Source organism: Loxodonta africana, chromosome 14, assembly GCF_030014295.1.
Source record: "Loxodonta africana isolate mLoxAfr1 chromosome 14, mLoxAfr1.hap2, whole genome shotgun sequence".
NCBI lineage: Eukaryota > Metazoa > Chordata > Mammalia > Proboscidea > Elephantidae > Loxodonta > Loxodonta africana.
The window spans coordinates 67,221,530-67,293,618 of record NC_087355.1 but is presented as its reverse complement, the minus strand read 5'-3'; the positions used below and the strand labels follow the sequence as shown (position 1 = coordinate 67,293,618).

Here is a 72,089-nt window from a genome sequence, read left to right as displayed (position 1 = left end):
GCTATGTGGCCATCATCAACATATTATTAGTAGTACAAATGGCTTTCTCAGGTGAGGCAAAATTTACTACTCTTTGTTCTTGGAGTGGGTCAGTTCAGGAGGCAGAATGCAAAAGAAAAATATTATTTTACCTTCTTTATGCTCAGTCTATTTCTGCCATCTCTCAATTCACCACCTCACCTTCGACTGCTGTGGAGCAATATTGTTCCTTTAGTACCAATGAGGGAGCTGCAAATGCTGTCCTGCCCTCCAAGTCACTCTTTGTTACTCATGTAGCCACAGTGAGACATAGTGTGAGAGAAGAGTGTAAAGTAAAGCTTTAGAGCATGTGTTTTTCAATGGCACAAGCCTGGGTTTGAATCTTGGTTCTGTGACTTGTTAGCTTTGGGCAAGTCACTTAAATTCTCTGAGCTGCTTCCCACCTAAAAAATGGGAATTATCATACATACATGATGAAGTCTTATTGAGGGCTTAAAAAAAAAAAAGTATTTAAATTCTCAGCACAGTGCCTGATATCTTGTCAAGCACCAATATCATCATTATTAATATTATAACAGTAATATATCAACAATATATCACTGTTATAACTGTTTCTAATGAAGAAAAGGTTGGACTATTGTCTCCCTCCAGCAGTCAGCTCAGTATACCCTGTTCCTCCGCCAAGACATTTGAAGGGACGTGCCAAGCTTGGGCTGTTGTTGCTTTTGATTATTTAATATTCACTGAGCACTGAGATGGAGCAGCATTTGTGGGCACACAGAAGGAGATGGGGGCAGCCTCTCCTGCTCTGAGGTGAGCAGGGAGCCTGGTGCTGGCTAGATGTGTGGCTTACAGAAGAACAGCCAAAGAAGGCCATCTGGCCCGGTGCAGTCAGGGCTCCCAGGAAACCTGCTGGGCCTCTCTGACTGAACCAAGTGGTTTGGCTTTTAATCAACTTAACATTAAAATTCTCCAAGCCCTCCTATCTAAGATGCTAATTCCTCCTAAAGAGGTATGTGATGTGTAGGAGCCCACATTAATCAGGCTGCTGTTTCCTTCTGCCCCATCTCTCTCCTGTCAGCAGGTTGATCGACTGAAAAACAGACACTTTTCCCTTAAAATAAACCAAATCCCTAATCTGAATAAACACCACTGCCAGCCCCTCATTTTGAGGCTTGAACACACCTCGGGTCTATGGCTTTGCCACCCCAATAACAATTCTTCTGGAGTACATGCCAAGTTCCGTCTCATGTTAGGAAAGTGGGCTGGCTTTGTCAGCCCAACTGCAACTTCCATAGTCACTCAGCCCTTGACCTCCTACCCACAAAAAACTGTCTGAAGGTCAAAGGTGTCCTGAACTCTTAAATTAGCACAAAATGTGTCTCCCCCAACATGTTAATTAGTAACAGGACTCAATTCTAAGTCACAAAATGTATCCTGTAATTGTTTTCTTTACTTCATTACCTGCCTCAGCTCAGGTAAATGGTACTCAGAGAAGTCTGTGTCCAGATTCCTACAAGTTAAGCAAACCTTTCCTGTTAAAACCCTGTATATAAATTTTGCCTATCTCACCTACTGTGCTGAAGAAAACTTGAGATCTGAACTTCTGCCTCATTTTCCCTTGAATTAAATTGAGTTCCCCATGTACAGTGCCAGGGAATTAAAAGTTTCTAAGTCAATGTTTGCTGAACTGAATACAACAGTTACTGCCAGAATAATTATTTCTCAGTTTCCATGCAATATTAGCTACATTGGTATTTGTTTCTAAAACTTGTATCCAAGTATATTACAGGAAGACCTTAGTAACTAAATTCTCCACAATCCAGACAATCAAAAAGTCAGTGTGTATATGAGTGTGTGTGTACATGTGTGTGTTTTAGGTATGTTGGAGGTTGGGGAGGGAAGGAAGGCTAGCTATACTCCAGTGGAAAGGGTAAATCTACTGTATAATTTCTACAACATATTGACTGACATTAATCATTTCAGTTAGTAACAATAATAGTAATAACTGCTGATTATATGGTAATTCATAGTTCACAAAATTGCTTTTGCCTACAGCATCCCATTTGATTTCCATAACACCAGAAGGGAGTAAGAAAGGCAAAGATTCCTATTCCCATTTTATTTATGAGGAAACAGAGGCACCAACCACTAGGGCCAAAGATGAAGAAATAGAAGATTTTTATCAGCTGCTGCGGTCTGAAATTGATTGAACATGCAGTCAAGATGCATTGATAATTACTGGCAATTGGAATGAGAAAGTTGGAAACAAAGAAGAAGGATCAGTAGTTGAAACTATGGCCTTGGTGATAGAAACAATGCTGGAGATCGAATGATAGGATTTTGCAAGACCAATGACTTCTTCATTGCAAATACCTTCTTTCACCAACATAAGCAGCGACTATACACATGGACCTCACCAGATAGAACACACAGAAATCAAATTGACTACATCTGTGGAAAGAGACAATGGAAAAGCTCAGTATCATCAGTCAGAACAAGGACAGGGGCCAACTGTGGAACAGACTATCAATTCTTCATATGCAAGTTCAAGCTGAAACTGAAGAAAATCAGAGCAAGTCCACAAGAGCCAAAATATGACCTTGAGTACATCCCACCTGAATTTAGAGACCATCTCAAGAACAGATTTGACGCATCGAACACTAGTGACCGAAGACCAGACGAGTTGTGGAATGACATCAAGGACATCATCTATGAAGATAGCAAGAGGTCACTGAAAAGTCAGGAAAGAAAGAGAAGACCAAGGTGGATGTCAGAGGAGACTCTGAAACTTGCTCTTGAGCGTCAAGCAGCTAAAGCAAAAGGAAGAATTGATGAAGTAAAAGAACTGAACAGAAGATTTCAAAGGGCCTTTCGAGAAGACAAAGTAAAGTATTATAATGACATGTGCAAAGAGCTGGAGATGGAAAACCAAAAGGGAAGAACACGCTTGGCGTTTCTCAAGTTGAAAGAACTGAAGAAAGAATTCAGGCCTCAAGTTGCAATAGTGAAGGATTCCATGGAGAAAATATTAAACGACGCAGGAAGCATCAAAAGAAGATGGAAGGAATACACGGAATCATTATACCAAAAACAGTCGATATTCAACCATTTCAAGAGGTGGCATATGATCAGGAACTGATGGTACTGAAGGAGGAAGTCCAAGCTGCTCTGAAGGCATTGGCAAAAAACAAGTTTCCAGGAATTGATGGAATATCAATTGAGATGTTTCAACAAACAGCGCTGGAGGTGCTCACTCTTCTATGCCAAGTAATATGGAAGATGGCTTCCTGGCCAAATGACTGGAAGAGATCCATATTTCTGCCTATTCCCAAGAAAGGTGATCCAACCGAATGTGGAAGTTATGGAACAATATCATTAATATCACACGCAAGCAAAATTTTGCTGAAGATCATTCAAAAATGGCTGCAGCAGTATATTGACAGGGAACTGCCAGAAATTCGGACCAGTTTCAGAAGAGGACGTGGAACCAGGGGTATCACTGCTGATGTCAGATGGATCCTGGCTGAAAGCAGAGAATACCAGAAGGATGTTTGCCTGTGTTTTATTGACCATGCAAAGGCATTCGACTGTGTGGATCATAATAAACTATGGATAACATTGCAAAGAATGGGAATTCCAGAACACTTAATTGTGCTCATGAGGAACCTTTACATAGATCAAGAGGCAGCTGTTCGAACAGAACAAGGGGATACTGATTGGTTTAAAGTCAGGAAAGGTGTGCGTCAGGGTTGTATTCTTTCACCATACCTGTTCAATCTGTATGCTGAGCAAATAATCCGAGAAGCTGGACTATATGAAGAAGAACGGGGCATCAGGATTGGAGGAAGACTCATTAACAACCTGCGTTATGCAGATGACATAACCTTGCTTGCTGAAAGTGAAGAGGACTTGAAGCACTTACTAATGAAGATCAAAGACCACAACCTTCAGCATGGACTGCACCTCAACATAAAGAAAACAAAAATCCTCACAACTGGACCAGAGAGCAACGTCATGATAAACAGAGAAAAGATTGAAGTTGTCAAGGATTTCATTTTACTTGGATCCACAATCAACAGCCATGGAAGCAGTTGGAAGCAGCAGTCAAGAAATCAAAAGACACTTTGCATTGGGTAAATCTGCTGCAAAGGACCTCTTTAAAGTGTTGAAGAGCAAAGATGTCACCTTGAAGACTAAGGTGCGCCTGACCCAAGCCATGGTATTTTCAATCGCATCATATGCATGTGAAAGCTGGACAATGAATAAGGGAGACTGAAGAAGAGTTGATGCCTTTGAATTGTGGTGTTGGCGAAGAATATTGAATATACCATGGACTGCCAAAAGAGCAAATCTGTCTTGGAAGAAGTGTGGCCAGAATGCTCCTTAGAGGCAAGGATGGCAAGACTGCGTCTTACATACTTTGGACATGTTGTCAGGAGGGATCAGTCCCCGGAGAAGGACATCATGCTTGGCAGAGTACAGGGTCAGCGGAAAAGAGGAAGACCCTCAACTAGGTGGATTGACACAGTGGCTGCAACAATGAGCTCAAGCATAACAACGATTGTAAGGATGGCGCAAGACCAGGCAGTGTTTCTCTCTGTTGTGCATAGGGTCGCTATGAGTCGGAACTGACTCAATGGCACCTAACAACAACAACGAAGGCTGTTAGGGTCAGTGGTGAATAACTTCCAAGGACAGAATTGCCTATGTTGACACTTATCCTATTATGCTTCCCAGCACCTATTTCCACCTGGTCCCAACACTCCACTTCCTTAAGGGCTTAATCAGGGATCATGGAAAGCACTCCTCTATTTGAAAAGTTGATATGTTATTGTTGTTGTTAGGTGCCCTCAAGTCAATTTTGACTTGTAGAATTGCCCCATGGAGTTTTCTAGGCTGTACTCTTTACGGGAGCAAATTGCCAGGGCTTTCTCCCTCAGAGTTGCTTGGTGAGTTTGAACCACTGAACTTCCAGTGAGCTGCCAAGTGCATAACCATTATGCAACCAAAACCCAAACTCAATGCCATCAAGTTGAATTCCAACTCCTAGAGACCCTATAGGACAGAGTACAACTGCCCCCAGAGGGTTTCTAAGGTCATAAATATTTAGGGAAGCAAACAGCTACATCTTTCTCCTGCAGAGTGGCTGGTGGGTTCAAACTGCCAACCCTTTGGTTATCAGCGGGTGAGTGCTTAACCACCGCACTACTACCAAAAAAATAAACCAAAACCATTGCTGTCAATTCTGAGTCATAGCAACACTATAGAACAGAGTAGAACTCCTCCATATGGTTTCCAATCTGTAACCATTTAAAGAAGCAGACTGCCATTTCTTCCTCCTGCAGAGCAACTGGTGGGTTGGAATCACCAACCTTTCAGTTAGCAGCCAGGTGCTTAACCGCTGTTCAACCAGGGCTCCTACTCCACTACTAGGGCTCCTTATAAAAGTTGATCTAATCCATCACCATTCATTCAGTTTACTGTCCAGTGACTACTTAGATGCCAGGCAGGGTTATGGAAGCTGGAGAAGGATAAAATGCTAAATAAAATAAAGATCACTGCTTTTGAGGAATTCAAAATCTAGTTGGGGAAGTCAAAATTGTAATAAATAATTTCTGAAGAATGTGGTAAGTGTCTGTTGTTGTTATTGTTAGGTGCTGTCTAGTCATTTCAGACTCATGGTAGCCCTATGTACAACAGAACAAAACACTGCCTGGCCCTGCACCAACATTGTGATGCTCGAGCCCATCACTGCAGCCACTGTGTCAATCCATCTCATGGAGGGTCTTACTCTTTTTTGCTGACCTTCTAGTCTACCAAGCATGATGCTGCTTCCAGGGACTGATCCCACTTGATGATGTGTCCAAATTATGTGAGGCAAAATCACGCTATCCTTGCTTCTAAGGAGCATTCTGGCTATACTCCCTCCAAGACAGATTTGTTCATTCTTCTGGCAGTTCATGGTATAGTCAATATTCTTCACCAATACCATAGTTCAAAGGCAGCAGTTCTTTGGCTTTCCTTATTCATTGTTCAGCTTTCACACACATATGAGGTGACTGAAAATACCACGGCTTGGGTCAGGTGTGCCTTAGTCCTTAAAGTGCTATCTTTGCTTTTTAACACTTTAAAGATTTTTTTTTTTTTTTTTTTGCAGCAGATTTGCCCAGTGCAATGCATCATTTGATTTCTTGACTGCTGCTTCCATGGATGTTGATTGTGGATCCAAGTAAAATAAAATCCTTGACAACATCAATATTTTCTCCCATTCATCATCATGTTGCTTATGGGTCCAGTTATAAGGATTTTTGTTTTCTTTACATTGAGGGGTAATCCATACTGAAGGCTGTAGTCTTTGATTTTATCAGTAAGTGCTTCAAGTTTTCTTCACTTTCAGCAAGTAAGGTTGTGTCATCTGCATATTGCAGGTTGTTAACGAGTCTTCCTCCAACCCTGATGTTATGTTCTTTTTCATATAGTACAGCTTCTCGGATCGTTTGCTCAGCATACATATTGAATAAGTATGGTGAAAGGATACAACCTTAATGCACACTTTTCCTTATTTTAAACCACACAGCATCCCCTTGTTCTGTTCAAATGACTGTCTCTTGGTCTATGTATACATTACTCATGAGCACAATTAAGAGTTCTGGAACTCTCATTATTTGCAATGTTATCCATAATTTATTATGATCCATACAGTCAGATGACTTTGCATAGTCAATAAAACAGAGGTAAACTTCTTTCTGGTACTCTCTTTCAGCCAAGATCCATCTGATATCAGCAATGATGTCCTTTATTCTATATCCTTTTCTGAATCCAGCTTGAATTTCTGGCACTTCCCTGTTGATGTACTGCTGTACCCACTTTTGAACGATCTTCAGCAAATTTTTGCTTATGTGTGATATTAATAATACTGTTCGATAATTTCCACATTCCATTGACTCAGCTTTCTTTGGAATGGGCGCAAATAGGGATCTCTTCCAGTCAGTGGGAAACCCTGGTGGCATAATGGTTAAGAACTATGTCTGCTAACCAAAAGGTCAGCAGTTCAAATCCACCAGGCACTCTTTGGAAACTATATGGGGTGGCTATACTCTGTCCTATAGGGTCACTATCAGTCAGAATTGACTCAACGTCAATGGATTTGTTTTTGTTCTATTTCTTTTTTCCAGTCAATTGGCCAGGTAGCTGTCTTCCAAATTTCTTGGTATAGACGAGTGGGCACCTCCAATGCTTCATTTCTTTGTTGCAACATCTCAACTGGTATTCCGTCAATTCCTGGAGGCTTGTTTTTCACCAATGCCTTCAGTGAAGCTTGGACTTCTTCCTTCAGCATTATCAGTTCTTGATCATATGCTACCTCCTGAAATGGTTGAATGCCAGTTCTTTTTGGTACAGTGACTCTGTGTATTCCTTCCATCTTCTTTTGATGCTTCCTGTGTCGTTCAATATTTTGCCCATAGAATCCTTCGATATTGCAACTGAAGGCTTGAATTTTTTTTCCAGTTCTCTCAGCTTTGGAAATGCCGAGCATGTTCTTCTCTTTTGGTTTTCCATTTCCAAGTCTTTGCACATTTCTTTAAAATACTTTACTTTGTCTTCTCAAGCTGCTCTTTGAAATCTTCTGTTCAGCTCTTTTACTTCATCATTTCTTCCTTTCACTTTAGATATTCAGCATTCAGGAGCATGTTTCAGAGTCTCTTCTGACATCCATTTTGGTCTTTTCTTTCTTTTCTGCCTTTTTAATGACCTCTTGCTTCTTCATGTATGACATTCTCAATGTCATTCTACAACTCGTCTGGTCTTTGGTCATTAGTGTTGAAGGTATCCAATCTATTCTTGAGATGGTCTCTGACTTCAGGTGGGATATGCTCAAGATTGTACTTTGGCTCTTGTGGATTTGTTCTAATTTTCTTCAACTTAAAATTGAACTTGCATATGAGCAGTTTATGGTCTGTTCCACAGTCGGCCCCTGGCCTTTTCTGACTGATGATATTGAGTTTCTCCAATGTCTCTTTCCACAGAACTGGTCAATTTGATTCCTGCGTACTCCGTCTGGTGAGGTCCATGTGTATAGTTGCCATTTATGTTGGTGGAAAAAGGTATTTGCAATGAAGAAGTCGTTGGTTTTGCAAAACTCTATCATGGGATCTCTGGCATCATTTCTATCACCAAGGCCATATTTCAATAACTAATATAATAAAAATAGTCTTGACAGGTCTAAACTATTCTAACACAATAGTGTACTCCCTGGAATTGTTATATGTTCCTCATATGTAGTTGATAAATAAATATTAGTAAAATGAGTTGAAGAAATGAATGAATAAATAAATGAATAAAGAAGTCTCAAGGTAAGGGATTATGGGTTATCGTCAAAATCTATATATTGAAGTGTCTCTACTATTTGGTAAATGTATATACCTGGGTAAAAGACCTCCACAGTTGAGAGACAAGCAGGAAATTCTAGGTTATTTAAAAATTCCCCAAATAATAATAATAATAGGGAGAAGAAGAAAAAGGAGAAGAACACGAATTATATGTTCTCATCAGCTGTGTCTCTCTCAGGACTTTCTCTTTAGTCCATGTTAAAGACTATCAAATCTAAGATTCTGAAAACCCCCTTCCATGATTTTGTGTGCATGAAGGATTGGAGATTGAATGGACAGGGAATCCACTTCTTAATTATGAATTCAAATCTTACTGAGCCAGGGAAATCTGAACTGTCCTTTCCCCAACCAAATTCATACAAGGTGCTGAACTCTATGAGAAGATGGAAACTAAAAAAAGAGGCTTCATCTTTCTGGACCGTTAATTATTCATAGAAAGTATTGCTCTAAAGAAATGCCAACAGAGCAATCGTGCTATTTTTTATTGTGGACTTCTGCCATTTCAGAGGCAGGTTTAGAGTAGAGAATAGGAAAGTAACTGAAATTTTTGTTCATCAGTCCTTTGTATACGCCAAAAAATATTTCTTCTTCATCGTCATTGCTGAAAAAAATTCAATAAGGCATTAGAAAAGAAATACGGCATTGATTTATTTAAGTCCCAACAAATCTTTCATTGAAGAATGAAGTTCACCTTTTAATGAAACCCCAGAGTTACATCTGATCATGATTCTAATGTACAGGCTAACTCACCATGGTTTATAATACCTTCGGTATAGCTGGTGCCTTTCTTCTTCCATAATACCCCAACACACTCCTAACTCTACAGATCTAAGCAAAGAGCATTTGACAGTACCATTGGACTTTGTACAACCACATGGCTTTAATGGCTGTGAATAAGATAATTCTCTATTTGCAAATGGGTAAACCTTTGAAGAAAGGAAATACAGGGCAATTACATTGATACATGCTTGTTGGCATGCCTAAAAGGGCTGCAATTCAGCTTGACATCTCGCATCACTTCCTAGCCTTTAAGGTTGAAGAAACACAAGGATTTTTTGCTCTGTGTGTTTCTGTTTTTTTTACAACTCTCAAGTGCTATCGCTGTCTGACCACCATCCTTTTCACCATCAGGTTTCATGCCAATGACCAGGATCATGTCAAAACCACCCGTGATTATGAGATTATCATTAATCTCTCATGGACCAGACTGCTTCTCAAATGGATTCTTTCCTCCAATAAAAGATTGAGAGTGGAAGAGCATATTCTGATTACAGCCCCAATGGATGTCATGAGAAATATTTCCTGCCATGATTTGGGTGATAAAAAAGATGATGACTTAACCTGAACACACTTCTTCTTCTTTTTTTTTTTTTAAACAACATACATTAACATCTGAAAATAGGACTTAAACAGGTGTCCAGTAACAGAATGACAAACGTTAAGTGTGAAATCTGAAAGTTAGGAAATTGAACTGCAGATGGTCACCTTTTTATTTTTTCTCTCGTAACATCCGCCTGCGCTGGGCTGTTAAGCGGCTTCATCACTGTCACACCATGCAGGACTTGTAACACCAGAGATGTGGTTATTCAAAGGCAACATTTGCTGGGTGCCTTTAATGATTTCTGTAATTAGTCATTCAGACAGATTGCCCTGTGATCCAAAACAAGGAATGCAGGGAGATGAGCTGAGAAAAACATTTCCTGAAGGCACTTTAGACTCATTGCAGAAAATGAGGATGATCTCTTGGCAGGGTCCTCTGGGTCATATTTCATTGGGTGGGGATGGAGCTGGGGAGGAACAGTCTCCAGGAATCTATAAAACGAATATGCCCGTGAGCATTTTTTTCTTTTTGACCCTGAGTCCTAAAGGCCTTTGCTGACTTGCAAAGTTTAATGGATAAGCAAGTGGTCCAAATAGGCCAATGGCAATCTTGAGACCAGAAGAAGGAGATGCACCCGAATAGGGCAAGCTGAGACCACCTGAGAGAGAGAGAAAGGAAAAGCAAAGGAAGTTATACTTCCCAGCAACAGGTGAGGCCTGGGAGAACTCCGACTCGGCCTTCATTAAACTGGACAGTTATATTTTCTGTCAGCAAATGTACTTCGAGTGACTAATTCAGTTTTTACTTCAAAGAAAAAAGTGGAATTTTTCAGAGAGAGGTAGGAAGGGACTCAACTATTTTAATTAATCTCTGACTCCCTCACCAGGTAAGCGCTCTCACAGTAAACGCCTTTATCTCAGCAAGCCTCAATGGCTCTGTGTGAGAGAAAGGGCTGTTTAATTCTCACCAGCAATTTTGCCACTCTCTTGTGGGAGTTGTGTGGATGACCTGAAATCTTTTAAATTGGATGATATAAAACTTTGTGTTTGTGCACACATATACATGCACTCGTTTTTGTGTATAATAATAAATAAGAGCTAATATTTGTTTGTTGTCATTGTTAGTTGCCATCAAGTTGGATCCAACTCATGGCGACCTTATGTATAACAGAACAAAATGTTGCCCAATCCTGTGCCGTCTTTATGATCATTGGCATGTTTGAGTCCGTTGCTGTAGCTATAGTGTAGTACATTTCTATTGGCTCATCTTCCAACATTATATCAGACAATATTCTGTTGTGATCCACAGGGTTTCATTGGCTAATTTTCAGAGGTAGATTGACAGGCCTTTCCTTCTAGTCTGTATTAGTCTGGAAGCTCTGCTGTCCACCATGGGCATTCCTGCTGGTATTTGAAATACCGGTGGCATAGCTTCCCGCATCACAGCAACACACAAGCCACCACAGTACCACACGCTGACAGACGGGTGGTGGAGCTAATGTTTACTGAGTGCTGACCACATGTTATGCAGTGGTCCAAGCCTTTTAAGTGTTCTTATTTATTAATTTCTCATAAACCTTAGTAGGTAGGTTTTACTATCAGGAAACAGAGGAACCCAGCATTTAAGCTACTAGCTCGAGGTCACAGAGCTAATATAGGGAAGAGCTAAGATTCAGACAATTGAACTTCAGAGCCAATGCTCAATGGGTGAACATACTTTCCTTCCTGTCCTTTAACATTCCCATTTCCCATCTGTGAGCAAACATATGGGACCCATATATTTTTATGGGCCCTAACATAACCACAGAGCCCTAGATAAATCTTTACTGGGTGCTGGGTGACAGAGAAGCATATTAAGGATGGAGGGGACAGTAAAGTTGGCCTGGGATCAGCACCGAGAAGAATAAGGCCTGTTGCTTTGAAAAACATGAAATAGTAAAGTTCCGATAGCCGAAGAGAAGGCAACACCACCAAGGACAGAATTCTACTACACTATTCCAGTAACTTCAATGGCCTGGAGTCCCAGCCATGCCAATAAGGGAGGTAAAAGGAGAGAGATACCTTTGAAACTGATGAACGGCAGCTGAAGCCCCTTGCTGGCACTGCTCTTAAGTCTTAAAATCTTCAAAATCCCCATTGCAAAATCCCACTTCTACAAATTGTCATGCACCTTGCCACAAAAATATCTATTGTCTGGAGTTTTCAGTTCTGCAGAAATGAAATTCTGAAGAAGTAGATTTCGGAGAAATAAGGGAAAAGGCTAAGGGCCATGGAACGATTCCTTTGGTTGACATATAAGCCACCCCCCTGGCATTCAATGTGTTCCTGACATAAAATCAAAGATCAACGTGATTTTTACATATGATCCCACTTACATGAAATATCTAGAATAAGCAATTGTCTAGAGACGAAAGTTTATTAGTGGTTACCAGGAGCAGATGGGAGGGAGGGAGGAAAGGGGACCCATTGCTTAGGAGACCCTGAGATTTTGTTAAGGGTGATGGAAATAACTGGAAACAGATAATGATGATGGTTGAACCACATGGTGAACATAATTAATGTCACTGAATCTTACAAAAAAAAAAATAAAGGTTAAAATGGCGAGTGTTTTGTTACATAGACATTTATCACACACAAAGCGGAACAAAACAGTATCAGCAGAACCCGTGCGTTTGCCTGTTCCACAAAATGTGGAAAACCAAACGCATTCGGTGGCCCTTGAGATAAGAGGAATGATTTGGCGTGGACCTGAACCTGCCTTTCCGTTTGGAGAGCCAGATGGGGCAGGAGACGTTAGGAACCCGAGTGGCTGTAATCTCGGTTGACTAAAACATGTTCACTGAGGTGGGGGACAAGGATATTTGTCTCTACCGAGCAGGACCAGCCCTCAGCAGAATGCTAAGCAGCTATTTCAGCAGTGCTGATAGATTTGCCGAGACGGCACAGATGTGACCTTCTCAGTCAAAGTCAATATTTTCTTGGCCCTCAGAATTTCAGAGAAACACAAATATAAATGTGAAAGAATGACAAGGCCCACATACAGCCCCGGAGTCATTGCTTCAACAATTATGAATGCCTGCTAGGCTTCCAGCACTAGACGCTAGATGCTCACAGAAACATAAAAATCATCTAAGACATAACTCCTGTTCTCTATAATATTAATAATCAGAAAGTTGCAAAAATTATGTTGTTTTGAGAACCACAGACTAGAAAGTTTCCTTTGCCAACAAAATTTTCCTTTTCAAATTAAAACCTGAAAAACATAAGCAAGTTTTGCATATAGTCTTCCATTTGTCTAGAATGGCCTGTTCCTCTGCCTGGAGAACACCCATGTATAATTCAAAGCCCCCCTTGACAGGGAACCTGGAAAGTAAATGACAAGAGGTGGACCTGTTATGAGACATGCAGCCTGGACCTTCTCTTTTCCTGCTGGTGTCTTGTCAAAAGGCAGCCATCCCAAGCTCCAAGTCCCCAAAACCAAAACCAACTCCACTGTTGTCAAGTTGATTTCCACTCATAGCGACCCTATAGGACAGAGTAGAACTGCCCCATAGGGTTTCTGAGGAGTGGCTGGTGGATTGAAACTGTCAGCTTTCTGGTTAGCAGCCAAGCTCTTAACCACTGTGCCACCAGGGCTCCTTCCAAGTCTCCACATCCCTCCACTGGTTTTCCTTCTTCGTTTACAACCTGTAAGTTTACGCATCCAGTGTGCGCGTGTGCGTGTGTACAAGAACAGTGGTTTTCAACCATGGGTGATTTTGCCCCCCAGGGAACAAACATCTGGCAATGTCTGAAGGCATTTTTGATTGTCACAATTGGCGGGGAGGCGGAGAGAGGGAAGGAGGGATGCTACTGGCATCTACGGGGTAGAGGCCAGGGAGGCTTCCAAACATCCTACAGTGCAGAGCACAACCCCTTACAACAAAGAATGATACAGCTCAAAATATCGATAATGGAGGGTTTGAGGAACTGAATTAGAACACTTATTTTCCCATTTACTTCTAACAGAAACATCTTGATGAAAACAGAGTCCCCATTTTCAGATGAGGAATCTGCAGCTCAGAGAAATTAAGAACTGGCTCAAGGTCACGCAGCCAGAAGGACGCAGAAAGGGGTTGAAGCTGTGTTCCCTAGTTCCTGCTCGTGGTCATTCCTCTACCAGAGTTTCTTATTTCCACCATGTAACACACATCCCCTCCTTTTCATATCCCTGACACCACTGACATCACTTAGACTCTCTGGAGTAAGATCTTTAACAGGTCACCCCACAACCATTTCAATTGATTCAGGTTTCCTCTTTCCTTGGCCAGAATCTTATATATAAAAAAAAAAAGGGTACAAGTTTAGTGCTACCTATCACAGGGTATAGCAAGGCACCACTGCCAGTCCTTTTAAACTCAGCAATTTATTCATCTCATTCTTTTGAAGAATGTAGACTCATCTTTGCATCCACTTCTGAAATAATGACTGATTGTCAATGCAGATAACTTGATGTCTTAGTTACCTAGTGCTGCTGTGACAAAAACAAAAATACTATGAGTGGGTTGCTTTGGAGAACATAATTTGTTTTCTCACATTTCTAGAGGGTAAAAGTCCAGATCAGGGTCTCAGCTGTGTCAATTCTTTCTGTGGGCCTCTCGCCTGGTTTCTGGTATCTGTCAGCAATACTTGGCATTCCTTGCTTGTAGACAGGTCCCACTGTATGGGTTTTTCTCTGTGTGTACTCCTCCTTATAAGACACCACTCAGAAGTGATTAGGTTTAGAACCTACCCTACTCTGGTATGGCCTCACTAACTTAACAAAAACCCAAACAGGATCATATTTATAGTACAGGGGTTAGGATTTCAACATAACTTTTGTGGGGCACAATTCAATCTATTACTCTTGGTCAAAAAGGAACAGCAAAGAAAAAAATTTAAAAAGGTATTCAGAGAGAAAACGTGGATGAGTTTGAGGTAAAATAGATCTTGGTCTCAGCTGTTTTCTAACTTGGCCTTGTTTATCTCTTTTGCTTCGTGTCTTTTGCCTCAACCCTCATTTAGCACCCTCCAGCCACAAGTTGCTGTTAGGTACTATCAAGTTGATTTCGACTCACAGTGACCCCATGTGACAGAGTAGAACTGCCCCCATGGGATTTTCTAGGTTGTAATCTTTACAGGGGCCGATGGCCAGATCTTTCTCCCAAGGAGATGCTGGGTGGGTTCCAGCTGCCAACCTTTCAGTTAGCAGTCAAGCAATTCATCATTGAGTCACCACAGCTCCAACCTCAAGGGCCCTCCTCAATGCTTAAAACGTACCAAGCTCTTTCTTCAGGATGTCTACTCATGCTAGAAACCTGGTGGCACAGTGGTTAAAAACTATGGCTGCTAACCAAAAGGTCAGCAGTTCAAAACTACCAGGTGCTCCTATGGAGCAGTTCCACTCTGTCGTATAGGGCCACTATGAGTCAGAATTGACTTGATGGTAAAGGGTTTACTCATGCTATTGTTTCTTCTAGGACATGCTTCCTCCCACAATTTACCTACTTTTTGTTCAGGTCTCAGCTTGGATTCCCTTTCCTCAGAGAAGCTCTCCATTGACTTCCCCCCAATCTAAAACAGCCTCTCTTGCCACTTTTTTCAGTATATTCTTAGTTGTTTGTTAGTGTAATGCCTATCTCCTCCACAAAAGGAAGTGAGCAGTCACCCATGCTGTTCTCTGTCTTTGTGACTGTCAGAGTCACGATGGCTCTGACAATTGCAAAAAAAAAAAATGAAGTCAAAATCCATGCTGACTTGGTTCATCAATGCTAAGCCCATAATTGGCATCAAAAAATATTTTTTGGAAGCATGAATGAATGAAATTGGTCAAGTTACTTAGTCTCTCTGAGTCATAATTCCTCTTCTGTATAATAATATTCCAACTTCGCAAGTTGTCATTAGAATGAAATGAAATTACGTATCTAAAAGCCCAGCGTAATACTCCGATCAGAGTAAACCAGAAAAGCTCGTTGCCATCCAGTCAGTTCCTACTCATGGCAACCCCATGACCTACAGAGTAGAACTCCTCCATAGTTATCTTGGGTGTAATCTCATGGAAGCAGATCACCAGGCCTTTCTTCTGTGACACCGCCAAGTTGGTTCACACTACCAGCCTTTAGGTTAGTATAAACCAGAAAAAACCAAACCCACTGCTGTCGAGTCGATTCCGACTCATAGCGACCCTATAGGACAGAGTAGAACTGCCCCGTAGGCGAGTATAGGTGCTCCGTAAACATTAGGCAGGATCTGGGAGGTCTCATCTTAACTCTGACGAAATTACTTTCCACGTGACCTGGGATAATTCACCCTGCATCGTTGTGTGCCTCCTGGTTTTCCATTATTATTAGGTTAAATCATACGAAAACACTCAAAAAGCAGCAATGTCATGCGGTTCAGTCCAAATGCTTAATTTGTCATTTGTCCAGGCCTTTTATCCAGTGAACTAAAAAAAAAAAAAAAATCCAACAATTTCAGACGTATTACAACATAATATGTCAACAAAACAGACAGGAGGCATTTCCACCCTATGCAGCGCGTGGAGATGTTGATACACAAGAAGTCAAAAACTACTGCCCCAACCCGCTTGCTGCAGCAACCATTTGCGCCACCATTAGGCATCCCAATTCTCTTTTAGCCCTGACTTGCCTCTTCTTATTTTTGCTTCTAATGCTTCGAGGGAATTTTTTGTCAATTTGTTCCTGTCACTGATTCCTGATAAGACTTTTCTGAGTTCAACTTGACCGGGTCTCAGGATGCATTGTTTAAGGGAGGTGGACTTCGTATTGCCCGCTGTTGCGAGCAGCTGTTATTTTAGTGCCAGTCAGGAATAATCTATACATACTTTCCTGTAATTGAACCCAGCCACTGATGAGTATATAATCCAACTGACTGATGGATTTGAATGCATCTTCGTTCATGGTGGATGGAGCTTAATAAAGAAGAAGATGTGCATTGCACTGTATCATGAGTTTCTCAAATATCTTCCTTTGATTATTTCTTACGTTCCAGAAACTGCATACTAGCATATAGTTGTCTGTCAAAAGTGGAAAGCTGACAGAATGACTGAGCTAGTTCCGGGGATCTTCACAGAAAAGGCAATCAGGGTCTTGGTCGGCTGGAGATTCCATCTGAATGGTGAGAGAGTGCACGGTGAAATTATTGCAGAGGGCTTTAGTAATCTCTCTCCGAATGACCTGGCTGTCCCAGCTGGCTGCTGTTGATAAAGAACCACAAGCAGGATTAGCACTGATTATACACACATGGTCGACTGCTAAGATTCCAGCTCCAAGTCCTTTGTCTTTGACCTGGTGGAGTGGTGCACAGACAGAGTGCTCCAAAGAAAACAGGATGGCTCTGCCACTCAGCTGCTTTCACCCAGACAACGTAGGGGGGAATTCTAGTGCAGCAAAGTGTGCTGTCACTGTGGAAACTCCTCCTGCCCACAGCTCTCCCTGGGGTCTGGCACTCCTAAGAGCTGAGTGTGGAAGTGGAGATAAGCCCCGAGAAAAGCTGTGTCAGAACTTTGATTTCTCACACAGTCCTTCTCACCAGTCCCCAGGGATTTCAGGGTTGCAGCACTTGTATCTAATCAGAGTTTTTATCAAACTGGTGACAGGACCCAGGAAGCATTTAGAGCTCCCTACAGACCTTTCTTAGAGCAGTAACCCTCACTGCCATCTTTTTTCCTGTCCCAAATGGTATCAGGAGGCTGTAAATTTCCCTCAGTAGCAACCTGATTGTTTACTAGATTCTTCTATTTGCAGTGAAATATTGGTGCAGTGAATTGTAAATTCCCTGCAGGCAGATTGGAGCTCCTCAGAGAAGCTGAGGTCTGAGAAAGCGGAGTCCTAAAATAACTCTTACTGGCATTTCTGTACCCTGCCCCTTCGTAATTTTCTTGAGTTATTTTTAGCATTCTAACCTACCATCACCATCATCCTTGGCCTGAGTTCTCTCCTGAAGCCATGAAAAGACTCCCACTATCTATTTTCCCATCCCTAAGACATGTCATGGGGACCATGTTGGTTCAGTGGTAGAATTTTCACCTTCCATACCAGAGGTCTGGGTTTGATTTCTGGCCAGCGCACCTCGCGCACGGCCACCGCTCACCCATCTGTCAGTGGAGGCTTGCGTGTTGCTATGATATTGGACCTGGTTCTGCAAAGCTTCCGGACTAAGACAGATTAAGAAGAAAGGCATGGTGATCTATGTCCAAAAATCAATGAAGGAAAACCCTATGGTTCATAGCGGTCTGATCTGCAACCGATCATACAGATGACACAGGATGTCTCGGCAGTGTTTCATTCTATCGTACATGGGGTCACCATGAGTCAGGGGCCAACTTGATAGCTACTAACAATAGGACACATCATGAACAGAGCCATTCTCTAATTTAGAAACTAGACTTTAGTATAAACCCAACCTTCTAAGAATTTTCTGACATGGTTACAGAATTTCTAATCATCCTGTAAAGGAACTTCCATTAATCCCTACTAGCACCTAAACCATCAAGTTAGAACTTTAAGGATGGGACCCGTGTCTCAGTTACCTTTCTGTCATCAGTGCTAGGGACAGCATCTTACACACAGGAGATACTCAATTAAGATTTACTGTTGACTGAAAAATTAAAAAAATTTTTTTTTCTTTCCTATTATTGACCACTAGGGTACCAAGAAGACTAGTGACATCATATTTTCAGAGTTTGGGTAGCAATTTAGCCCTCTGTTCTGTCTATCTGCTATCCTCTGCAGTCTGCCTCAAGGGATGGCATTAGTATCATTATTGCTATGACAACATTGATAAGACGGTGCCCGTGGTAGCATAAAACACTTTACAATAGTTTTACAGGCAACAGTCACTAAGGGCAGCTTCACAAAAGTAGAGAAATTACTGACTTGACAGGACAAAGACTGACTTTTGTCCGTGGAGTGTACAACGTGCACTGACCTGTAGCAACATGAGCCGAGAGAATCACTTGGTTCATTGTTAGAGCCCAGACGTGCAGGCTGTGCACAGATACCACCCCATCAACAGCTAAGATGAGCTCTTTCACAGCATTGTAATTCAGGCCCTTTGGCACACCTGACGAAAGGAAAGAGTGGGAAGGTGTTGTTATTCAGCTATATAATAGCTCACTGAGATGGCTAAAAAGGCGGCAGTCTTGACCAAAGTATCAACTTGCCCTCCCCTTTTTTTATGTTTCTTATTTCAAATGTTTACAAATTCGATTTTTTTTTTATTTCAAAGGGTTTACCGTCAATCAAAAGTTCACAGACAAATAATAGTCACAGAATTTCCAATGCAATAACCAACGATCATAATAACCCTTAGTTTTTAGGGCGTTATTCATCTAATTGTGCTTTTCCCTATTTATCTTTGCATACATTCTCAAAAGAAAAAATGAAATAACATGGGATTTAGTAACAAACCATCTAGGTGAGCATTCTGGCTCTGCCTACTGTGAACTTTCCCGAAGCTTGGAACTTCTCTGATCATAAGCACCTTTATAGTAAACTCAGAGTGATAAGAACAATATCTTGTTCACATAGTTCTCGGAGGATCAACTCAGAAAATCTCTGCTCTTTGTAAACTATAATGCTATACAAGTATTAGTTATCCAGTAGGTCACTTCTTTGTGAACTGTGTTAATAGGGGATCTCAACTTTGCAATGCCATCCTATTATTTGCTTTGTAAAATTTCTATTATTTTAGCTACATCCGTCAGGGTTCAATGTCCATGTTACAGAACCTAACAGTCCAACTATTACTCTTGTTTCCAAAGGGACAGTGTGGGGCACACAGGAAGGTGGGAATCCTGATAATCAATCAGTCATTTTTTTAGGCTGAAGGAACTGAGGCATCTCAAGCCTGGAGAAGAGAAGACTAAGGAACTATGATCACTTCCTTCAAAAAATTGCAAGGATTGTCATACAGAAGATGAGAGGAGATAGGCTTTGGCTAGCTCCAGAGACAGAAGCAGCACCTATGGTCTGATGCTATGTTAAAACAGATATTAGTTCAATCTAAATGTATTTGTTTGGTTGGTTTTTTAATCAACTTAACCAGCATAACAATGGATAAGCCATTTGATGGGAAAGGTATATTCCAGTCAACTGAAGATAATCTAAAGAGGACGCTGTAGACAGAATTTCAAAGTACTACTCTTATTTTGGAGGCCTGGTGGCACAGTGGTTAAGAGCTCAGCTGCTAGCCAAAAGGTCAGCAGTTTGAATCCACCAGCTGCTCCTTGGAAACCCTTTGGGGCAGTTCTACTCTATCCTATAGGGTAACTACAAGTTGGAACCCACTCAACAGCAATGGGTACTTCAGTTATTCTCAAGGGTGGTGCCAGAACCACCCACACCACAAACAAGGGTGTTCTTTACACATACATATTTCTTGGCTCCATTTCAGAACTCCTGAAGGAAATTTCTATGGATAAGACTCTGAACTCTGTGGGCTTTCAGCACGGTTCTCAACCATGGATGCACACTAGTATTGCCAGAGGAGGTATTAGAAATCCTGATGACCAGGTTACACCCAAGACCCGTTAAATCAGAATCACTGGGGATGGGACCCACCATCAATATTTTTAAAGCTTATTTGTTGATTCTAGTGTGCAGCTAAGGTTGAGAACCCTTGCACTAACTTTTATAAGTCACTGAGCAGCTCTACCTCGGAGTGGTGCTCAACCTTGACTGCACATTAAAAAGTGCCAAAGGCAGACCTCGTCCCAGAACAATTAAGTCAGAATCTCTGTATGTGGGGCCCGGGCATAAGTGTTTTTTAAACCTTTTCTAGACGTTTGTAATGAGCAGCCTAGAACCAAGGATTTAAAGGATTTAAGTACCTTATTCATGAGGGATTTCCTCCTTGATAATTCTCTACAGTGTGAGCTTAGTTTTAATCTCACTTTCTATTGTTTTATGGAAGTAATGAAGAGCAAATTAAAGGAGTTCTTGTCTCAGATTGACCATAAAATGCATATGAAGTCACATGTAATAATTATCGCATTGTAATAATAAATATTATTATTGACAGCCTACCAACTTTATAGCAATTATCTCATTTAATACTCATAAGAACTTACAGAAGTACAAACATTTATATGATAATTACTCCATTGTTTGTAATGTCCATAAATAAGCAAGTATATCCATATGATGGAATACTTTGTAGCAATGAAAAAGGATGAGGTGTATCTGTAAATGTGCTAGCAAGGAAAGATCTCCAAGAAAAAAAGCAAGGTGCAGAAAAAAATATATCAATGTGTAATGTATTTGCATAAAAAGACACACACACTTCACATATGTATATGTTGTTGATGTTAGGTGCTGTCAAGTCCGTATCGACTCACAGCCACCCTATCTACAATAGAACAAAACAGTGCCTGGTCCTGCGCCATTCTCACAATCGTTTGAGCCCATCGTTGCAGCCACTGTGTCAATCAATCTTGTTGAGGGTCTTATTCTTTTTTGCTGACCCTCTACTTAAACGAACATGATGGCCTTTTCCAGGGACTGATCCCTCCTAATAACATGTCCAAAATACATGAGATAAAGTCTCACCATCCTTGCCTCTAAGAAACATTCTGGCTATACTTCTCAGGCAGATTTGTTTGTTCTTCTGGCAGTCTATGGTGTGTTCAATATTCTTCACCAACACCAAAATTCAAAGGCTTCAATTCTTCCTCAGTCTTCCTTATTCATTGTCCAACTTTTGCATGCATATGAGGCAGCTGAAAATACCGTGGCTTGGGTCAGGAGCATCTTAGTCCTGAAAGTGACCTCTTTACTTTTCAATATTTCAAAGAGGTCTTTTGCAGCAGATTTGCCCAGTGCAATACATCATTTGACTTCTTGACTGCTGGTTCCATGAGAGCTGATTGGAGATCCAAGTAAAATGATCCTCGACAACTTCAATCTTTTCTACGTTTATCGTGATATTGCTTATTGATCCAGTTGTGAGGATTTTTTTTCTTTATGTTGAGGTATAATTCATACTGAAGGGGTAGTCTTTGATCTTCATCAGTAATTGCTTCAATTTTTTCTTCACTTTCAGCAAGCAAGTTTGTAACACTGGAAGCTATGCCACTGGTATTTCAAATACCAGCAGGGTCATCCCTGGTGTATAGGTTTCAGCATAGCTTTCAGACTATGAAAGACTAGGAAGAAGGATCTGGTGATCTATTTCTAAAAAAAAAAAAGTGGCCAGTGAAAACCTTTTGAATAGCAGCAGAACATTAATATAGTGTTGGAAGATGAGCCCCTCAGGTTAGAAGGTTCTCAAAATACAACTGGAGAAGAGTTGCCTCCTCCAAGTAGATTCGACCTTAATGACATGATTGGAGTAAAGCTTTTGGGACATTATTTGCTGATGTGACAATACTCAAAATGAGAACAAACAGCTGCAAACATTCATTAATAATTGGAATGTGAAATGTATGAAGTATGAATCTAGGAAAATTGGAAGTTGTCAAAAAGAAATGGAAGGCATAAAAATCAATGTCCTAGGCATTAGTGAGATGAAATGGGCTGGTATTGGCCATTTTGAATTGGAAAATCATATGGTCTGCTATGCAAGGAATGACAAAATGAAGAAGAATGGCATTGCATTCATTGTCAAAAAGAACATTTCAAGATCTATCCTGAAGTACAACGCTGTTAGTGACAGGATAATATCCATACACCTACAAGGAAGACCAGATAACATGACTATTATTCAAATTTACACACCAACCACTAAGGCCAAAGATGAAGAAATTGAAGATTTTTACCAGTCTGAAATTGATCAAACATGCAGTCAAGATGCATTGATAATTACTGGTGACTGGAATTCAAAAGTTGAAAAAGGGAAGAAGGATCAGTAGTTGAAAAATATGGCCTTGGTGATAGAAACTACGCCAGAGATTGAATAATAGAATTTTGCAAGGCCAATGCCTTGCTCATTGCAAGTATCTTTTTTCAACAATATAAAAGGTGACTACCCATGTGTGTATATATACACATACATATATATTACATATACATGCAAATGCATAAATATTTTTTGAAATATACATGTCAACTTATTAATAGGTGTTATCCCTGAAGAATGGGACCGAGAGTTATGGAGACGGAGAGATGGGGAGGTTTTTTGTTTTCATTTTATACCTTTCTGTACTATTTTAAATTTTTACCAAGGATAAGCATTATTTTATACTAATGTAACTTAAAAATCAACCATCTTCCAGAAAGAAGTTACCTGCCGGTTTCAATAATTAGCTGAGGTAGCCCTGGTGCCTGTGCTTTTCCTTAAATAAAATAATAGAGATAAAGACCAGAGAAAAGCTGAAGTGACAGGCAGAAAGAGTGGAATGCAGTCATCTTAAATTTTACACCAATTTGACCTTTATTCCCCTTTAAGCCAATGGCATCTCTAATAGCAAAAACAGCTGCAGCTCAGCAGTTGGTCCCAGGAAAGAACATAGACATATCTGTGACTTGACAAGCCAAATATTCTTGCATTCAGAACTGGAAAGTTCACTTGCTACCCAGTGATGTTTTACTCCATTATCTGTTTCACTGTCTTCAACAATGTCAACAATTACCACGTCCACCAAGAACAAAACCCTTAATTGCATACTCTGTATTGAACACTAATGAAATGTGAGCTATCACTGAAGGCAACTGCCCTGAAAGTGTGTTGACATTACATCAAAAGTTGCTGGGCAAAAAAAAAAAAAATCAGCCAATGTCTGGATATTTTCAATCACCTGGATGTTTGATATAATGCAAATCTCTAGTTCTGACTGAATTTTCTAGGTAACATTCCTGTGCCATCATGTAGGAATCCCTATAAGTGTTCTGAAAATCCTAATCCAGTGGTTCTCAAAATGTGGTCCCCAGACCAGCAGCATCAGCATCTTGTCAGAAATTCAAATTCTTTGGAAACCCTGGTGGTATAGTGGTTAAGTGCTATGGCCAGCAGTTCAAATCTACCAGGTGGTCATTTGAAGCTCTACGGGGCAGTTCTAGTCTGCCCTATATGGTTGCTACGAGTCGGAATCGACTTGACAGCAACAGCTTTGATTTTTTGGTTTATTCCAGACTTGCTAACACAGGAACCATGAAGGTGGGCCCAGCAATCTGCGTTTTAACAAATCCTTCAAGTGTCTCTGATGCCCCTAAAGTTTAAGAGCTGTTAGCCCATTCGGTTTTCACCAAGACCTTCCTGGTACTTATTTACTTGGAATGTAGAATAAAAAATAATGTCATTTGAGTCAACTGCAAATGGATACAACATTGATAAATCATCTTGCAAAATGTAATCAAGTACCTTATGTCTTTAATATACTTTGATATGCAAAAATAATGCTGCTGTGAGTCAGTAGTTCTCCCACTTCAGGTGCCATTTAATAGTTTTTTTTTTTGGTAATGAAGATGGATTTGTTCTGATCAAGACTCTCTAATCTGGTCCTCCTGAGGCCATCTGCATTGGTGGCTGGCCAAGGATATGGCCACAGTCTGTTGCCAATAGTCAGGAATTTCTCAGTATGAGAATAAATAGGCAGTACAGGGTTCATATCCACACCCTGGCTTCATAGTTCCCATATTCAAGTCAACTGAAAGAGTAGCTGAGAATTTATACTTACTGCATTTCCACTGTGTTCTGAACATTATGCCATACTACTCCTCACAACCACACTGTAGGGCGGATATTGTACTTCCAGTTTTGAGTTGAGAAAGCTGAGGTTCAGAAGAGTTAAGGCTCTTGTCTAAAGTCCCACAGCTAGTAACTTCAATGACCAGAATTGAACTGAGGTTCATTTAGCACAAAGACTTTGCTTTTCCTACTCCAAGGTGTATCTTCCCAAGCTAAGTCAGTCAATAAGGACATAGCCAAAAAAGGTCAGAAACTAGCAGTTCTTCAGCCATTCTATACCAAATTTAAAAAATAAAACCACTAACATGTAGAAGTGCATGAGGAGGTAAGGTTTAGGCATAAGAAAGAATTTCTTGACAGTGTGGGTTATTCATGTCATCTATTACTAGACAAATAAAAGACCATGGATCCAGACAGAGATTCCATGAGCCCAAGAAAGTGGCCAAAGCTTGACTCTGGCTGTGGGGAATGAAATTAATAAGCCTGGGAACCTGCTCTCAGCTAAGAAAGGTCCCAGGGAACATCGTTTCCTCAGAAAAGCCTCTGTGACAACCCACCCCCATTCTCTGGCCAAGTCAAAATCCCCAGTTAAGGGCCCACACCTCTTCTTTAAGCGCTTGTTTTTGCTGTTAGTTGCTATCAAGTCAGCTGGGACTCCTGACAAAATTATGTCTAACTAAACAAAATGTTGCCTAGGTCTGTGCCACCTTCATCATCATTAGTATGTTTGAGACCATTGTTGTGGCTCATGGAGGGTTTCCCTCATTTTCACTAACTGTTTACCAACCACGATGTCCTTTTCTAGCAGTTGGTCTTTCCTGATGATGTGTCCAAAGTAAGTGAGCTAAAGTCTTGCCATCCTTGCTTCTAAGGAGCATCCTGTTTGTGTTTCTTCTAAGACCGATTTGTAGCACTTACTGCTGTTCTATCTCTGTATAATCATTTAAAAAATCTTTCTCCCCTTTACTCAGAATTAACCCAGTGAGGCCACAGATGATCTCTGCTTTGCTCTATTCTGTAATTCTAGCTACAACCATACTAACTGGCACAGAGTTGTAGCTTATAAAACATTTGTTGCATAAATAAATAATCACCATGGTATTGTTACACTATGAGACGCAACTGACTAAAATGTTTGGTTGTAATGCTGCCAAAGGGATAGATTTATTCAGTTTTTCTTAGGCCTTTTCCAGGTATTTTCAGGGATAAATTTATTATTATTATTTGGTAATATCTCCCTCAATGTCCTTATCTTTAGTGATTATACTTATTGTTTTTACCCCTTGCAATATTATTTAGAAGTAGCTGGAGGGAGAAGAGGAGCCAGTTCTTTTTATTTGTTCCCATGTGAATAAAAATCCAATATTTATTTTAATGAAAACTTCCTATCAGTTTAAATTTTCCCTATAACACAAATTACCAGTGAGCATGCCTTGGGGCATCCTCTTGTGTGACCATGGGGAAGACAAAACATTGATCTTGGGAATAAGAATAAAATCACTCTTACCTTCCATGAGTAAGATGAAGAGGTCCTTTAAGATAGTGATGGTGCTGGCCAAAACCAGGATGGAAAAGACAAATGTGCAGATTGGGTCTGCTATTTTGTAGTCTGGCTAGAAAATACAGGGACCTTGGTTAACTCAGTCCATACTTCCCATGCGGAAAGCCTGATTGAAAAAATAAGTAAGCCTCCCTCCTTCTTTCTCTATCATCCATTCCTTCTCCTAGTATTTAGAGGCAAGGCTCCCTTTCTAAGGACTCGGGCACTGCTGTCCTTCTTTATGCCTTTAAACTACCAGTGACTAAAGAGGGGAGATTACAGGAGATGCTCTCCCCATCATTTATAAACCAAAGGGGAAAATATATTTGAGTGTCATCTCAAGTGGTCTGCTTTAACTTTGCTCAAATTAATAGAAGCACAGAGTATGTAGTGAAAATAAGTACATACGCCCACAATATCCAATGACTTCTGGGCCTTAATTATGTTGAGGAGAAGAAAAGGTATCATCAGCTTACAGGTTGCATGAAGCCAAGTTACAACTGGACTTTGGTCTTGGCTGACTAAAAAAAAAAAAAAAAAAAAAAAACAGCCAAACCTGTTGCTCTCAAGTTGATTCCGGCTCATAATGACCCTATAGGTCAGGGTAGAACAGCCCCAAAGGGTTTCCAAGCAGTGGTTGGTGGATTGGAACTGTTGACCTTTTGGTTAGCAGACGATCTCTTAACCACTACACCACCAGGGCTTCCTTGGCTCACTAGGGTTAGTTTATTTCCTCCCCTTCCAAGTATGAAACACACTTGAGATAAGCATCTCTGACATAGTCCTTAAGACATGACCCAAGGCATCAGTCTTCCTCTCTCTCCACTGGAGGTCGTGGTATCAGGCTAAACCACCTGCTACTCTGCCCTTGATGAAGTGCTTCACCTCAGAAGAATCTGTGCCCCACCCATGTTCGTTGCAGCATTGTTCACAATAGCAAAAAGATGGAAAAACATAAATGCCCATCAACAGATGAATGGATAAACAAACTGTGGTACGTACATACAATGGAGTATTACCCAAAGGTAAAGAACAATGATGAATCTGTGAAGCCTCTCATAACATGGATGAATCTGGAGGACATTATGCTGAGTGAAATAAGTCAATTACAAAAGGACATATATTGTATGAGACCATTACAGTAAAAACTCAGGAAAAGGTTTACATACAAAAAGAAACAACCTTTGATGGTTACGAGGGAGGGGAGGGGTGGGGATGGGAAAACACAAAATAAGACAATAGATAAATGGTAGCTTTGGTGAAGGGTAAGACAGTACCCTATACTGGGGAAGTCAGCACAACTTGTCCAAGGGAAGGTCATGGAAGCTCCATAGACACATCCAAACTCCCTGAGGCACCAAATGATTGGGCTGAGGTCTCCGGGGACTATGGATTCAGGGAAAATCTAGCTCAGTTGGCATAACATAGTTCATAAGGAAAATGTTCTACATTCTACTTTGGTGAGCAGCGTCCGGGGTCTTAAAAGTCTGTGAGCAGCCATCTAAGATATTCTACTGGTCTCACCCTTTCAGGAGCAAGGGAGAATGAAGAAAACTAAAGATACAAGGGAAAGATTAGTCCAAAGGACTAATGGACCACAACCACCACAGCCTCCACCAGAGTGAGTCCTCTACAACTAGATGGTGCCCAGCTACCACCACTGACTGCTCTGACAGGGATCACAACAGAGGGTTCCAGACAGAGCTGGAGAAAATGTAAAGCAAAACTCTAACCCCGCCCCATACACACAAAACAGACTTTCTGGCCTGACAGAGACTGGAGGAACCCCAAGAGTATGGCCCCTGGACACCCTTTTTAACTCAGTAATAAATTCACTCCCGAGGTTTACCCTTCAGCCAAAGATTAGACAGGCCTATAAAACAAAATAAGACTAAAGGGGGACACTATCCCAGGGGCAAGAATTAGAAGATAGGGGGAGATAGGAAGGCTGGAAATAGGGACCCCAAGGTCAAGAAGGGAGAGTGTTGACGCATCGTGGGGTTGTTAACCAATGTCATAAAACAGCATGTATATTAACTGTTTAATGAGAAGCTAATTTGTTCTGTAAAAGTTCATCTAAAGTACAATAAAACTTAATAAATAAAAATAAAAAAGAAGAGTCTGTGCCCCATCACGTCTAAGAAAGTCAACATTAACCTATCTTTTTCAAGGGTATTCTCAAACTCCACTAACACTTACAATTTTGAGCTATTTTTGCCTTAGACTTGAAGCTTTCAGTGAGCATTTTGCTCAACTGAATCAGATGTTGTGTTGTCTTTGTATTTTTTACTTACATGTTTTCTTTCTTTTTGGGGGGGAGGGGAAATAGTGAAAGTCTCTGAAAGTTGGAGAATCATGACACAACCAGACAGAGCTAAACACTCTTCCCTTTCATTTCCCCCGACACCAACCTTAACCCACTCTGTTAGTTGTCGGTATTACCAGACAGAGGTTGAAGAGTCCCTAAAACTAATCCCCTTATTTCTACCCTGATTTCTGTCTAGTGGTACATCCATGAATTTCTGCCAATAAATCTCTTTTTTGCTTAAGTGAGCCAAATATCTTTTCTATTGCTTACAACCCAAAAATCCTAATTTAATCACGGTTCCATTGCTGTCCATCGTAACACCATGACAAAAAGAACTGCTTTCTGAAAAAGATGGTAGCACTACAGTTAAAGACATAACCCAGAACCATAGCTCTTAGCAATTGGAGAAAGTCAAAGGTTTCACGTTTTGGATGTTTGTTGTTTGTTTGAGAACTGGCAAAGTGTTTGGTAGACAAATATAGGCTGACTACCCTCTTTCAAGCTAATATTGGAGGGTCAGCTTTTGTATTACTTGGCCCATGTAATTACTATGAAGGTGGATAAACTCAAACCCACTCACCTTAAAGTAGATAATAAGTGCACTGGTTAGCACACTGATGCTCTGAAAGAGATCGCCAAGGGCATGCACAAAAGCTGCCCTAACACTGGCATTAGCTTGGGTTTCCTTGTGATTGTGGCCAGGGTGCCTCTGGTGTAAAACCACGCTTAGTCTGAAAGAGAGAGTAATGTTCTTAATGATATTAACCCTTACAAATCATAATGCAGCATAAGGGAGGAGTGCGCAATACCATGAATTACCCAAAATCATGGATAGTTGAAATACTTATGTTTTAAAATGTGCTATTTTAGACTATTATTTGAACACAAATGTACCTTAGAATTTTGATGTTTTTACACAATGCCAGACTACAAAGCTTCATCTCAGTTTTCCCATTCATTCAGCTAATGCTATTCTCTTTCACATTCAAAGGAAACATCACCTCTTAGATGAATGCCAAGCATTTGACTAGGAAGAGGGGAAATATCATTTATTGAGTGTCTACTAAATGTCAGGCACTGGACTAGGTATAAAGTAGAGCTTTGGTGGGAAGTTAATTAAACATACTGGCTTCAAAAGCAACAAGCTGCGAAAAGAGATAAAACAAAATAAGTAGTGAATTTCATCAGGGTTGGATTTTTTTTATCTTTTATTTTACCTAATTATGCTCATTTCCATAGTAATTTGAAATTTGAGTAATCTCCCAATGGCCCAATGGCCAGTGAAGAGAGGGCTGTGTTTACATATATGTAGCTACTTACCAAGAGACTGAAATACATGAATGTATTATTATTATAGATACACTTATACGTGCACCTATACATATACAACATATTGCCAAATATGGCACCTGTGGAAGTCAAAATGATAAGTAGTAGGCACTTTAGATTATGTATATGATTCTATTTATATACAACATCATGAGGTATTAAGACTAAAGATAAAGGTTAAGAAAACAAATTTATCGTTCACCATTATAAAACCTAGTCTATTTCCAGGCAAACTGTCTGTTAAATCTCAGGCCATGGCCACAAATCGAAATGATAGCTACCCACCAATATTTGATATTTACAAAATGTACAGTTCTCAGGTTGTTAGCATTTGAGTAATGCTAACATTCTCCCTAAAAACCAAACTAAACCAAACCTGTTGCCATCGAGTCAATTCTGGCTCATAGCGACCCTACAGGACAGAGTAGAACTGCCCTATAGAGTTTCCAAGGAGTGCCTGGTGGATTCGAACTGCCAACCTTTTGATTAGCAGCTGTAGTTCTTAACCACTAGACCACCAGGGTTTCCAACATTCTCCCTAAATTCTCCCAAAATTACGAGTTGCCAATTAAAGCTCTTTAGACAGTTTAATAAGGCCGATATGGTAGCAAACAGACTTTCTAGAACTGCCATGTGGGCTCATCACATTGTCATTCATTCTTTTACTTATTTTATTTAAAAACAAACAAACAAACAAACCTTAGAGACTTATATTCCAGACATTGCCAAACGCTTGAGGCATAAAGGAGAACAAAAGTGGACATGGCCCTTGTCTATCATGGATTGAATTGTGTCCCACCAAAAATATGTGTCAGCTTGGCTAGTCCATGATTCCCAGTATTGTGTAACTGTCCACCATTTTGTCATCTGATGCGATTTTCCTGTGTGTTGTAAAATCCCACCTCTATGATGTTAATGAGGCAGGATTAGAGGCAGTTATGTTAATAAGGTAGGACTCAATTTACAAGATTAGACTGTGTCTTAAATCAATCTCTTTTGAGATACAAAAGAGAGAAGCAAGCAAAGAGACAGAGGGATCTCATACCACCAAGAAAATAATGCCAGGAGCAGAGCACACCCTTTGGACCTGGGGTACCTGCATGGAGAAGCTCCTCAACTGGGGAAGAATGATGACAAGGGTGTTCCCCAAGAGCTGACACAGAGAGAAAGCCTTCCCCTGGAGCTGGCACCCTGAATTCAGACTTCTAGTCTCCTAGACTGTGAGGGAATAAATTTCTCTTTGTTAAAGCCATCCACTTGTGGTATTTCTATTATAGCAGCACTAGATAACTAAGACACTTCCCAAGCTTTAAGTGTGTTGGAGAAGACAGAGATTAAATAAAGATACAAATAAATGTAAAATTCTAGCAAATAAACATAAAACTTTATAATAAATTCTACAAAGATCTGGTACTATGAATAGTACAACAGGAGAGCCTGATTTAGTTAGCAAGACATAGCAATTGAGCTGTATTCGAAAACTTATGTTGGAGTTGAGGAGCTTAAAGATGGAGAGAAGAATGTTTCAGGCAGAGAAAATTTAGCATGCATAAGTCCTTGTCTCTGTCTATAATCTTCATCCTTCTACTAGGACTTTCTGTCCTGACTTCAGTTTCTCAAACCATGGTTCTGATATCTCTATAGTCAGACAACACAGCATCTGGCTGTGTTGTCTCTTGGAGAGAACATTATAGTCACTCAATATCTTTATCTATAAATAAAGACCTACTTGCACACGGAGGGTAGAGCTTTTCAATCACCTTGTCCTTCTAAGTGCGAAAAATATCTGCAGTATTAATGTCAAGGGTCGAGAATGGTTGCAGTAAAGAGAAAATTTGGTTGGATGTATTTAGCAAGCCAACTTGATCATCAAGGGCCCCAGATTTATGTGGTAGTTGGCTAGGTATATCCTTCATATTTCTCTAGCATTGACATAACCTCTGTAACATACAGCTCTCGGAAATTAATACTTTTATTTTTCTGCTGCTTTGTGAACATATTGTTCTCTTTATTCAGAGATGATGTTATTGACTCCTAGTCAGCCAGACAAGTGGTCTGGGTGATTTGTCTCTTAGTGGTGATAGATTTACATTGATCTGCCCACATTTTTTCTTTCAGTGCCAATTGAATTACATTTTCAAGTTAACTGGGTAGAGATAGGGATCTAGTCAGTGATAGCAGATCAAACACCATTCTTTTAATTGTTTAGCTCAGAGGTTTGGAGCAAAGATTCACAAACTGAGAGGTTGGAGACCGAGGTAGGTGAGAGCAAGGGATTTATAATGACCTGGGGAGCATTTTCAAAGAGCTCATGCTCAGTTTTCCTCTTTCTAAAGATTCCATTGTGCCTTCTCTTAAAAACTACTGTTTAAAATTCCATGCTTCTCTCATTGTCTTCATCAAGTTCATGTATAAACCTACCTTGTAACATGTATCAAGCTGCTTTGCAAGGTACATAGATGATGGACAGACAGTGCATTAGTTTTCTATTGCTGCTGTAACAAATTACCACAAATAATAGTGGCTTCAAACAACACAGATTTCTGGAGGTCAGAAATCTAGAATAGGTCCACAGAGCTGGATTCCTTCTGGAGGCTCTAGGATAGAATTCATTTTATTGCCTTTTCCAGCTTCTAGAGTCTATCTACATTCCTTAGATCATAGCCACTTCCTTCATCTTCAAAGCCAGCAGTGTAGCAATGTCTTTCCTCTCTAACCTCACACCTCCTTCTTATAAGGACTCTTGAGATTGATTATATCAGGCCCACCCAGATAATCCAGGATAATCTCACCACCTCAAGAGCCCATTTAAACACATCTGAAAATTCCATTTTCCCATGTAAGAAAACATATTCAGAGATTCCAGAAACTGGGATATGGATGTCTTTGAGGAGCAATTATTCTCTCTATGATAGATAGATGACAGATAGATAGATAGAGATGATAGAAAAAGAAAGGAAGGGAGGAGAGGAGGGAAGAAGAAGGAGGGGTGGGAGAACAGAAGGAAGGAAGAGAGAGAGAAGGAAGGAAGGAAGGAAGGAAGGAAGGAAGGAAGGAAGGAAGGAAGGAAGGAAGGAAGGAAGGAAGGAAGGAAGGAAGGAAGGAAGGAAGGAAGGAAGGAAGGAAGGAAGGAAGGAAAGCATTTTTAGGTATAGCTACCCAGAACTAGATCATCAAATGAGAAGGATTTGTACAACATGATTAATGTAATTTATATACACCTGAAAAACATTGCCTTGGCAAATGATGTGAGATAGATAGATATATGTATATATATATACACACACAACAATAAAAGATAAATAAATAAGAAGAATCACTTCAAACCCCTCCAAAACAACAAAATGAGAAGGAAGAAACTGACCCAAAAGAATTAAAGCCCTGGCTTCAAAACCCCATTGTCGTGAGCAGTTAAGTAGTTCCTTTGGAGCATAGCAGACCAAGCTGGCAGGAGACATGAGACCATGTTCTGTAAGAAAGGTTTAAGGCTGCCTGGATAGGAGAATAATCAAATGGATCAGGAGGTGAGGAACACTAGCTCTTTTCAAATGTTTGAAAAACGGTTACATGGTAGATGTAGGTTTGTCTTCCTTAGCTACAAACACAGAAATAGCATCAAGAGGTGGGAACTAAAGCGAGAGTTTTGCCAAGAAGCTGAAGGAAGAATTTTCCTACAGTCACAGTGATGCAAAGACAAACGAGGCTATTCTGGAGGGTAATACAATTCCCTGTTAGGTTTCCTGAGTGAGCAAATTGTAAAGCACTTGACTAGCAGGAAGGTTGGTGGTTTGAATCCACCAGCAGTGCCTGAGAAGACAGGCCTGGCAATCTGCTCCCAAAAGATCATATCCTTGAAAACCTTATGGAGCAGTTCTACTCTATATGCATGGGGTCTACACAAGTCAGAATCAACTTGACAGCAACTAACAAAAATTCCCTGGTATTAGTCTTGTTTTAATGTACGAAACAAATGGCCATTTTTGAGGATATTGCAAAAGATAATTCAAGAGTAGGAAAAAAAAACAAACGTGTTGCCATTGTGTTGATTCTGACTCATAGCAACCCTATAGGACAGAGTAGAGCTGCCCCATAGGGTTTCCAAGGAGCACCTGATGGATTTGAAGTGCCGACCTTTTTGGTTAGCAGCTTGACTTCTTCACCCCTGACCTCCAGGGCTACAAGAGTAAAAAGAGGACTAAATGAAATTAGCTTTAAGGACCCATCTCTCTGGATAGCCCATAATCTGCTCCCTAACAAAAGTTGAGCAGAAATAAGTGTTGTCCCATATGGAACCAACAATATACATGAAAGAGCAGAGTGACTAGGAGCTTGATTCTGAGTTCAGAGGACCTGGATTCAAATCTTGGCTCTACGCTTCCTCACTGACACATTGTTTAATCTCTCTGAGCTTCAGTTCCCTAAGCTGTAACTGTAAAGTAGGGATCTTATGAACAGTAAACTTGATAATGTATATCAGGAGAGCTTAGCCCGACCTCTGGCATATAGGAAGTATTCAAAATTGCTAGCTATGAGGAATCAGTATTAAAACACCCTGCAGCTTTCCTGCCCAGTTTCTTCAACTGGCTCAACTAGCTTCATTTTCAATCTTAGAGCCATTTGAACATCCCGTCTGGTCTCTTCTGTCCTCACAATGTTGTATTGTTGGCTTCCGTGGGGTTGATTCCAGCTAATGACGACCCCATGTATTGCAGAATAAAACTTCTTCATAGGGTTCTGTTTGTTGTAATCTTAATGGAAGCAAATCACCAGGCCTTTCCTTCCTTGGTACTACTGGATAGATTTGAACCACCAACTTTTAGATTAGCAGCCGAGCACTTTAACCATTGCACCACCAGGGCTCCTTATCCTTACAATAAAGGAATGAAAAAAAAAATCTTCATCCAGACAAGGTTAAAGATAACATCATGCGCAGTATGTAAGGCTGACTTACATGACGTTGGCCACCACTGCACAGCCTGAGAAGATAATCATCACAGTCGCCCGGATCTGGTAATCAGGGTGCAGCAGCCGCTCGCATGCCAGGTATACCAGCACGCCAGTCACCACCCAGATGCAGAGGATGGACAGCAGGGCACCGAGGATTTCTAGGGATTCAAATATGCAAAGACACCCACACTCAGCAAATTCCCAGATCACCCTAACCTTCCCAAGAGTCATAAGACATGGGTGCCCCCCACCTAGTGGCAGATTACCAGTAAGCACAGTATTCACCGGTTTAAAGTAAGCAAGGCGCAGGCTTAATTGTGTCCCTGTGTACCTTGTTTATTGGGTAGTTCGTGCCTGCCCCCACCCCCCAAAAATGGCTTCAAACTAGTTCACTTAGTGATTCACGAAGCCAAAGTGTGAACGGATTTCAGGACTAATACCAGGCACTTTAATATGGCATTCATAAAACACCAGCGTTTGAGTTCATTATGCTCCATATCACTAAGTATATTCCAGCAAATTTTTAAAGCATATTAATTGCTGCCTGCCCTCGATATTTTCCCTAGGGATTTTAATTTAAACAGGCGTTAAAATTATGGAAGATTATTAGGAGATGAAATAACCAGGCAGAAAGAGTAAAATGTGTTTAGAAACTCTTAATCTCACCATAAAACATTTACAACTTGCCAGTACCAGCACCTCCAGTGAAATAAAATAGTCATAAGAGAAGGCTTCAGGGGGTATTTGATGAAAATGAACTTGACTTGCCAACCCAACATATTATAAACAGAGGCGAGCGCAGAGGCTCATCAACACTCTAACTGCATTTTAAAGTAACAGGAAGGAAAATAAGCATTGGAATGGAGACATTAACATCAATATTTAAAGATAGGATAGTGTTCAACCTGCCCATCCAGAAAAGTACAATTGCTCATTTAGGAGTTCTTTAACACCACACCTTGGTCTTGAACTCAGCCTCATAGATAGATTCAAAAAGCCCAGGAGGATCAAAAGTATTCTTCAAACCAGTGGTCAGGCACGTTCAATCGTTTTTACCTTCCCCCCTTGAAATTAATCCTATATACTAGTCTCGTGTACAGCCAAGTAGTGTAACATACTATTTTGCTGAATGTGACACATTGTTTCCCAGACTTCAGTCATTTGCATATAACTTTCGTGATTTTTATCACATCCACATGCCAACTGTCTCATAGCCACTTAATATTTTCTTTGAATAAATTCGGGTTTTACCCTTAGCTTTTTCCTAAATGAAAATATTTGAAGTGAAAATATTTGATGTGCTAGTTTATTCTCTAACACATATTAAAAAATAAAAAAAATTATGGTCCAAGTGACTTTTTAAATCATCCATCTTACCACCAGTGTACATTTTTCACACTTTCTAAAATGCTGGTCCAGATGGTTAGGGCAAGAGTTTAAGTGTCAGTCATGTGTGGTCTGTCAGTTACTGGCTGTGTGGTCTTGGACAAGTAACTTAACCTGTTTGAGCCTGAGTTTCCTTATCTATGGAGTCCATGGGTGGTACAATCAGTTAAGTGTTGGAGGTATAGTAATGGCATTTAATGTATAATACGTTGCATATAGCAAGCACTCAAGAAATATTTATCGTTAGTCAAGCCAGGCTATTTAAAATCCCCCTTTGTAGAAGGTATGTGAATCAGGCCCGAGAATTGCTGGTTAGCTAGGAAGAGAGACTGGTTTTACAGAAGTCAACTAGTATGTTTCCTACCCTAGAGAGTCTAAATTGGGGCAAGCAAGTAGAGCATATCCAAATCTAAATCTATGACCAGAGAGGTATGGTGAGACCTGGGAGGACAAAACCTAAATATCAAGTCCAAAGGCAGGAGTGGGGTCAAAACCCAAAGACAAAAAGAGTCAGGAATCCAAAAGCAACTAGTTAGGAAAAGAAACACATTTGGAAGCATCGACATGGGCTACAATAACTACTAAGAAACCTGTTAGTATAACAGAGGTCACCGGGATAGCCAAACCAGTCTGTGAACATGTTGAGCTCACCTGTAGATCTATAGTGGCACTGTCCAATATGGTAGCCACCAGCTATATATGGCTGTTTGAATTTAAATTAAAATCCAAGTCTTCAGTGGCACTAGACACATTTCAAATGCTCAACAACCATATTATATTCTATAATATAGAACATGTTCCTAATAACAGAGTTCTATTGGACAGCACTGGTCTTCTAGAATGCCAATGCTCATAGATTTCCATGGCCAGAATGAGAAAATACAAGGAGTGATCTATGTTCCGGTCCACCCTATGTTAACAAAACAACCTGTGTTCACGAAAGAGCTTTGACCAACGGTATCAGAAAGGGTTGAGTGTAAAAGTTTATACAGACTAATGACAAGTACGCAGCCAAGGGTACATGTTTCCAAGTATAGCTCTGTTAAGGCACTGGCAAAAGTATGCTCTGATAACATTGCGAACTCTTTGTTTCTATTTATTGACTCATCTCTCTCTGAATGTTCAAGGTTAGGCAATTCAAAACACTTTTGATGAGAAATTGTTTGTTTTGAAATTAGAACATCCCATCATTCTAAGCTTGGAAAGTCAAAATCCACAGCTGTCAATCTGCAAACCAGGGTCTGGGTCTAGCGGCTCCTTTCAGTAAACATGGGCCATGTGGTCATCTTCTGCCACCTTCACTCTGCCCTCAGGTCTCCTTCACATTGAATTTCTCAACCAGTGTGAATCTTCTTCTTCCGTCCTCCTCCTTCTACTTTTCCTCCTCCTCCTTTTCCCCTCCCCCTCCTTGTTTTCTTCTCCTTTTTCTTTTCTTTCTCTTTCTCCTCTCCTCCTCCTCCTTCTTCTTTTTATATAATTGAACAAGCTAATCAGCTAAGCCATTCTCTGGTGCATGCTAAGTGGTGTGGTGTGAGTAAGGAAACCCATATTCTGTTCCCAAATCTGCTGTAAGAAGCGCTTCGATCTCCGCAACTCCCTTAGGCTCTCTGTGCCTTACTTTGCAATGTGGCAGAAGTCTTACCCCTGTCCTCTCTCCCAGGAATACAGAGTAATTCAGTGGAGAATATCAAGGCTGTTACCCTGGAGGAGAAGGGATTGTTAAAGGGATACTCATGTTCCTATTGTCTAGTAGGAGTAGAGTTAGTGCAATTTAGCTGCCTATTATTTGAATTAATGTTGATAAGACACATCTCAACACAGAGGCTTGTTTTAGTCTGTGCACCAGAGATGTGCCTCTAAGGAATTTCTAGACAAGGTTTTGCTTTGTACCTTCCATTTTTACCCTTGTTCCGACTGCACTACTAATCTGCTGTTATATGCTCAGTCAGCAAACTGTACCTATTCGATGCCATCCAAATGTCAACTGTTTGGAGGGAGGCTTCGATGACAACCACAAGGAGAAGAGACTGAGCAGAAAACTGGTCAGGTCAATTAAGAGGTGAGCAGCATCTGTGACGACAGCAAGACTCCCAGCAACGTGTCCACCTGGGGGATGCAGAATGTTACACGGGGTTAAGACTCACAAAACTTTAGAACAGAAAGGACTTTTAAAGTTTATTTAATCCACCCTTCTTCCAAATATGACGAGTAAAGAAACTAAGACCCAGAAGGTGGGTAGGATCTGAACATGTAGACATTTCAAGGGAAAGGCCATTCCTCGTAGAGCAGAGGTTCAGATATTGGGAAGTGTGAGAGTCACATTTGGAGAACATCCCAGTTAGACTGGGCCACAAGGATGCATAATAAAGGAATATAGGAAGATGAAGCTGGAAATGTATATGCCATGTTCAAAGGCCGAGAATCTAGACTTTTGTCTATAAAACAGAGTTCATAACCTGGCCCACATATGTGTTTTTATTTGACTTGCAATCCTACCATCATTTTCACCACTTCGTTTTGTTTTATTAATTTGTTATCCACTTGGCCACTAAGGAAACCCTGGTGGAATAAGTGCTATGGCTGCTAACCAAAAGGTTGGTAGTTCAAATCCACCAGGTGCTCCTTGGAAACTCTACTGTGTCCTGTAGGGTCGCTATGTGTCGGAATCAACTTGACAGCAATGGCCAATGGGTTACCTAGCTCCTAAACCTTTGAGTTTGCGATCACTGTTGTAAATAGTGTGGAGCAGAAAGAAGAAAGGACGAATACCTCCCAATGGGCTTTTTGAGTGCAACAACAATTCAAGCTACGTAAGTCTTGCCTTACTTTTCTCTCCATTTGGTGTGCTCTCCCTATTTTTCTCTAATTCTTTTTTGAGAAAATACCTCCAGCCTTGTTATGGATTGAATTGTGCTCCCAAAAAATATGTGTTGTAAATCCTAACCCATATTCCTGTGGATGTAATCCCATTTGGGAATAGGGTGTTCTTTGTTATATTAATGAGGCCGTACCAGTGTAGGGTGGCTTAAGCCAGTCACTTTTGAGATATAAAAGCAGCAAATTAGCCAGAGAAGAAAGGAAGCACAAATAGGGGAAGAGTGATGACACGTGGTGATCACCAAGGAACAAAGGAAGACAAGCTAAAAGGGGCAGATCTTCCCCCTGAGCAGACAGAGCCTTCCCCTAGAGCCAATGCCCTGAATTCTGACCCCTGGTGGCACAAGTTTCAGTGCTCAGCTGCTAACCAAAAGGTTGGAGGTTCAAACCCACCCAGCCACTTTGCAGGAGAAAGACCTGATCTTTCCATAAAGATTACAGCCAAGAAAACCTTATAGGGCAGTTCTGCTCTGTCGCATTGGGCCACTATGAGTCGAAAATGGACTCGACGGCACCTAGCAATAACAAAAACAGCCTCCTAAAGTGTAAGAAAATAAACATCTGTTCTTTAAAGCCACCTCCTTGTATTTCTGTTATAGCAGCACTAGATAACTAGGCTGAACCTCCAAAGTAGAAGTCAAAGAAACCCTGTTTGTTCTTTCCCTAACCAAACTTGTTGTTGGAGAGCAATAACCTTTATTGCTCTTACTACAGCTTGCCAGCAAAGAGCTTTTGCTGACTGATTCATCTTCCCAGCAACTGTTTATTGCCTTGTGTGCCGTCAAGCGATGGGCACTGTCAGTCACCAGACCCTCCATCATCAGGCTTACCTTGTCTTGCCTAATGATTACAAAAAATTACATATATGGCTCATAATTGCAATAACCCCCACAGACCGCTGGCTCTAAATGTAGTTAATAACTGGTTTGTCAAAGTTTAATGGTCTGAAGCAAAGTAGTCTTCAAGCTTTTTACTGAGCTGTCAGCGCAAAAATCGGAATGATTCATGAGACAAAAAGCAACATTTTGCTAACAAATCAGCTGTCCTTCCAATTATCCTCTAGTGTTGCTCTACCTGCCAGGCTTGGGCCTGATGATAAAGCTGTGTTAATCCTGCATTATTTCTTGCCCAGAGAATGGCTACATGTAGATAAGCAGCCTGCCGTGGTCTCAGCAATGACTGATGGTGACAATTCCACGGTGCCGGGCTGAAAATGTGGCCTAAGTCAAGGAAATGAAGCCTTATAGGGTTTGTTCAACAGGCTCAGCTTAGTCAGCAGGAAATCAAGAAAGAAAAAGAGCTTGCTTTGGAGGGAGCATGTTAATATGGAAGGCACATGGAACTGAGAACCATTTTGCAACCATCAGGGCTACTTACTAGAACGATCCAGAAAACTGTGGCCAATCATGCTGACTCCTGTGGAGCAAATTGTTTGTAAGAGGTAGTTTGCAACTAAATTTGCGTTTGCTTCTGAAAGCATGGGGTATTCTTGACAATTAATTCAATCATTCAGCCAGTATTATTGAGCCCTTACCATGCTGGGTACCCAGGGCAAGATACACAAAGATAAATCACAGTCCCTCTCCGTAATGATCTCGCTGTCTAAAACTCACTATACTAAAGCTATGTATGATGGACTAGGGTGTCAGAGAGCCATTCTTGCTGGGAACATAGAGGAACTTTTTAGAAAAGAGAGAGGCAGGAACTAGTAAGAAAAGAGTTTTTCAGGAAGAGTGAAGTACACGAGCAAAAACACAGAAATGAAAGAACATGGCATCTTTGAGGAAAGGCAGAGGGGCGGAGTATTGGGGGAATAACGGGTAATAAGACTGGAAACCTGGATTGGGGGCCCTTGGTGTTGGGTTTTATATGTTAGGCCAAGGAATCTGAATGTTATTCCATGGTCTAAGGAGATCTACTTAAGATTTTGAGAGACACCTTTCCAGCAATTTGGATGATGATTTGGAGGAAGGAGAAGCTAGAGGTTAAGAGGCTACTGTAATGGTCTCCAGGAAATTATGACGGAGGCATGAACTAAGGTAGTTACAGATGCATTTCTGGATTTCTTGGCAAGACATGAAGAGCAGTGCCCTTGTAACAAGACAGGAGAGGAACAGAAAGGACTAAGTCTTGGAAATAGACCCTACCTATAAAATAGGGTCGCTATGAGTCAGAATCGACTCGATGGCACTGGGTTTGGTTTTTTTTTGTTGTTGTCGTTTAGGGCGTGTGGGATGAAGGTGATAACAGGAAGGGAAGCGAGCCATTAGGACTGTGTCTCATATTCACAAATCACCCCAGATCTAGACAGTCGATATTAAGACCAAATGATGTTTTCCATGGAGTACAGATACATACTGACAAAAGTAAAAGAAGTAAATATTCACTTGACAACATTAATGTTGTGCACAATTACTGTACTACACTTTTGTAGACTATTAATTCATATTTTAAAAATTCTTTAATTACCTTAAGAATAACATTATTATAACATTATTATTACATGCTGTTGAATCAATTTTTGACTCATAACGACCCATGTGACAGAGTAGAGAACTACCCCATAGAATTTTCTAGGCTGTAATCTTTACCGAAGCAGCTCTATAGGTCTTTTCTCCCACAGAGCCCCTGGGTGGGTTCAAACTGCCAACCTTTCAGCTAGCAGCTGAGCACTTAACCATTGCACCACCAGGGCTCCTTATACTATATCTTATGCAAAAGACACATTGAGTTGTTATTTAACGTGTATTTAAAATATTCCACAATTTTTATTGGCACGTTTTTACATTTCTTCCATTTTTAATATTAGGAACCTCAAAAAAATATAAGTGACATAAACTGTTGGGACACTCTGGGTCTAGCACAAGGTAAGTACCCCTAACAGTAAAGCTTGTGGTTATGCCACCCCTTAGTTATACCTTTCTCTCACTAAGAGAGTGGCATTAAGAACTTTTCCCTTCTGAGATAGTTAACGTTTTCCCCAGCCTACTCCCCGGCTCTGTATTTTAGTCTAGTGATCTGGAGTTTCCTCCATCATTACTTAACTCTAAATAGTCCTGCTTCAGGTGCCTCTCCTGGAACACTACACATTTTTTCTACTAATGGCCATACTTAAGCATATTTTTCCGAGTTATCATGTCTGTATGTTTATCTTTTGAAAGAAAGATACTTATTTACATCTGCACTGTAACTCCTCTTTATGGTTTTTCTACAGTTAGGAATGTTTAAAGCAATCAGCAAGAGTTACATTTCAATAGGTTCAAAGGCCCCTTAACAGTGGATGCATTGATGCTTACAGCCTTCTTTTGTTCCTTCCTCTAATCTACTCTGCACCCTATGGCCAATTATCTCTCTCTGAGCACAGCTCTCTGACCTGCCTCACCCCAGTTCTAAACATCAATTACTACTCAAGGCCTACAGAATGAATTCAGATTCCCCAGCTGAGTCTTCAAGCCCTTCTTGCCAGTACCTACAATTCTAGATTTCACCCCACCCCCTACCCACACCACTGCCTTAGATAGATAGGCCATCAGATTTTAATTATTATACATAATTATTAATAATGATGTAAAAATCCTAAAGAAAACATTAGTGACTTAGATTCAGCAAAGCATTAAAAGAATAGCCCACCCTGGTGAGGTTCAGAGGCACCATAGTGACAGCCTAGGAACACGAGCCCTACAAACCAGACTGCCAGCCACTTACAGGTATGTTACCTTAGCAGAATTACTTTACTTTTTGTACTTCAGGTTCCTTGTCTGTAAAGTGAGATTAGTAATAGAACCTACCTCCTAGGTATTGCATCGGGATTAGGTAGGTAATACATGGGAAACACTCATCAACTTCCCGACATACTCTTGTTAGTTGTTGTCACGTTGATTCCGACTCATGGTGACCCCATATGTGCAAAGTGAAACTGCTCCATAGGATTTTCTTGTCTGTAGCCTTAATGGAAGCAGGACACTAGGCCTTTTCTTCCGTGGTACCACTGGGTAGATTTGAACCACTAACCTTTAGGTTACCAGTCAATTCAAACAATCTGTGCCACCTAGGAACATTTGGAAACCCTGGTGGTGTAGTGGTTAAGTGCTACGGCTGCTAACCTAAAGGTTGGCAGTTCAAATCTGCCAGGCGCTCCTAGGAAACTCTATGGGGCAGTTCTACTCTGTCCTATAGGGTCGCTATGGGTCAAAATCGACTCAACAGCAATGGGTTTGGTTTTTTTTTTTTTTTTTTAGGAACCTTTAGTTCCTGGCATAAACCAAAAAAAAAAATCCATTGCTGTGGAGTCTATTCCAGCTCATAGTGACCCTACATAAATCATGAGTATAAGTTCCTGGAATAAGACCCATTGCATTCAAGCTGATTCTCTCTATCATCATAATGCCAGTCATGCAAAGATTGTATTAGAGAATCTCTTAATAATCTCTTAATATTATACATCCCAATGATGAATCAAAAATTAAAAAAAAAATACATTTAAAAGAAAGTGTATTTCACAAAAATCAACATTCATCCTTAATTATTTGTTAATTTTTTTTAAAAGCCTAAGACTAGGAAATATTTCATTAACATAATTTAAAAATACTTAAATCCTCAGGTAACATTTTGCTTAACAGGTAAATAGTTAAGTGTAAGATATTTTTAGCACAGGAAATTATTAAATATGATAAAAATATGAAACAGAGAGAAGAGATGTAACTATTAAAAATTAAGAGGAATATATGTTTTGGCACAAAAGTGGGTTATCTCCTGAGTTGCAAAGAGGGATGAGATACAAGGAAAATGAACTAAAAACCTTTAGAAGGGACAATAATTCAAGTACATTGTTGAGTACAAGAATGAATACGCTAAAATCAAAACTTTACAGAATACATGGAGTAACTATCTAGAAAATAGGTCATGTGAAAAGAAAGACCCCATTCACCCCTGGAAAGAATAAGCCAAACATATAAAATAACCAGAAATAACTCTGACGAGAAATAGGCCGTCCATGTTTTCCAACAAACAAAAACCACAAAACTTATCTGAGAGATATAGAAGACATGAATAAATGGATAAATAACTTTATTTATATGCCAATAAAAAATCATAATTAGATTTTAAAGGGTGCTGAACAAAATGATTCTCATGTTTAATTAGGATAATATTCGGGGATAAATAGCCATTATGTCACCTTTTCTATTCAACAAATAATAATGAGGAGAGACCAACAGACATTATAACATATAAATGTACATTAATTAGGTTAAGTATGTCACTGGCAGAAGACTAGAAACACAGATCAATAAAGCACCTTAGGACTAGAGCCTATTACTTACAAATAATTGATAAATGATAAAAAAGAAAGATCAAAAATCAATGGGGGACAGAATTGCTATTCCATAAATGATGCTGAAGTTTTCGTTAGCTGTTTAGAAAAAGATTTTTTAGTCCTTAGAACATGCAATATATGATTTCAGACTGACTTAAAAACTAAATGCGAAAAATTGAGCAAAAAGAAACAAAATATCTGTTCACTACATGAGGAAGGATTACTAAGCACGAAAGTGGTAAAATAGTAAAAGAAAATCACATCAAAATGAAAATTTTGATAAAATGACCGATGTAAGATATAAAACTTTTCAAAGTCAAGCCAAAAATTAAACAAAATTGAAATACAAGTGACAAACTGGAAAAGTATTGATAACAAACACGACAAAGGTTTAACATCCTAACTACATGAAGAGCTCCCAGAGATCAATATAGAGAATTAGAAGGTTCTCTTAAAAAATTAACAACAGGTAATAAAAGGCAAAGAGAAAATGCATTGACAGAGGAAAATACAATCACTAGTAAACATACAGAAAATAACAGTAACAACTAAATAAATAGATATTAAAATAAATCTTCTTTGTCCATATACTAACAAAGGTTCTGAAAAATTTAAATAAACTTTGGCAAAGATTTGGAGACTGACTCTTTCTCCTGCAGAGCTGGTGGACGTATGAATTGTTTCAAACTGTCTGGATAGCAGTTAGGCAATCTGCATCAAAAAGCACTGAGAAATATTTATGCCTTTCAACCGATTATTTTCTCTTTTAGGAATCTTTTCAAAAGGAATAACCAGCAAGGCAGGCAGAGTTTTATTCAAGGTTTTTCATTGTATCATTGTCCATAAGCAGGAAAAAACTCCCTAAATTTCTAACAATACAGAGATGGTTATGTAACTCACAGTGGAGCACGCTATAGAATATTGTTCAGGCAACAAAAATGTTTTTGAAGGGTATTTAATGGCATGGTCAAAAGCATTCAGTATGCTCTCAATCATGTAAAAAACTATGGAATATGAGTAGAAAATACATTGTATGAAAATACTCCATACGCAGTGGGAGGTCATCGGTCAATAGTGATGAAATTTATTTTGTTTCCCTCTGCTTTCCAAGTAGTCAACAACAAGCTACTTTTACTTTCTAATTACAGGAAACACGAAAGCTTCGATTAAAAGAAGAACTTAGGTGACCTTCTTGTAATGCTGCAGAGTTTGGTTTGTTTGTTTAATCAGAGAAGTCTTTTGGAGAAGTACTCACCCACGACCTCCGCAATCATGAAAACCAAGCATACTGCTGAAGCAGCACAGAGCTTCCACTTGGCGTGGCCCTGTTCCTTTACCCTGTTCTCAGTGGCCTTGAAGTTGTTGTGACAGTGATAGAAGGCTCCTGTCTCCAGCTCCTCTGGCTTCTCTCCAGGACATTGATCGTTATTCAGGGGCGTCTGTCGGAGTCCCGCCCTGTAGATGGGTTTGACAGAAGAAAGAAATGAACATCGTTGCAAACAAACACCTCCCTGGCAGCTCTACCCATTCTTAGAACCACTGTTAGGACATTTGCGAACTAGCTACGAAATTAAAATCCACAGCTCCTTCAACAGGCAAGAAAGTTCCTACCACTAAAAGTTTGGCTGTTATACAATCAGGCTGTTATTCAGTCTATAGGACTGGTGATTGAGAGACGTCAAAGAAGAAAGAGAAAGGAAGCAGATACACCTTGATATATTTCCTTCCCAGTTAATTAACAATGAAAATTTGGGGGGCACTGAGCCCTCATGGCTCAGTGGTTAAAAGCTCGGCTGCTCAAAGGGTCGGCAGTTTGAACCCACCAGCCACTCCTTAGAAACTCTATGGGGCAGTTCTACTCTGTCCGATAGGGTCCCTGTGAATCAGAATCAGCTCGATGGCAGTGGGTATGGGTGCTACCAATAAGAGAGGTTGTCGTTAGCAGCTGTTGAGATCCCCCCCAATGGCGACCCTATGCACAATGGAACAAAATGCTGCCCGATTCTGGGGGTTGCAATCCATAGGGTTTTCGCTGGCCGATTTCAGAAGTAGAACATCAGGCCCGTTTTTCTAGCCTGTCTTAGTCCAGAAGTTCCACTGAAACTCGTTCAGCATCATGGCAACAATCAAGTCTTCACCAAGAGTTGGGTGGTGGCTGTGCATAAGATGCATTGGCCGGAATTCAACCCAGGTCCCCACAAGGAAAGAGACATTTCTAACACTGAACCACCACTGCCCCCATTTAAAAAAAAAAAAAAAAAGTGGGGAGAGGATTTAGAATGTGCATTTACCAGCCAGCTTGAGGATTTAAATATCCAGGATTGTATGCCTTCACTCTCCCTTTCTTCCCCACGGCAACATCATTACTAGCTCCTAGTACTTTTTGTTGCTGAGTCCATAAGGACCCTCAGACCTTCTTAACACAGCTTTGCAGGCAATCTCTACCAACCAATTGAAGTTATAATAATATTAGAAACCTATTTATTCTTCCTGAAACAATATATATCGGTTCCGCTCAAATGTTACTTAAAGTCATCCAGAGATTATAGGATGTCAGAGCTGGAATTGACACCTTCGAATTGTGGTGTTGGTGAAGAATATCGAATATACCATGAACTGCCAAAAGAACGAACAAATCTGTCTCAGAAGAAGTACAGCCAGAACGCTCCTTAGCAGCAAGGATGGCGGAGGCTACTTTGGACGTGTTATCAGGGGTATCAGTCCTTGGAGAAGGATATCAAGGTAAAGTAGAGGGTCAGCGAAAAGAAGGAAGACCCTCAGCAAGATGGATTGACACAGTGGCTGCAACAATGGGCTCAAGCATAACAACGATTGTGAGGACTGCACAGGGTTAGGCAGAGTTTCATTCTATTGTACATGGGGTCTCTATGAGCTGGAACTAACTCAGGGGCATCTAACAACAACAGCTAAAGAGCTTGCTGATTTTTTTGAAGAAGGAACTATTTTGTTTTTGTTGTTTCGTTTCTCTATTTTTCCATTTAAATTTTTCCACTCTACTATTTATTATTTCCTTTTCTTTTTTCAGTCTTAGGTGGAAAGTTAAGGTATTGATTCGATAGCTTTCTTTTTTAAAAAATGTAGACATTTTCAGCTTTATATTTTCCTCTAAGCACTGCATCCCATAAGTTTCACTGTTGTGTTTTCATTTTCATTCACCTTAAAATATTTTCTAGTTTTCCTTTTGATTTCTTCTTTGACTCATTAGTTATTTAAGAGTGTATTGTTTAATTTCCATTTTTTTGAGAATTTTCCAGATTCTCTTCTGTTATTGATTTCTAATTTAATTCCATTACAGCCAGAGAACATACGTTGTATGGTTGCAATCATTTTATAGGTATTGAGGCTTTTTGTGTGGGTGTGTCCTAAATAAATTCTCCAGTCCAATAAACATGGTCTATTCTGGAGAATGTTCCATGCACACTTAAGAAGAATGTGTATTTTGCTGTTATTGGATGAAGTGTTCTGTATATGCTTGTTAGGTATTGTTGGTTAATAACGTTGCTCAGACCTTTTATATCCCACTGATTTTCTGCCTCGTTTTTCTACCCATTACCGAAAGTGAGATATTGAAGTCTCTAACTGTTATTGCTGGAACGTCAATTTCTCCCTTCAAATCTGTCAGTTTTTGCTTCATGTATTTCAGGGCTCTCTTATTAGGTCCGTATATGTTTATACTTGTTATAGCTTCCTGTTAGATTGTACCTTTTATCATTATAAAATATCCCTCTTTACCTTTAGTAACTTCTTTTTGTTTTTAAGCATCTTTTGTCTGATATTAGTATAGGCACTTTAGCTCTCTTTTGATCCATGTATATCAATATACACTGTCTTTTATAATTACCTACCTAATTTACCTTTACTGGTACACTTTGTTTTTGTGTTAATTCACATTACTGTATAGTGTCAATTGCTTTCAGCCTAAAGAATTTCCTTTAGTATTATTTGTAAGCCGGCCTGCTAGCAACAAATTCCCTCAGTTTTTGTTTATCTGGGAATGTCTTCATTTAACCTTCACTAAAAAAAAAAAAAAAAAAAAAATTTTTTTTTTTTTGGAAGGTAGTTTTGCTAGTCATCAGATTCTTGGTTGCTGGTTTTATCTTTTATTTTTTTCTTTTCCCACTTTGAATATGACATCTCACTGCCTCATGGCCTCTTTTGTTTCTGAGACAAAGGATGTCCTTGTACATGATAAACCTTTTTTCTCTTGCTGTTTTTAAGATTTTCTCCTTGCTTTAAGTCCAGCATTTTGACCATGATGTGTTAGGGTGTGGATTTCTTTGCTTTGATTCTACTTAGAGTTTGTAGATCTTCTTGGATATGTAGATTAATATTTTTATTAAATTTTGGAAGTTTTCGGCCCTTATTTCTTTGAATATTTTTGGCTCTTTTTCTCTCTTTTCTCACCTTCTGATATTCCCATTACATGTGTATCAGCAGGCTCAATGGTATACCACATTTTGTTGAGGCTCTGTTCATTTTTCTTTCTCTATGTTCTTTGTATTGCTTAATCTCTAGTGATCTATCTTCAAGATTGCTGATTCTTCTGTCAGCTCAAATCGACTTTTGAACTCTTCTAGCGATTTTTTTCATTTTTGTTATTTTACTTTTCAACTCCAGAATTTTCATTTTGTCCCTTTTTTTTAATATAGGTTCTATATCTTTAATGATATTCTTTATGTGATGAGACATCATACCTCATCACATTCATTTAATTCCTTAAACATGATTTCTTTTAGTTCTTTGAACATATTTATTATAGCTGCCTTGAAGTATTTGTCTGCTATGTCTGATATCTGGGCCCTCTGAAAGGAAGTTCCTATTGCCTGCCCTTTTTACTTTGTATGGGCCACAATTTTTTGTTTTTGTGCATGTCTTGTAATATTTTGTAGAAAACTGAACATTTAAGATAATGTATTGTAACAATTTTGGGTACTGATCTCCCTCAGGTCTTGTTTTTGGTGCTGTTGTTGTTTACTTGTTTGTTTAGTGACTTATCTGGGCCATGTAAGTGGGGTCCATTTCCCTGGTTTCCTCTGTAGTGTACAGCCTCTGTTGTTGTTCCTCAGAAAGTACGTTTTTGGGCACATGCACAGTCACCCTTACCCATCCCCCCCTTAGTGATGATAGTGGTTTTAGACACGTTCTCTTTGCCTATTTCTTTTGTCTCATTGGTAAATATCTGGTTGTTCTGACTGTATTGGTATCACACCCAACTGTTAAGAAGAAAAACCTATTGCCATCGAGTCAATTCCAACTCATAGCAACCCAACTGTTAGCCTCCACTAATTTCTTGCTGGTTTCTTTATTGTTTTCAACAATTCTGAGAGCCCTAAGTTGTTCTACAAACTGTTCCAATTAAAGTTGGACTGCTTTACAAGGGTAATCTTTGAGGCCAGTCTTTTCAGCTTGCTCCAGCTCCAGGAAGACTCTTATTAGCTGTCTCTTTCCCTCATTTTCTCTGTTAAACTTCTAGTTGGTCTACCATTTCACTTGTTTTATCATAGTTGGAACAGTCTCCTCTTAATTGCTCAGCACTAAAATATTCATTGTTTTTAGTAGTGCACTAGGCTTGAAATCCCCCCAAACTTTCTTCTAAATAAACTTCTATCTGTCTGCAAAGTAAACGTCTAGCTGGTGTACCATCAATTCCTTAGAGAGAACGGCATAACTCTCTGGTCTTATAGCTTTTCTGTCTTGCTGGGCAAAAACTCTGTGCCACTGCAGCAGAAGTGGGGAAATGGGCTGTGGCCAATTTCTCTGGAAGTAACACTCCTGCTCTGCAAGAAGGGTGCCGGGCAGGTATAGTAGCCCTTGGTCTTCTTGGTTTGCACTTTCTGGCATAGAATTCCTGCCCTGCAAGTGAGCTGGGGCCCTGATGTCCCTAGAGTAGAGATTCTGCCCTAAACAAGGGGACTGGATGGTAGAAGTGTGTCCCAGTCCTTGTAGCCATGTCTACATGAAATAGAACTTCTGAAACACAGAGCTGGGAGGATAAAGGATTACAGCAGCCTGTCCCTCTGGAGGTGAAGTCATAGCTCTTGACTGACAGCTAGGGTGAAAGGCTGTCTGTCTTTTTGACTGCACCTGCTCAGAGGATGGGGAGTAGGTAATTTAGTGAGTTGTGGCTCAAATGCCACAGACTTTCTTCTTACTGAAATTTAGGAGGCTTTGTTAAATATATGGCTCTCAATTTGCTGTATGACCTTAAGACAACCCCACAGGTTTTAAAGAGCTTTATTATTATTATTTTTAATAATTTCCATCAGTTAAATGGTTGTTTTGTTGGGGAGAGATTCCATTAAGCTACTCATACCACCATTCTGAAAGTCTCTTCCGCCATCACTTTTAGTGCTTCATACTGAAAAGAAATTCTAGTAGCTTCTCCCCATTCCTTCACTCCTCTGGGATCTTTTAAATATAGGTATGACTTAGGAAAAGGAGAAACCAAACACCTTCCATTCCACTCTAAGAAAACCATAAGGAATGTGTAGATCAACTTCACGAAAGTGTCTTTTTGCTACCATGAGTCCAAAGCACGGGAAATCACATCATTGAAATGGGGATAGGGTAGAAAGGAAAAAGGTGAGAGGCTACGGGGTAGTGTTCATGGCATCTACAGGGCTCAATGGAAGTACTCCACATGGTAACTTAATGTGTAAAGATGATTTCCAACAATTCCTGTCATGCCTGTATGTACATGCCATCAAGAGGAAGATTCTATTTCCCCATTCCTTGAATCTGAGCCTTGGGACTTGTTTTAATTAATCAAATGTGGTAAAACTGATGCTGTTCCAATTCTGGGTTTATGCTTTCTGAGTCCTTCAGCTCCCACTTTCACTCTCTTACTACTCTGAAGTGTCATCTAAAGATGTCCAAGCTATCCCAGTGGAATGAGAGACCACACAGAGAAATTCCACGGGAAGAAGAACGAAGACCCCAGCCAACAGCCAGCATGAACACCTCACACGTGTGAGTGAAGCCATCTTGAACCTTCCAGCCCAGGCCAGCCTCCAGCAGACTGCAATCTCGTGAACAAACCCAGATGACTTCACATGGAACCCTGTCCAAAATCTTGACCCACAGAATCAAGAGTAATAAAATGGTGATTTCAGCTACTAAGTTTTGCTGTAGTTTGTTAAAAGCAATAAATAAATGAAACACTCCTTTTGTGGAATTAGGTCATAAAGTTGCCTGCAGGTTAAGTTTCTTAAATGGAGTCCCTAGGTCATTCAAACAATTAAGCATTCAAATACTAGCTGAAACATTGACAGTTCAAACCCACTCAGAGGCACTTTGGAAGACAGGGCTGGCAATCTGCTTCTGAAATGTCATAGCCTTGAAAGCCCTATGAAGCAGCTCTACTCTGCACACATGGGGCTGCCATGAGTCTGAATCGACAACTGCAACCGACAACAACAGTTAGTAGCAATTTAAATAAAAAGCTGATGATGAGTAGATAAAAGTGGTTGTTGCCATATATTGTAGAGTCTATTCCTACTCACAGTGCCCTATATGACAGAGTAGAACTGCCCCATAGTTTCCCAGGCTGTAATCTTTATGGGAACAGATCACCAGGTCTTTTCTCCCATGGAGCCACTAGTAGGTTCAAACTGCTGACGTGCTGGTTAGCAGCCAAGCACTTAATCATTGTGCCATGAGGGCTTCTTAGATAAAAGAGGAGGGAGAGGAGGGAAGAAATATCAGTGGACAAAATTATTTATGAAATAGAACTATCTATGAAATGAAGGAGCCCTGTTGACGCAATGGTTACACACTAGGCTGCTAACCGAGAGGTTAGTTGTTAGAACCCACCAGCCATGCCACAAGAGAAAAGATCTGGCAATCTGCTTTCATAAAGATTACATAAAGATTCATAAAGATTACGGCCTTGGAAACCCTATGGGGCAGTTCTACTCTGTCCTACAATGTTGCTATGAGTGGGAATCGACTTGACAGTAGTAGGTTTGGTTTTTTGGTTTGATGTCTATGAAATAGAAAAAAAAAAAAAAAACCATGAGAAAGGAGGTCAAGGCAGGTGAGGGAAGGAAGTGAACCAGTGAGGACACCAAGATATCTATGGCCTCAGGAGGAAATAGATCAAGGGGTCAGGAAACAGTACAACAGTACGGTGTAAATGTGTGTGATGAGGTGGTAGAGGGGAAAAGGAGACACTACATTAACAAAGACAGGGCATGGATCCAGATCCCAGCACAGCCACAGTTAACCATCTGACCCCAAGAAAGGCATTTATTCTCTCTGGCATTCAGTTTCCTAACAGTAAAATGAGGGATCTGAATAAATAATCTCTTCCAGATTTAACTTTTTTTTTAAAGAAAAATGAATTTGACAGTTTTCATCAGCATTCTGTCCCGAAAACCATACCCATTATGAAGTGAATGATATCTGTAACTAGAAATAGTTGACTTTATTTCTGTATCAAAATGTTAAAAGAACATTTTAATGAGAAGGGATATACTGTTATTTCAATAATGGAGATTATCCATTAATATTATCCATAGTATTAGCAATTCATGATCCAAAATTTCTGCTTGACCTAGCATGAGATTTTGTTAATATTTACGATCTCTAATATTTTCAAAGATAAGTAATTCTGTAATGTGAGATAATAGGTGTTTTAGAGCCTTTATTATACATTTTTAAGCAAAGTTACAAATTTCCCAAGAAAAAGTCTCTCTGTGGTCACTCAAATACATGATACTATCAAATACAATGTTGCTGCCCTTTAGAATATGACTTTGTTTCCATGAAACCAACAAAAACAGTTACGCACATAGCTAATGGGTAAGTAATCTCTCATATTCTGCTCCCAATATAAATTCGTTGCAGAGTTTTATTTATTCATCGATATGTACTCAGTGTGTTCCTCTTTGCTTCCCACTTGGCATGAGCCACTTTCAGCTCCTCAAACATACCAAGCACTTACTCTTCCATGTTTACTTTTTTACCATGTAATTCTCTCAGCCTGGAAAATCACCCTATGCTCTATGGAGGTTTCCCTAACCCTACTCTCACGGCTTTTTATTTTAGCTCTCAACCTAGCCATCATTCTTCTGAAATAGCATTCTCTGATGCCCAAAGTTCAGGTGAAATCCAGGTTCTGTTACAGTATTCTCATTGAACACCCCCAGCATTACAAGGAAATGCTCTATTATAATTGCCTAGTTTCTTCTGGGACCCTAAACTTCAGGAAGACAGAGATCTAGGACTGGGAATATTTTCTTCTGCATTAGATATTCAACACTTAGCACAACTATGTTCAATCAATAATTGTTAAATAAATACAAATAAATTAATAAAATAATTGCAGGTGGCACTATGGGACACATTAAAAGGAACTAGAACTCTACAGAACATTTAAATCAGCTACCCTGTGAGGCAGTTCTACTCTGCCGTATAGGGTCTCTATGAGTCGGAATAGACTCGACAGCAACAGGTTTGGTTTGTTTTTGTTGTTGTTGTTATACTTATTGTATATGTGCATACTGACTGGTATTTTATGATTAAGAAAACAGCAAGTAATTTTAAGATCAATTAACCACGATTTTCCCATATAGTTGAAAAACCTATTTTTAAAAAATATAATTTAATACAATTTACTGCCTATCTTAACAGAGAAGAGAAAGGAAAACATATTAGCATGTATGTGTATATTTTATCAAAAAAGAAACTACAGAGAAAAAACACATTAATCAACTGTTTCCTTCAGGTACTTAGAATATTCGAGAAATCAAATCAACGGCATAGGGCTTTGCGTTTTTCAGGACATAAATTTGAAGACTCAGTCAACAACTCATAAAATTTTACAAAATGCCCTGAAGTTGCAAAGCAGAAGTTTCAAATTCCGAAGCAGTGGCTTCTAGGAATTTCTTGAATATACAAAGCACAGAAAATTGTGAGGCAGATATAGATGTCCGTTACCTGTCCAGCGTGAAGGCATACATCTTGGTGGCCTTGTCATTCACCAGATAAGTTCTTTCAAGAAACTCCATGGCAGTCAGGATAAGAGCTTTTGTTGTTTTAACTCATTGCCCAGTTGGGAAGCCAAGGAGCACCACAATTATTCACAGGCTTTTACAGATAAAAAATAAAAAGTCCTTAAAGCACAATAAAAATTATTTAAAAAAAAAATAAAAAGTCTTCTAGGACACAAAATAACAAGCTTCCTACAACAGTGTCTGGTAGGTCTGCTAAAATTTTTACAGACTCTTTGAAGTATCACCTGGCCTCATTCTCTCACCCACAGAGACTCCTTTCCTGGGAAGATTTGTAGGTGGGTTGGATGAAGTGTGTGTGAGTATGTGTGTGTGTGTGTGAGCGTGTGTATGTGTTTCCCATGCTACCTGATTCAACTGTGCTTTCCAAGAGGCAAAGGAGCTCAAGGGTTATCTACTAATTGCTGATGTAGGGGTTTGGCCTTCAGATCAGAGCACGCCTAGGTGAACTGCAAACAGCTACCCTTTGTACACTAATCTCATTCTCATCCTTTTTTTTTTTTTTTTTTTGCCTCTCCCACAACCTAAAAGAATTACTCCTGGGGTTTAGCTCTAAAATGACCTCTAAGCAGCTGTCAGGATTTACTCCTCCTCCTCTAGGTCGTTAGTCAACTGAAGTCTGTAATCTGAAACGGTTTCTGGTTCAGCTGCTTTAAAACCTTTGTGACAGGTAGGAGAAGGGTAGATTCAGCTTCTAAATAAATAACGGTCCTCAATCATGCAAGAACCAGAACGATCCACCTTCTCTTTGGCCAGGATACCCTCTGCTGAGGGTAAAAGGAAACTCTATCAAGCAAATCACAACTGTTGGGAATGGAGCCTTCAGGAGATGCTCCCAAGAGAACATCAACCCCCAAACTCCTAGGAGTTAACATTTGACCTCATTACAAAGCTCTTCCATTTCCACATAAGGCAAGTGGCTGTAGCATAATGGCGTCAGGCTGGCTAAGTGGCAGGCATTTATCAAAGAGTGCCTGAGTCTTAAACAGGTGCATAGAATGTGTGTGGACAGAGTAAAGAAAAGAGGGTGAATCCAAACCCAGTCCTCATTTTCTTTCTTCCTCTGTTGATAGCTAAACTAACTAAACTTCTTTCAGGGTGGTTTGTTGTTGTTGCGTGCCACTGAGTCTATTTTGACTCACAGTGACCCCATGTAAAAGAATAAAACTGTCCCGTAAGGTTTTCTAAGCTGTAGTCTTTACAGGAGCAGATCGCCAGGTCTTTCTGCCACAGAGCAGCTGGGTAGGTTCAAACCACCAACCTTGCAGTTAGCAGCCAAGCGCTTAGCTGTTGCACCACGAGGGCTCCTTAACTAAACTTCATTCACGATAGTTTAGTCCCAAGCATAGCCCAGTGGTTCCGCATCATGGAAACTTGCCCACCTTGCTGAGCAAATACTAAACCAAATATTGTCCCCGGAAGGAGAACAGGCTGTCGTGGAGCTTAAGATTTCAAATATTCACATCTGTAATATAAATTCTAAAGTCTTCTCCTACTATCCCGTTGTCTAACTGATCATTAACATAGCTCTGAGAAATGACTCTGGAGAGGTCCACAAGGGAAAAAAAAAAAAAAAAAAAAGATTTTTCCTTGCAGGAGAAGGTATGAAATTCTGGGTCTAGCGTTAGCAGAATAAAAATGAAAGTATTTCTTTCTCACAGATCCTTACTCTTAACTTTGCAAAATATTAGGTCATTCTGTGGAGGCAAAGGAAGGAAACCAGAAAAGAATTACTGATCAAACCATGCAACACATTGCCATAATTTACAGCTTGAATCATTTGTGACTAATTTTTAGCACATTGTAAGAGAAACAGAATTGAGGTGAGTTAATGTCAAAAAGTGAGAAAACTAGTCCAAATCAGGCTGAAAACCATTATGGAGAAGTGCAAAGAAGAGAAGAAAGGCAGTATTTAAATGCAGGGAAGAGAATATGTGGCTATAGATACCAGCGGGACAATCTGGGAGTTTGAGATTCTGCACCACGAATTTTGTCATGAGTACAAATATGGATGCACCAACATATTTATATCTGTTTAACTGAAGTCTGTATTAACTGAAGTCTATAATTCTGTAAGTATTGAGAATACATACTAGATTGCTAATGTGGGTTTCCTGGGAATGAGAATAGGATAAGGCTGATATAGGACAGGGTAAGGTAGAGATTCAAAGACATCAATTCTTCAGTCTCCCCTATTCTTTGTTCAGCTTTTGAATTACGGTGTTAGCCAAGAATATTGAATAAAACATGAACTGCCAAAAGAACAAACATATCTGTCTTGGAAGAGGTACAGCCAGAAAGCTCCTTAGAAGCAAGGATAGCGAGACTTTATCTCACATAATTTGGACATGTTTTCAGGAGGGACCAGTCCCTGGAGAAGGACATCATGCTTGGTAGAGTGTCAGTGAAAAAGGGGAAGATCATCAACAAGATGGACTGACGCAGTGGCCCCAACAATGGGCTCAAGCATAACAACGATTGTGAAGATGGTGCAGGACTGGGCAGTGTTTCCTTCTGTTGTACATAAGGTCGCTATGAGTCGGAACCAACTTGACAGCACCTAACAACAACAGCAACAAAGGTAGAGATGAGAAAAGAAGGAATGGGGGATCCAACCAAAGAAGGACAAGAATCACTGCACACACATACACACACAAAAAAAGTGTATTCTATGATCTGTTATTTATTTACAGGTTGACCTATATGAAATTGCTACTTTTATAGGATCAATATTATTTGACATGAGCAATTTCATATAGTTCAACTTAAATATATATGCACACATATATGCACACCTATGAAGTTATAACTATATGTGTATACACATATGATAAGTTTAAAAATAAAATATTAAATGTGTATATTTTAAATGCAATTGGGAAAGATTAGGCACCATTTGCATCAAACATTTGTCAATTTCAAAGTGCCACCCTTGGAGATAACTACTATAAACCATAGCTTCTGGTGTGAGTAGAGCAGGGAACAGCGGATTGCAGGGGAGAAAACTTTTATGTTAAAATAAGTAAGTTTTGCCTCTACAAATTTAGATGCAGGTAAGATGTGATCAAGAATGGCCTGCACACCTGTTGATCACATTATCCTTTTACAAACTCGTTTTAACTTCACCATCATTGTCCCACCCCTTTCCCTCCCCCTGATATTTTGTCAGCACAATGTTTCTTAAAAATATTTCATCCTCCCTGACTAACCCTTGGCCCAGTTTGACATGCACTGCCCACCAATGGCCAATGGCCCTAGTCAGGCTCCACAAGAAGCACAGAATATGTATTTACAAAGCAATACAGACGAAAAAAAGCAAATCTCCTCTCTTGTTGACAGTTGGTTTTGGTGGGCACTATGCTGCTCATCCCGGTTTCCTAGGCAACCATCCTGAATTGCAGGTTGTCCTCTCCGCCCACTCTCCATCACAAGCTTGTAGCAACTGAAGGGGCAAAATGCGATTTATAGCAGTTACCTCTGGGAATAAATATTCTGTCAGCCACACGAACACCACTGACACAACTGAAGGACTGGTTTGGCTCCTCAGTGCTAGCTGTGCTGGCCATGATTTCTGAATAGAGCTTTACAAACAGTAGCTACTACTTGTGCGAGAAATAATTTACACATTTGTCTTAAACACTTTTTGATATTTCACTTGCAGCTAGGATGTGTGTGTTTATGCAAAACCAACATGATCATCCCTAGACACTAAAGTGCAGTGTCCGCATAATTTGCATTTCTCCAGATTTCAACCCTTCTCCAGAAATACGTCATATTGCCGTTATTTGCATGTAACTAAAGAGACACAGAGGTGTACTTATTTCTAAATAATAAATGTACATTTTCACCATGCTTGGATCTTTCTGTCCCTTTGCAGAGGCAGTGTGGTGAAGTGGTATAATACATGGGCTTTCCAATTAGACTTTGTTTCAATTTCTGCTTTGATCACTTCATTAGATGTGTGACTTTGAACAAGTTACCTGACCTCTGTGTTTTCCAGTTTCTCGTTTATAAAATAGGGGCTTTAATAGAATCCATCTTATGGAGTTCTTGTGAAGAGTAAAAGAGATCATGCCTATAAAAGTTCTTAGTATAATCTCTGCCATGTAATTGGTTTTCAATAGATGTGCATTGCCTATATACTTGCCCTATATGTCTTGCCCGTCCCTGGGGAATTGGTCCCAGCCTTACCATAAGTCTAAGAATTACCCATGAAAAGGAGGCTCCATTAAGGAAGCATAGGTTATTGAAGAAATACCTGGGGACTAGGACCTGCCATCAACTGTATGACTTTGGGTAGATCCCTTAACCATTCCGAGCTCAACTTTTGCAAAGAATAGATTTATGCCTGCTTCATACTACCCCCTTAGCAAGAAGTACCATTCAGAATGCATCCTCAGTAAGTAGTTTTCTCTTACAACAACTCGACCTGCATAATCACCTACTAAAGATTCTAGACTTATGTATTCCTACACAGACTATAAAAAAAAAGAGCTCATTAATTCCAAGCTGGCCAGCAGTTTCTTAGTAAGGTGGTTTTGTGGTTATTACTATAGAGTGAGTTTTTCAAAAGTTCCATCCAAGAACCTAAAAACAAAAACATTTGGAAATTTAATTGCATTGTATTTTAGAGGACTTTATGAAATTTTCATTTTAATCTAAAGTACACATGCATAAAACACAAGTCATTTTCTGATATTTCACACATTAGTTGAAAATGGACTGAAAGACATTTGATTCTTCTTTCTTTCTTGATAAATTAGGACTATATAACTTTTTTAACATTTTTATTTTTAAAGAGATCAAGCTGTAGAAATGTTTCAGTGAAGATGCAGTATGTGCTGAGAAAAGAAAGACACGATACAATATTTATACTAGAATAATAAAAGAAATATTTATTAAGCTTCACAGATGCAAATAAATAATACAAAAACAGGACTAGCCGTGTTTTTTTTTTTTACTGTTCAAGACAGTGCCAGATTTATTAAGATACTGATAACAAACGGCATAATAATGACAATGAAAAAAATGAGGTATTCGACTTATGTCAGAACCCACCTATGACATAGTCAGAACAGAACCCCTAGCTGTGTTTTGATAAGAGGAAAATATTGGCACAAGATAGTTAAAATGTTTATAAAGGCTATATTTTTTCGATTAGTTCACATGAATCACACTTCTTTTTCCAAGCAGTCTACAAACTTGAGCTGATTAGCCCTTCAAGGTAACCTGTCGGTTAGATTCGGTTGACTGTGTCTTGCAAACTCCAAAGTGGTTGGCTGCTGGCTTCTCATTCACGCAACTATATGCTTCTCTATTTTTGTTTTATGTAGGCAAGAAAAAGAGAGTTCCGCAGAGCTAAAGCATGATTTTAGGCATTAAAATGAACAACACAGACAAAAATGTACTTCTAGTATTCCAGCTCCTTGGCCTAAAAATGTGCAAAGAATTACTGAAAACTAAAACACTGAATTCCTGAATGAGAGAGAAAGAAAAGAAATAGAGCCTTCTTGTCATTACCTGGAATGCCACCATTTAATTTTCATGAGTACAGTTTACTTTCCTTTAGTGAAAGGCCTTAGGGGGAAGGATTTTCACTGAGAATCCCCAGATGAGTGCCAGAAGAGCAAAGACATAGCTCATCTTCTCCTCTGACTCTCCAAGTCTGGATTTACTTGACTCCTGGCTGACAAGATTGCCTCTCAGGAGAAAGTCCCGGAGACAAGACAAAGGCTGCCTCAGTGCTTTCTCCTGAAAGACTGAGCCATTGCTTTTTATATCGGATCCAAAAATCATCAAGGGAAGGCAGCTGTCTTTTCTGCTTGGAAGCACAGCCACAAGGCATTGCAACTGATTCATCTTTCCTTTTGGTATTAATGAATTTGTTTCTGTGCATCTACATTTAAAAGTGCCTCTAATCCAATTGTAGCGAATCTCCCCACCACCATCAGGGGACTAGTTCTTTAATTTGCATCCAAAGCAGATAAGTGAGGCATCGTATTACCTTTCGCCACCATAAGCTCTCTCCCCAATCACCCAGATATTGGCTAGTGGGCAGATGACAGAAGGTTCCAATTCCTTTGTCATCAGATCTCTCTGGAGAATAAGAAAAATGTTCAGTTATAACAAACACACACAGGGTGCATTGTTGAAAATATTTTATTTGGCAAACAAAAACAAAAAACCAAACCGTTGCGTTGATGTTGATTCACAGCAACCCTAAAGGAGAAAGTAGAACTGCCCCATAGAGCTTCCAAAGAGCTTCTGGTGGATTCAAACTGCTGACCTTTCAGTTAGTAGCCATAGCACTTAACCACTACACCACCAGGGTTTCCTATTTGGCAACAGGTTTTTAAAAAGCTCTATGTGCCTAGGATAATATTCCCCGTTAGTTCTTAGAGAAACCCTGGTGGCATAGTGGTTAAGAGCTATGGCTGCTAACCAAGAGGTCAGCCGTTTGAATCCACCAAGCACTCCTTGGAAACTCTATAGGGTCGCTATGAGTCGGAAACAGCTTGATGGCAACAGGTTTGGGTTTTTGTTTCTGTTTTTTGCTTTGGCTTTTTTTTTTTTAGTACTCAGAATCTAAAAATAAGGTATTCTCCTGAGTCTTCCCCAAAGTTGTGATACATCACCATTCACAGAATGACAGCTTCCTTTTAAACATTATAAAAGTTCAAGTTAAACTGATATAAAAAATAATATGCTGAAGATAATGAGAATGTTCTCCTATATGTGGCAAAACTGTAAGTGATGGGTTTTCATAGGAATTGGTTTAGGCTAGGATTTGGGACAACCTGAAATTCCTTGTCACAAGGTAGTTTCCAAGAAAGCTGGTAAATAGTAAACTCAGACACCCTTTGGCCATTTTCTCTTGAAGAAAACAGGGAAGTAGAAATCAATTCTATGGCTAATGCAATGTCCCAGTGAATAACGAATCCTCCATCACTTCTTAGAATCATCCATATTTTAGTTGCTGCTGTCAACAAATGAGGAACAGTGCGTTTTGATCTCCTTGATACTACTTCATCATTCTCCTTCACTTTTTAATAAAGGCCAGACCCCCAACTAAAGTGAAGTATACTGCTTAGTCCTGAGGTTTGAACACGACGGGTTATTCTGCTCAAATACATTCTTTATACGGCTGACCAGCTAGATTAGATGGCTTTAAGCGTTCTACTCTAATCCACGTGGTCATTAGCTACCAATTCAAGACTACTTCTTTTTGCTAGGTAGATAGGATTATGGAAGTTCTGGGTTTTGGTTTTTATCCAATATCTCTCCGAGCCCTGGTGGTGCAGTGATTAAGTACTTGACTCCTAACCAAAAGGTTAGCGGTTTAAGCTCACCAGCTGCTCCATGGGAGAAAGATGCGGCAGTCTGCTTCCATAAAGATTACAGCCTTGGAAACTCCATGAGCAGCTCTACCCTGTCCTTTAGGGTCTTTATGAGTCAGGGTTGACTCAATGGTAGTGGATTTTATTTTTCTGGTATTTAATGTGTCAGACAATATAATAAACTTCCGTGTATTTAACTCTTCTCTAAAGATATTTCTCCTCAAGAGTACTGTCTTTGACACCTGAATCCAGCCCCAGCCATCCATTTTAACAGTTACTACTGTTGAATTGATCATATTTTCACGTAAAATGACTCCAGTTGGTGAATTTGGGGGCTGCAAGTTCTAATTTCTGTTTATCTTTTTGATTTTCCATGTGTCAATGATTAAGTCAGTTTGCTTCTTTCTGCCAAAATTCCTACCTGGAAACATTTGAATGACTGTGATGAGCCACCTCAGAGGACTCTCGTGAGTAAAACTAATCCCTTTCTTCCTTAGAAGAACAAAACACTTTCCAAGAATTTAATATTGCTAAATACGTTAAAGCTAGAGAAGATGTTTATTCATAAAATGAAAAAAAAGTACCATTAGATAAACACTATCTAAATAAATTTTTAACTTTTTTATTAAAAAAGCAGAACATGCACAGCAATATGTGTTTAACATTCACAAAGGTAGACAATGAACAGTAAGTCTTCCTCTCACCTATAAGGAGTCCCTGAGTGCTGCAAACAGTTGCAAAATGAAAGGTTCGAGGTGCAGGTCTCTGCAGAGGTGAAGAAAGGCCTGGCAATTTACTTCTGAAAAGTCAGCCATTGAAAACCCCATGGAGCACAGTTCTACTCTGAAACACATAGGGTCACCCCGAGTCAGAGTTGACTTAATGGCAGCTCGTTTGGTTTTCTGACCTAAAACCCTAGGCCGTTTCAGGGAATGCAATCAATTTTAAGAATACACTGAATATCTTTACAGAATTTTTTGTGCATTTATGGGGGCCCACACACGCGTGTGCAAACACACACACACACATACACACACACTCTTTTTTAAGCCAAATTTGACAGATTTGTGTGAAGCTGCTTTCTGGTGGCTCCTAAATTAGCGTCAGTAATGAAGCTGTTTCCTTTGCCAGTGTTGTTGCTACGAGACTCCCAGGCCTGTCCTCCAGCTACTGGACCAGGCGAGTTTGATGGCGGTGGCTGCTGTTCCATCACTCTCCCACGAGTCAGCCAGCACAATTCCACTTACCACCCTATGTCTTGTATACTAGCAAGTTGAACCAGTAAAAGTTTGCAGGAGTTGCTTTTTATTGGGAGAGAAGTGAAAGAAGGAAGGAAGGAGCCCTAGGAAACAACTCAGCTCAGTCATCAACTTAAAAATTGTTACGTCATCACCATCCTCCTCCTCCTCCCAAGCTTGATGAAGTTGCTACCTCTCCATGTCACTGTGCTAAGCTCTAGCGATTTAGACACAAATACCTCCTGCTCTCTGAGAATTTATAGTCTAAGACAGAACTGAGTTTGAAAGCAATGCATTCAGTACAGGGTAACTTACTCCACCAAAAAAAAAAAAACCAAACCCATTGCTACAGAGTCGATTCTGACTCATAGTGGCCCTATTGGACAGAGTAGAACTGCTCCGTAGTGTTTCCAAGGAGCACCTAGTGATTTGAATGGCTGAATTTTTGGTTAGCAACCGAGCTCATAACCACTGCACCACCAGGGCTCCAAAATACCATAGTAATCACAAACCAGCAGACATATCACAGTACAGCCAACATATTCATAGCATTCATGCACAAAGCCTGGACAAAGTGAGAGAGGACAAGTGAATTTCTCTAGCCCGGTTACCATCAGTGCCAACACTAAAAAAAACTAGACATTAGAAACTCTTATTTTATCCCCTTGAACTATTAGATACGAGTCTGTCAATCAAAACTATATCACACATTATCTTATAGTTTCTCATGGCTTGAAAAAAAAAAATCTCACTCTCTAGAGCCTGAAGTTATAGACACTAAAGCTTATAATGTTGTTCTGAACAGTTAGACAACTTAAAATGAAGCATCGACTTTGGCACATGAATCCAAATATTTTTCAGTCTTGGAGGGATAGGTCACAAGAAGGTGAATCCTTTCTGGCTGAGTCTAATTGTGGAAGGAATGGTAGTGCACAAGAAATAATATCTTTTCCAACACCCTCAGGGCAAAATTATCCTTGTCGCTCTACAAGGCAGATCTCTCTTACAGAGGGTTTCAGTTATTACTCTTCAGCATAGTGTTTACAAACACTCAGCAACTTATTATTCAGTAGATGAGAGGAAGTGAGAAGGCTCCCAAAAGAAGTAATTTAACTAAACATTAAGTAATGTGAAAAGTCTAATTGGAACTGTAAGTTGCCCATCATTTTTCCCTCAGAACTTCCACAAGAGAGATTTCTTTCTCCTGCATTTCAAAAATAAATGTGGTCCACATAATAATTAGACTTTAGAGATGTTTACTAAAATGAACACCTGAGAATATAACAGTGTCTTAATATAATCAACAAAGACCAGAGGACACGTCCAGTGGCCTCTGTTTCAGAGAGCAGTATAGTGCCTAACTGGAGCCTTGGTGGTGCAGTGGTTAAGAGCTTGGCTACTAACCAGAAGGTCAGCAGTTTGAATCCGACAGCCACTCCTTGAAAACCCTATGGCACAGTTCTGCTGTGTCCTATAGGGCCACTATGAGTCAGAATTGACTCTATGGCAAAGGTTTTTTTTGGTTTATAGCCTATAATTGATTGTAGATAGTTTCTACTGAACTACTTCTTTTGTTTTTAAGATTGACACTCAAAGGAGTAAATGTCAGTTATATGGAAATAACCCTCTTAGACACCTCCTCCCCCAGTACAGCTTTCTCTGCCTGGAACACTCCCTCTCCCTCTGGCTGTGCGCGTGCTGGCTGCTTTCTCATTCCGGAGGTCTCAGCTCCGATAGCACCTCCTCAGAGAGGTCTTCTCAGTTCTCCTGATAAAGCAATATGATCACAGCCATTTCCAGTTTCTCCCCTTTAAAACAGCCAGTGTTACCTCTATCTGTGTTAACCTCCTCATTTCTGTGTTTGTTATTTCTTCGAGGGCAGTAGTCACTGTTCCATCACTCTCCCATGATCCAGCCAGCACAAATCCACTTCCCACCTCTTGTTTGCTAGAAAACTAAACAGGTTAAATTTCAGAGTAGTTGCTTTTCACTGGGAGAAAAGTGAAAGAAGAAACAAGGAGACCTGGGAGAACTTAGCTCAGTCATCAACCTAAAAATTGGCACAGCGTTGTTACCTTCCTCTTCCTCCTCCTCCTCCTTCTTCCAAACTGGATGAAGTTCCTACTCCCCGTGGCACTGAGCTGAGTGAGCCACAGCAAAATAGACGCACATAGCTCCTGCTCCCTGAGAATTTATAATCTGAGAGAACTCAGTCTAAGAGATGATAATGTTTTATGAGAATGTAAGCTCCTGGAGGGCAGTGGCTCTGACTCTTTGCACACAGTTGTACCCCCATCTCCTGATATATATAGTGTCTAGTATATCACAGACGAATAACACTTTTTTTTAAGAAATCAATAAATGTTTGTATGAATGGATGGATGGAGGGAATATACTCATGAAAAAATATTATGCAATGATTCAGTGTAAAGCCTTTAAAGTCAGGTAGACTTGGATATTGCTCATTAGCTGTATTATCGTAAGCTTTCTGAATCTGTTTTCTTATCTGTAAAACGAGGATAATTATATTTTTCTCATGGTACTGCTATAAAGCATAAATGCAATATTTATATAAAGTGAATTTCACGTATGAAGGATACAGTAATTGCTCAATAAATCAGGAGTATTCATATTAATACCTTTTACAGTATATGAAAACCAGCCTGTTATCAGATAGGTGCACTTGCCTGATCAAATATGAAAAAAATCACAGAGTTCTTTCAGATGTAATTGTCCAGTCAGTTAACACAGAGAAAAAACTATACAACTAGACTTTTTTGCCTTTAAAAAAGTAAATAAATAACATCTAGAATTGGCAGGGATATTAAGCTTGAAATTGCAATGCTAACTGGCATCTCTTAGCTATCTCTCTGATTCCTTGAGGGGGAGAAAAGACCGCTAGACAGATAAGGAGATAATGCAAGCTGATACATTCTAAAGGAAAAAAAAAAAAAAAAGACAACTCTTACAGGGAAAGAGTTTACCAGATAAATTATTACACACCTAGATACCATTTTAATTATTTTCTCCTTAAAATACAGAAATTGTATTGCCTTATTTCTTTACAGACTGCACTTTGTTCTAGTCCTGCTTAAACTTCTAAGTACATTTGGGCAGTAAAGACGCATTTTAAAATATATGCGGGGAGAGCCAACTTATTATGAGACATGAGGAACTCTGTGTTATTTCTCACTGGTGCAAAGCTAATTGGCTTTTCCCAGTCATTGCACAAACATTTATTTTTCTATTTTATCATCCTTATAATTGCAGCTAAAATCAGGAAAGGGCACAACAACCACCTGGCAAAATCTGGAGTAGGAAGCATGCATATCCAAGCATCCTGGCCACATTGATTTTCCAAGTCTCAGGAGCCCGTTGTGGACAGAGGTCCCTTACTCTCCACAATGCCACCCTCTTAATGGCTCAGTTGACCATGCCCTTCTCCATTTACCAAAAGGTCAGTAGTTGGAATCCACCAGCCCCTCTTTGGAAATCTTATGGGGCAGTTCTGCTCTGTCCTATAGGGTTGCTATGAGTCAGAATCAACTTGATGGCAATGGGTTTGGGTTTTTTTTTTTTTCTTTTTCTTCTTGGTTATATTATCTGAAGCTCCAGAAGGAGGAACGATAAACTCCTCCTGGTTCCACTCCTGACCACATTTGTTATTGTTAGTTGCTGTTGAGTTGGCTCTGACTCACGGCAACCTTATGTGTAATAGACCGAGACACTGCCCAGTCCTTCACCATCTTCATAATTCTTAGTATGTTTGAGTCCATTGTTGAGGCAGCTCTTCCCCAGTCATACTTCGAGCGCATTCTAGCCTAGGGGGAAGATGAACTTAAGATGAACTGATTATACTAGTGTCACACAATTTTGGGCTGATGTCTGTTTGTGTGAAATGGAGAAGAAATGATGGAAAGTATAAGAGAATGGAAAAATCAAAAAGAAATGAACCAAAGCCCATAAGACAGAGTTACATTTTCAAATGTGGGGGGTTAGACTTTAAGAGTCTCAATAAAAAGTAACAAAAAGCTTTCTTGAACACCAAAATTCCTTATCCTGATAAAAAAAAAAGCATGGATATATTCTGATATCACCATTTGGGGGGTCTCCTTCCTCCTTAAGATGTTTGGCTCTAACCCTAAACTCCATAAAAAAATAGTCTATGGAAATCTGGTCTTCCCTGTATTTTGGCACTTTGCTTGGGAAACATGATGGGATACAAGGAGTGAGAAAATGTCTGCTTCTGGGACTTCTTCTACGTACGCTACCATCATTTAGAAACACCGAGCCAGAAGATAAACTCTTCTTAGTTTCTTTACAGAAGAAATATATGCACACAGTACATTGACGAATATAACTGACTTTATTAAAGATTGAGGGCAAAGATGAAGGAGGGAGCTAAACTGCAACCATGTGAGCAATGTGAAAGGGAACATTGGGCATCACTGTTCTGACAAGGAACTTCAGTCATTTTACCTGTAGGTTTGAGGTTTTCATCAGTCTTTCACCCATGCTTTCTCGGTCTCTCCTTGCTGACTTCTACCTCTTCATTCTTTTTTGTTGTCGTTGTTCTTTTGTCTCTTTCTTCCTGTTGGAATCATAGCCAGTGCTTAAACTTATCACAGAGTAATTCAGTGATAATCTTCTGTTGTGTGTTGTTATTTCTTATCCTGCAACCTAAGATGTTTATCAAGGTATTTTGCCTCCTAATGAAAACAGTTCTCTGACCAAAAAGAATTCCGATGTTAGGATTTTGGCTTCTCCACCGATTTAATATCCTTAAGTAGTGTTGTATATGTAGCCGACTTCACTGCTATTCACTGATTTTCAGTTCTTCTTCTGGGCACTAGAAGTACTTCCCTGACCCCTTGAGATTAGATGTGGTCATGTCAATAATTCTTCCTAATGGGTGGAGGGTGAAAGTCATGTGAATCTCTTTCTGGTTGGGGTATTTAAATACCAGTGTGAAATGCCCCAGCATTGATTTTGCCTTCCCGTGGCAAGCTCGAAACCATGTGTCAAAATTGAACCTGCATCAGTGTGGGTCCCTGGATGACAACAATGAATAAACAAAGCACCCCTGATGACCTGCATTTGACTTGTAACATGAGGAGAAAGAAATAGTTGTTGTTATAAGCATCTAAGTGGCTTGTTCGGTTTTTTTTTTTTTTTTTTTTTTGCAGCATAATCTAGCCTCTTCTGACTACTACAATATTCCTATCCCAAAGGACTGGCACAATTCTTTACTCTCCTCTGCCTGTGGCCAGAAGTTTGCATCCCTTAGATCAGGTTCACTATGAGGGGAATAGGCACTTAAAACAGTTCTGCCCTTTGACAATGATCTCTTTGAGTCTTCAAATCTGAAAAGGTACCACTTTGGGGGAATGTAATCATAAGGATTAGTTGGTTCCTCCTGTCCATCCACTCTCCATTCCAGCTTTGCCTCTGCTTTGGACATCTTATACTAAGAGTCTATGGATCGGAAACTAACCAGACTCTTACTTCTCAAGGACAGGATCAGAAGGCGAAAGAAAGGAAGTTTCCTCACAGCAGGTCACCATACCAGTTGTACCAGTCAATACCCAATTCAGGTTCTTTGTTTGATTTTCTTCATCAATAGTTACCAATGTCTTCAGTGTCCTGTATGTGGTTTATACACATCTGGACATGAATTAAGAAATTAAAGTAAGCAGTTATTATGTGTTCGAAGTTCATTTAAGAAGGACACATTCTGTTCTAAAGCTAGAATGTAATGATGGTTGCATAAATTTACTAAAATCCATTGAATTATACACTTACAATGAATGATTTTTATGGTAGGTAAATAACAGCTCAATACAACTGTTTAAAAAGGATAAACTGAAATATATAATTGCTTTAAATAAAATATATTTTTTAAAAATAAAATATTGCTTTTTTATTATGAAGTTTCATCTTAGTCTACAAACATAAAACGTATTTCATAGCTTTCATTTCAGTTTTCAAGTAGTATTATTACAATCCCAGGGTATTAATGGCTAATAATGAAGTTCATTCAGGTTTCTAATTAATGTTATATTTAAAGATTCCATTATGTTATTTTAATATTGATAGCCTGTTTATGTAAATGTCATCAGTAGCCTCAGTCTGATGTCTGTTCATGCATTGCATAAAATCAAGAAGATCATACTTTTAAAACATGAAGGATTCTGGTCAGGGGAATAGACTTTTAGTCTCTGTGTCATCTGAGTAAATGGAAAGGTCTAAATGTTATGACTTTCTGACTATTGTAGTGTGTTAAAACAGGACAAGAATATGATGATTAATTCCCTAGTGGTAAGAGGAAATGATGAAGGTGGAGGAGATGGAGCCTGGACTGAGACCTGCCCTTGAAGGTGAGACGGAAACCACCAATTAGTCCATTGCCTACTCGATGACAAGTAATGCGCTCAGTGCTAAAGCTACCATAGTGAAGAAGCCTGTGGAGTGTAACTTCTAAAGGTGTAGAGGAATGCCCAGTACAATATCAAAAGCCATAGCAAGTTCAATCTCAATCTGGGAAACAAATGACTCAAAGATTTCCAAACAGAGGAGCAAAATTCCATGGAGGGGATTAGAGACTGAAGTCTTCCATGGAGTAAAGGCAGAGGGTGGCCATCAACAAAGATTCCATGGACACCACAAGGCTCTTCAGTCCTAACTTATAGAAAGGGGACTTAAGCTTCAGCAAGGGATCAGGCAGTTCAGAGGTCTTCACTGGAACACCCAGAGATCAAATATAGTGTAGGGCCTAGCACCCAGTGCTACTAAATCAGAGTGTGAGAATGTTTAAAATTGTCTGCCTCAACTTTGTATTCATCTGGCGCCCAAGGCGGATGTCAGCCCTCACCTCATGTGGAGCATTCTCGAAGATGGTGAGCCCAGCTGTGGAAAGCTGTGAAGTACAGGCAGGGAGAGGCTCGACAGCAGTGGTGAAGGGCACAAACTCTGGTGACAGATGACTTGGGTTTGCGTTCCAGTTCTGCCATTTATGAGCTATCCAACCTTGGACAATTGGTTGAAATGTTTTCCTTATCTGTAAATTGGGGATAATAATAGTATCTAATTTATTATATTATTGTGATTATTAAATGAGGCATTTCACAAACAGTGGTTAGAATATCACCTAACACTCCAGGAACTCTCAGCACATGTTAGCAATTATTATTAAAGGATGCCAGGGCCTGACCTTTGTAGCTGCAAGTTGGTTTATTAATCTCATTTTCCCACATAAGATCCTACTGTAAACTAATTAGATTGATTCTACAGGCATACAAAAGCCAGTCCTATCACTGCCTCTTTTAGCAATAGTTACTAAAAGTAATTAGCTTCGAGCAAAAGACAAAGAAGGAAACCAAAGACTCAGAGAAGAAACTAATCTATAGGACTAACAATTTTCACAAACCACAGCCTCATCAGCCCTGAAACCAGAAGAACTAGATGGTGCATGGCTACCACTAATGACCATTCTGATCAGCACCACCATAGATGGATCCTGATAGAAGGGGAGAAAAATGTGGAATAGAACTCAGATTCTTAAAAAGTCCAGACTTACTGGACCAGTTGAGACTACAGAACTCCCTCCCCAAGACTAACGTCCTCAGATACTCCATAAACCTTGAACCAAAACTACCCCCTGAGGGCACCTTTTAGCTAAATAATAGACAGGCTTACAAAACAAAGAATATTACCAGTGAGTACCACACATTAAAAAATCATCCATATGAGACCAAATGGTCAACAATTACTCTAAAACAAAAAGGAAAGGATAAAGGGACAGGGAAACCAAATTACTAGAGCTGAAACACCCAGAAGGGTAACAATAAACAATGAGAATGTTAAAACACTGTGAAAAATATAACCAATGTCTCTGAACAATATGTATAGTAATTGCTAAATGGAAACCTAACTTGCTGTGTAAGCTTTCACCAAAAACACTAATAATTCAAAAAAGTAATTAGCTTGAATGTGCTGTTGTTGTTATTAGATACCGTTGAGTAGGTTCCAACTCAAAATGAGCCCACATGCCACAGAACACTGAGCGGTCCTGCGCCATCCTCACAATCATTGCTATGTTTGAGCCCATTGTTGCAGTCACTGTGTCATTGAGGGCCTTCCTCTTTTTCGCTGACCCTCTACTTGGCCAAGCATGTTGTCCTTCTCCAGGGATTGGTCCCTCCTGATAACATGTCCAAAGTAAGTGAGAAGAAGCTTGAAGGGAAATAATAAAGCAGTTCAAATGTAAATGACCGCTCTAATACCCTGGTTTCCACTTGAGTAAAATTCCACATATCATAGGTAATGCTTTAAGACCACTTTGCATTTCATCTTAACATAGTACTGTGCTTCCCAGTACTGTAGCTTCTTCCACCTCCCAAACTCTAGGCCTCCTGAGAGCATATTAAGCATGGGGTGTTATAGGACACTAGCCATACAGGATGAAGCAGTCTTAATGACCTTACTTATGACCAGATGATGAGATACAGGAGCAGGGGGAGGAGAGGTTGCAGCATAGATGAAGGAAGAACGGCTGATTATGTGACTAAAGTAGGTGTGGCAAATGGGGAGGGATCCTTCAATAGCCAGAACCTTGGCCTTCATCAGGAGTCGCTTTTGCAAACTCAGTCTAAATTACATTGATGGAAAAGGGACAACGTGCATTGACTTCCAAAGAATTCTAGCCCAGGGTGAAACTCAAATATTTCCCTAACACAAAGTGGATGAGCTAAAGGTGTTAGAGACAACAGCTAAAGCTGTGAATTGCTTTGTGAACATAGTGGAACTCTGAGATTGTTGTTTAGAAAGCAACTTCGACTGCTAACCTCAACCGTTTATCAGCACCACATTTATCAGCAGCACATTCAAGTTTCCCTTAGCCTATAAGTACAGCCTGCCTAGAATGTTTTCGAGAATGTTCCTACTGATACAAGTGGTCAAAATTTGGATGTGTCCTTTTCAAATTAGGGTTCTGTGTTCCTTGGCATGGAAGCCATACAGAACGGCACAGCCATGTCTGACTGCTTCCAAGTCTGACTCCCTTACGGAAGTCATGAGTCAAACGCCCCATAGGCATTTCCCTGATATCACATTCTTCAGGGGAGTTTCAACATAAGCTGAATTCTTTACACTGTTTTCTGTCTATAAATTCACCAAAATTTTGCCACCACCTGATAGCACTACAAAGATGAATGGCTCATATCATTGTTCAAGTAATAATAGACCATGTTAAAGAGCTGATTCTCCACATAAAAAAAAAAAAAAAAAAAAGATAATGCCTTTCAAGTGAGAAGGTATGCTGAGGAAAAGAATATGTTTAGAGAAGTTTACACTTGGGATGGCTGGTCTTTCTTAATATGACATTTGTGCAAAAAATAAAAGGGTCTTGCTGTAAAATATCACTCC

The 72,089-nt window shown here is 39.8% G+C and overlaps 1 protein-coding gene across 1 annotated transcript; it reads right to left on the bottom strand.

Annotated features, from left to right (window-relative positions):
• Nucleotides 1-16,752: 16,752 nt before the first annotated feature.
• SLC30A8 (solute carrier family 30 member 8) lies at nt 16,753-54,088 on the bottom strand. Its single transcript, XM_003408276.2, has 8 exons — nt 54,018-54,088; nt 45,313-45,512; nt 37,826-37,972; nt 34,485-34,638; nt 28,785-28,935; nt 25,864-25,969; nt 18,660-18,794; nt 16,753-16,926 (listed from the first exon to the last, which is right to left on the bottom strand). Exons 1-8 carry the CDS (start codon nt 54,086-54,088, stop codon nt 16,781-16,783), a joined length of 1,110 nt encoding a protein of 369 aa, XP_003408324.1. The 3' UTR covers nt 16,753-16,780.
• Between the last annotated feature and the right edge of the window lie 18,001 nt (nt 54,089-72,089).

Bases quoted from the DNA above. Each gene is read 5' to 3' on its own strand.
- SLC30A8 (XM_003408276.2), bottom strand. From the start codon at position 54,088: ATGGAGTTTCTTGAAAGAACTTATCTGGTGAATGACAAGGCCACCAAG. The intron at 28,936-34,484 runs GTAAGTCAGCCT...TCTCTCTTTCAG, and splicing joins GCAGTGGTGGCCAACGTCAT to ACTAAGCGTGGTTTTACACC. The intron at 18,795-25,863 runs GTAAGAGTGATT...TCCTTTCGTCAG, and splicing joins CTTCATCTTACTCATGGAAG to GTGTGCCAAAGGGCCTGAAT.